At 36.6% G+C, this 72,089-nt stretch overlaps 2 protein-coding genes across 2 annotated transcripts; both read left to right on the forward strand.

Moving 5' to 3' along the window:
• The first annotated feature begins 5,656 nt into the window (after nucleotides 1–5,656).
• Nucleotides 5,657–44,976, forward strand: LOC762643. The gene is made up of 6 exons (XM_030995080.1): nucleotides 5,657–5,725; nucleotides 6,580–6,654; nucleotides 11,554–11,651; nucleotides 12,864–19,785; nucleotides 20,296–20,360; nucleotides 44,943–44,976. The coding sequence occupies exons 1-6, from the start codon at nucleotides 5,657–5,659 to the stop codon at nucleotides 44,974–44,976; spliced, it is 7,263 nt and encodes a 2,420-aa protein (XP_030850940.1).
• A 22-nt stretch (nucleotides 44,977–44,998) lies between these two features.
• LOC752484 (ankyrin-1-like) lies at nucleotides 44,999–51,472 on the forward strand. The gene is made up of 3 exons (XM_030995081.1): nucleotides 44,999–45,061; nucleotides 47,277–47,374; nucleotides 48,718–51,472. The coding sequence occupies exons 1-3, from the start codon at nucleotides 44,999–45,001 to the stop codon at nucleotides 51,470–51,472; spliced, it is 2,916 nt and encodes a 971-aa protein (XP_030850941.1).
• The last annotated feature ends 20,617 nt before the right edge of the window (nucleotides 51,473–72,089 follow it).

The raw sequence follows: 72,089 nt of genomic DNA on the forward strand, positions 1-72,089 counted from the left end.
CAGTATGTCATGCATAATTTCATGTTTACATCAAAATAACAGAGTAATACATACATAAGAGCTAGTAATACAAATAAATAAAAGAAAACGGGGGTCCCGAAAAAAGTCTCAAGGGCTTGTAAGGAGGGGATCACCAGAGTAAACAAAACAAAACAAAAACAAACAAAAACAAACAAACACACAAACAAAACAAGAGCAGTTGTTTACAAATGAATTATGAATAATGCTAACGACAGCCGGAGGGGTGTGACCGTTGCCACGCCACACTCCAGCACTCTACAAAGCTGAGTAGCAAGGTAAATTGACATTATTTAATTTGATCATTTAGAGAGAAGGAATCTTTTCATTCGTTTTTTAAAGAGTGCATTGAATTGTGTGTGTTGAATGTCAGAAGGCAAGGAATTCCAGATAATGGGGCCAAGGTAACGAACTGATTTTGAAAGTATATTAGTTTCTGTTTTCCTGAGATGGAATTTGGCTGACTGTCGAGTAGAGTAAGCATGGACATTTTCGTTTAAACAAAACATTTGAATAAGATAAGGAGGGAGGCGTTTCGTAAAAAACTTATGCATCAAAGAAGCAATCGATTATTTGTTTGAGTCATACACATTTAATGTTGAAAAACGGCGGAATAAAGGTAAAGAAGGAGCTAGATAATGAGCATTGGCACAAATTCGAAGTGCTCTTTTTTGAAGACGATGTATTCGTGATAATTTAGATGCATGTAATGAAGCCCATACCACATTTCAATACATAACATGAGGTAAAATAAAAGTATTATACATGGTAAATAGCAGTTTAGGTGGTAATATACATTTCACATTATTCATTATCCCAGTAATTTTTGATATCTTACTACAAGTTATATTAATGTGAGAGTCCAATGTTAAAAATTCATCTCAACTGTACGCCTAAGTATGTAAAAGTAGAACATTTTTTTCAACTCAGACCCGTTTAGTAACAGTTTTACGTCAGAGTAGTCGAGTCTTTTATTTTGTTTATTCCTGAAAATTACAAATTTAGTTTTCAAAATATTTAACGACAATCTATTACAAACAAGCCAATTATACACATGGTCCAGGTTTATATTAATCTTACGGACTAATGAATTAAAATTTACATCAGAGGCTATCAGTGACGTATCATCAGCAAATAAGACAAATTTAAAGAAATCTGAACAGTTTACTATGTCATTAATATATATTAAAAAATAAAAGTGGGCCGAGTATACTCCCCTAAGAAACACCGGATGAAATCATTTTAGAATTTGATGATTGACCATCATATACAGTAAACTGTTTCCTATTTCTTAAATAACTACAAAACCAAGAATGTGGTAAGCCTCTTATTCCATAAAATGATAACTTAGATAACAGTATTGAGTGTGAGAGAGTATCGAACGCCTTCGATAGATCCATGAAAATAGTGATTGCATGTTTGTTTGTATTAATGCATTTAAGAATATGGTCATAAAGTTTAATCAATGCAAATTCAGTTGAACAGTTCTTCCTAAAACCATATTGGTTAGGACTTAGCAAATTATTAATGATACCAAAAATTATACAATCTATTATATACGAGTCTTTCGAGAACTTTAGAAAACAATGGCAAAACAGATATTGGTCTGTAATTATTACAGTCAAATTTACCACCCTTCTTATAAATAGGAATAACTTTTTTTTTTTTTTCATCTTATCAGGAAAGACGCCGGTTTGTATAGATAGATTACATATGTGAGTCAAGGGTTTAATAATGAAATATACACTAGGTTTAAGAATATCAGGAGATATGTTATCGTATCCAGGGCTCTTTCCGAAACTAATATTCTTTATAACATCAACAACTTCATGTTCGGTAATAGGGTTAAAAAACAAAGATTTTTCAGACATTTGAGGCATAAAGTCAGAGAATTTTGCACTTAAACTTGGTAAAGATCGTGTAAGGCTATCTCCTACAGTCACAAAAAAAAATCATTAAATATATTTGCCACATCAAACGGATCTTCTACCTTGATATCTTGGTGAATAATTCCATTGGCCTTTGATGTTTTGTTTCTACCTAGAATTTCGTTTAAAAATTGCCACGTTTTCTTTAAATTTCCTTTGAATTTGTCAAATTTTTCATGAAAATATTTTCTTTTAGCAAAACGTAGAAGCGTATTTAACTTATTACGATATTTCTTATATATTGCTTCATTCACACACGTTGGCTTAAAACGAAATCGTTTATAAAATATATTCTTTTTCTTAATGAAATGAATAGCAGGCCAATACTAAAACTTGTGGCAAAATATAACTCAGCAAGTTTAAAGGGCAATTCAGCCCTTGTAATAAGTTCAATTGTATAAAAGCAGGAAAATAAGATAAATAACAAATTGTGATGTTTGAGATATCAGAATAAGGCAAAATAGAGTCACATAGGAGAAGAAATGAATACATGTAATTGTCACATGCGCATCACTTAATTAATTCAATGGTGGTGGGAATTAAGAAAATGAAGTAATATATTTTAACACTCTTTTATTTAAATTCTGAATCTAAGGTTCGGTGGTTTTACTTCATCTAAACTTTTTGGGACAACAATTCTATTATAATTAAAGGGCAATCCAACCCTTGTAATTAATTGATTTGAATGAAAGCAGAAAAATAACAGAAACCAAATGGCAATAGTTTGGAATAAAATCGGATCAATAGTAAGAAAGTTAAGAATGTTAGAAATTCGAGATCACTAAGTCTATACGAATCTCAAATTGGTGGTTTGGTCAATGGATTGTGACGTAGGGCGTGGATTACTCTCCCATTTCCGTCTACAAAAATATCTCCAATTTCTGTTTTTCTCGTAAGTTCCTTCACCCTTGGGGCACTACTTAAAATATATTTTATTATATAATTATTATATATTATTATAGGTCCCCTAATAAGAATAGACCCCTCTGAGCCATTATCTGTTGAAACATTAAATTTTTAGTCATTTTATATGTTGGAACAGATAGGAAAGTAGTCCGGCACTACATCACATTGACATTACCGCTTCAGCCAATTTGAAGTGCCCCTACGTATAGTGATTACAACTTTCAAAAATGCATAACTTTCTTATATTTATTCAGATTTAATTGAAACTTTCATCAGTTTGCTTCTCTGATTTGTCTGCTTTCGTTTAGAGTAGATATCCAATTGGGTTGGATTTCCCTTTAAATAGATGGTACATGCATAGCTGTTCAATCTCAGAAATCAATGCACAAGCGCAAAAGACTATGTCTAAAAAGTTGTAACAATGACCAGCATTGATCGAAACACAATGTCGAACAAACTTCCATTGACATTCTCTTTTCATAAATTATTTTACAGGGAAATGTTTTTCACCCATGTTTTTTGACAAAAAAAAAACAATGAGAAGAAAAAGGGGAACCCGTTTAAGTTTGGGAGGCGTATAATAATATTACTTAAAGTTGAGGAGGGAGAAAACACATAACATTCAATTTGATGGCAAAAAGACATTTAAAAACAGGAAAGATACAAAGGTATTCTTACTGTTTATGATCTGATTAGTAATGTCATATATACATCTACTGCGTTATAGAATTTCAAACGAAATCTTCCCCTTTCCAATAAAAATTCAAAAAAGGAGGAATATTAGTTGTTACAAAAGAATCGAGAAGGTGTGCCGAAAAAACATCACCCACCGTGACCGACTCTTCAATAGGAGTAGCTCCATATCAATAGATGTTTATGGGTTTGCAACTTCCACATTCTTTGTCCGCATGTTCTCGGTTTTCCCCGAGTTCTCGGCTTTCTCTTTCTTGTTTCTGTTACCCACCTTACTTGAGGCTAATTTGCCCTCATAGGCCCGACATTCACAAAGGAGGTTTGTCGACAAACCTTGGTTTTCGTGCGTCATATGACGCGTTTCGACGCGTTTTTACAAACCAGGTTTGTAAAAAAAAACGCGTAAAAACGCCTCCTTTGTGAATTCGGGCCTTAATCTTTGATCATCATAATACACAGAGATAAATAGAGAGAGAGAGAGAGAGAGAGAGAGGGAGAGGAAGGCAGAGAGACCGACAAACAAAGAGAGAGAGAGAGAGAGAGGGAGAGAGAGAGAAAGAGAGAGAGAGAGAGAGAGAGAGAGAGAGACGAATACTGCAACATTAAGCCAGTTTAGGCCACCTAATTCATTTAAGTTCATTCGAAATTAACAAGCGCAACACAAAAATTGTCGAAGAGTTGGAACAACGGCCAACTTCGATCAAAAAAATAATGTCAGACAAGCTTCCATTGAAATTATCCTCTACAGAATGTATTTTACGAGGGCATATTTTGTACCCACGCTCCACAGATCTCTACCATTGGTCATAATTATGTAAACAACGTAACAATATAATTTCAATGTGTTATGCTTCCCTTACTCGAGATCCAGCCTTCATATCATTGAAAAATAATACGAAAGGGTTTGGTGTAGGTTTGTGTGCATGTGTGTGTGAATATTATGTAGGAGCATGGAATTGGGTTTTACAGACGTGTACCAATCATACATGATCAATTGTGTCTCAGGACCGAACTCTTTGACAATTACAGTCACAAGAATGTCATGTTTATGGAACTGATCATTACAAGGAGTTTTATTTATTTACACGCAAAAACGCAAACATACTCGCGCGCACACACACACGCACACACACGTACACACACGCACACACACACACACACATTCACCCATACATTCCCCATATAATTCATTACTTTATGTAATGATATTCAGTTTTCTAGAGTATAAGATTAACTTAGCTCAATTATCCCTCTTAAATACCGTTCATGCTTACTATTTCAGCAGTATACTGCATTATGTTCCACTGATGCATGAGTATATCTGCAAGACTGAAACCATTGATAAAGAAAATAAGAAAAACATAATTAATATCATTATAAGACTTAAATCAATACTATCCAAAAATTAAATATTCAAGTCATGATTTCGCATCTACCTCGAAAAAGATACAACAAAATGTATTTCCAAAAAAAGTCAGAAATCGTCACTAACAGAAAATATGTTTTATGTGCGTTTGCTTTGTTTCGATTTTTTTTTCTTGGCTTCAAATGATACTCTATACAAAATATAAATATGGGATCACAAGATGGTATTGGCACGGAGGAAAAAGGTGCTGATTACAAGACGATGTTAATAGGTATAGGAATGTTCCGCCTGAGGTCTTGCTTAAATATCTGTTCCAGGCCTTAATATTAATAGTCCCCTGATTTTGCCATATTTGCCCTGAAGTAGTCTACCTCTGATATTACCTACGACAGATTATACTACTTTGCCATTGCCAGATGGGCGTATCTCAAAAATCCTGCAGACTGCTGTTGTTTTGTCATGCCCAGATAGTTAAGATTAGGCAGAACAACAAGCAACATCAAATTGCAATAGGCACTCCTATCAAGATTATAGTCGAATGTTCATCTTAACCGTTCGTACCCTGCCAAGATTTTGTGATGCTTGCTATCTCGGGGTTCTCCACATGATCACTTGATAGCTTGCACGCCACAAGGAATTTGGAATACAAATTATTGGATTTTCGGGGTTCTAATGTTGCTGCAACAATGCCCTGCCTTTTTACTTTGATTATATCGTGATCGACCCTTCTGTTTCGGGCAACGAGATGGTTATCCAGGTTGCACTGCAATGTAACTTCATCCATGGTAATATTAACCTCAGCCAGGCACTTAAGGTATCCGACAAAATGTATGCTTATTAAACGTTTCCTGTACAATCAATGTTGCAACCTTGTTTTAGATTGTAATTGTGAGCTTCAAACCTTCAAGTTCAAACTTGCAATCCAAAGCCACGTCATACTTCATGTCACAATACACGGAAATGTTTCAGGTAGACATTTTACAAATCTAATTACAGGGGTGGTTAAATTGGTTCTGTTAAACCTGGGATAAAAATGAACTGAAAAAATAATTCAACATAAATTAAAACAGCACATTGGGGTGCTTAAATAAATTGAATTCGATTTGCAGACATCCAGCAATTGCTCCGCCTTATACTTTACACCTGCAACAGAGTTTTTACTCGAAGTTGCCAAGTAATTTGTTGCCTGAACAGACGTGTCCAAGATCTCTTCCGTTTGAAAGGCATCTAAAATAATTATAGTATTCTGTGTATGTGATGTGTATTTGGCAAATAGATCCTCAGAGTGGCACAACCAGTTATACCTGTCAACCTCCTGGTATCCAATACATAGGAACGTAATTTAGAGCAACAATCAGCTTCTTCTTGTATGAAATCATCAAATTCTACGCCTATTCTTTTTTCCCATTTGAATTGTTTATGTACATTTTGTATATGGCTTTAAAGTTCCATCTTGTTGACCTATGACGTTATCTTCTTGAAAGTTTCAACAAATTAAAGAGTGTTCGATTTTATTTTTTAGTTCTTATCGTATATATCATAAATTAATTTACATCAAACAATTATAAGAAGTACACACTTTATACGACACAGAATTGACCGTGGCTCAAAGATTGATGCCTTGTGACCCCCTTTCTGATGAATATCTTTACATTTCACTTGCTCCAGGGTGATTCCAATACGGGGGTGAACACTAATGGCGTGGAGATGGGTCCAGAATCAACAGTAACAGATGGAGTCGAGGTAAGCAAAATGTATTGTTTAATATGCTTAGGCATTTTAAAAGGTTTACTCATTAAGGTCTAAAGGAAATAATATTATATCTACTTATATATTTCAGGAATAACTATTAGGTTCTTAAACTTGACTTTCTCACTCCTGATGTTCCAATGCATTCACAAAGAATATCTCCCACTCAAATTTGCCAACAGAACTTTTGAAATAAATATCAATCATCAAACTGCGAATTTCCTGAACAAGAATGTAAAATCTGAGATCTATTATGTCGTCCGAGTTGATCGACAACCCACTTGTATCTCTAGACCGACTGCCCACGAGATCGTGAAAAGATAGAAATGCATAACAAAATATAAAAAAGGACAAAAGTCTACTAGATCCTCGGCACTCGAGACCAACAGTTCATGAAACCGAAAGAAATTCATGAAATAGGGTACACGAATCCTGCGGGCTTTCGGCCTCGTAGGCCGTCGGTCTATTGGACCTTTTAAACAGTTGTCAGAAGGCCTGCGAAACCGTTATGGCTGGTCTCTTGTGTTTTGTTCCGGTACCTGTTATAATATGATTGCAAATTAAATGGTCAGTGAGCCACCAAATAGAATATTTGATTTAGTTAATGTTCACAGTCAGTAAGGATCTATTTTTATCTACTTCTATTCGTACCAAAACGACTTGTTAAATCTTGTTGTCGCCGTATCAAATCGTCTGACGAGCCGGACATGGCTTATGAGCCGCAATCTATAGGGAAATTCCACTGTAATATTTAAGTGGCTTAAGTAACGTCATACAAAATTATTATTTTTTCCTTCTATTTATCCTCTTTCGAGGGACTTTATTTGTTCATATAATAAAATAACAGCTATTTACAACAGGGTTTGAATACAGAATTCATGCAGTTGTGATATATCATACATAGTACAGAACATGAAACTAACAGACTAATGTGACATAATCACTAACCAAAATAATGAAAACCTTTGTGTAACTTCGTTTGTATCGAATTTCTTTTAATTACATTTCATATTGAGATTTACACCTTTAATTCTTTAATCAAATATGCAGCATGTATCCTGTGCTTTTCACTTCCAAAACATTCTCTAATATAGTTTCTATAGATAATAAACTGAGCGCAGTTTAAAATAAGATTGACAAGATTCATTTCACTTCTCTCTATTTCATAACCTATTAAAGGAATTTCTTCGTTCAAAAAGATTTTAAAATTAAACAAAGTTTCGATTAATTTTGATACAATCTTTTAAAAAAAAGCGAAACCTTCTTGCAAGCCAGGAGAATGTGGTTAGTTGTATCTGGAATCTTACATATATCACCTAGATTATCATTTTTAATCTTCCATTTACATAAATTGTCTCTACTGGGCAATATTCTATGAATATATTTAAAATTAAACTGCTTAATTCCGTTGTCATTTATAAAGTAAAATTTATAATGGAGCACCGTTTTCCAGTTAAACTCAGTGGCCCGTATTCTGAAGTCAAGTTTAGTTAAGCCCAGGTGTAACTTTAAACCCGGGTATAACTAAGCCAGACTTCAGGTCTAAGTATCATTTCAGTTTCTGAAAGCCAGGTTTAGTTAAACCCAGGTTTAAGTCTAAAACCCAGGTTTAAGTCTAAAACCCAGGTTTAAAGTTAAGCTAAGGTTTAACTACCATGGAGATGTAGTCTGCTTCTACTGCACATGCTCAGTACAGCTCACCCATCTTCCAGGGTAGCTGCGCTGATATAGGCTGTTTCATAGCTGGATTTCGTGCTGCAAATTTAATAATTTCAATTGAAAATATTCGACACAAACAAATCTCTTTCGAAGCAACCGTTGAACGTTATGGCATGATTTTTTTGTTTTGTTTTACCCTTTGATTTATTGTTAAACTGCTGAAAAAGTCTGAATCGAGGTGGAATTGATCCTTACGAATAAATAAATAATCATTAAAAAAATCGGTAATTCTACAATTTTTTGCCCAGATTAGTCAAAACTTCCAGAACATCTTAAAAATGCTTTAGATTCTCTAAATAAGATTTAGTCTAGATTACTAAAAGAGAAACTAAAAATGGTCAAAAATAACTTCTTGATGCAGAATTACTAGTCCAAAGTCAACATTGCTGAAGCTTATTTACTTGATTTTTAGTAGATTTTTATTAGGACAATGCAATCCTTTTTTGAACCGACGTGTCGTGTATCACGATCCCCTTTTTGGTCACCGGCCAAGCGCGCATATCATTCGATCGTACCATGCGCGCATTCATTCGTACACACGGTTAGAAAATGTATTGCATTGTTCGTAAAAAAAAAAGCTTAAAACTCGACCATATGAGCTTCAATGTTGACTTTGGACTAGTTATTCTGCATCAAGATATTGTTAATCATTTCTCTTTTAGTCATTTTAATCTTATTTAGGTCTAGATCTAGAATCTAGTGCATCTTTAGGATGTTCTGGATGTTTTGACATCATAATATTAATAGACTAGGCGCGCCTAATCATACTCATAGGCCTAGGGTCTAGACTAGATCTAGACCCTAGTTTATTTTTTATTTGATATGGGCAGAAATTGTAGAATTACCCAAAACTATACTAAAGTTCCGGCTTAAAAGTAATACGCTCGTTGGCTCTTAATTAATCCATGATTGTCTCATAAATATAGATTTAGCTCTACATTAAAGGGAAAGTCCACCCCAAAAATAAGTTTGTTTCAATAGAGGCAGAATAATAAGAAAATCAGGTGAGTGAAAGTTTGAGCAAATTCTGAATGAAAATAAGAAAGTTATGAATTATTGAAGTTGTGATCAATCAAATACAAATTGGCAACTCTGTGACTTATTATACGAGCTCTCCTTCATTTGCTTTGTGCATAATATTCCATAAAATCATGTTTTCTTCGTTATTGATGACGGAATATATATTTGTTCCTTGCAGGGGAAGTATAGAAACATATTTGCAATTATTATATTTAGGGTGCATGTATGGTTGAAATTTTTCTTGAGGGAAAATGAAAATTTTAGATTTTTTTAGTACTGAGCAAATGCAAGTTGAGCTCGCATGATACGTCATAGAGTTGCCAATTTGTGTTTGATTGATCACAACTTAAAAAATCCTAACTTTCACCGACTTGTTTCTCTCATTTTTCTACTCCTATTAAAACTAACTTAATTTCAGGGTGGACTTCCCCTTTAATTTACTCCTAATTCTAGGCCTAATCCAACCTTACAAGTTTATTTTAACTCGCATTTGTTTACATCGTTGGGACGCAATTCGAAAACGTGTATTACACTCACAGTTTCAAATACGTGAGCATAACGTCAAACTAAAGGTATGGGGCTACTATATTTGTTTTCCTCTGCAACAAAGTGATACGTGTTGATTTACTTTGGTAACTTTTTAGTTTTAAGAATTGTCGTACTATACAAATCACACAATCTTATATAACATATAAAATTTTAAGACTTAGAAAATATTAGGCATAAAGATTCAATAAGCAAATGAAGTATCCAAATTAATGTTCAAACTTGGCGAAGGTATAAAATCGCAAGGCCGACTTTCATCCGCACGGCGATGTGTTTGTCTCTAGTGTTGGAGTCAGCTGGCTAGCAAGTGCAAATCGCAGTTTGTTTGGTATTTAAAAAACAACAGCGATGCAAAACAAATCATCGTCGCCATGAATGTGAAAGGTTTGGTTTTTTTCCACAAGAGGTCTCCCCGGTCTCACTATTTCCAATAATTCGTTGTAATGCCTTTTAATGGTGTCTTCTTCTTCTCTGAATTTGCAACAAATAGTTAGACCTGACTTAAACTAGGTGTACCCCAGGTTTAAATATGTGTACAATTTCCACAAAGTTAGACCAGGCTTAAACCTAGGTTTAAGTTAAACCTGACTTCAGAAACGCAATTTTAAACCTAGGTTTAAATCTGAGAGTTAGGCGAGACTTAAACTAGACGTAAACCTAGGTTTAAAGTTAAACCTGAATTCAGAATACGGGCCAATAAGGCTGCTTTATGATTAATTACGCGTGCACCCCAACTAGTTGTCCTGTACAAAAATTCACCAAATAGAAAGATATGGTGGTTGTATACCTTTGTTCTAAATGTATTTATAGGATAAGTGGTTTAACCATCAACAAACTTTGTTATAGAAATATTTATTTATTTTATGTATTCATGATTTCTTTTAACAGGGTAGTTTCGTTCAGTCCCACTTGAAGCCAGTGGATCTGCTTTTCAAGAAAGCCCTGCATAATACAATGACAGTATAAAAACATAAGTATAATAATACAACAGTACAAAGTTGTACATACATGTGAAATTAAACATATATCTTTTAAAATAGGACTATTTGAATCATACAATATTTATTATCAATTATTTAAAATGAAAAACTATTACAATAACAAAAGCAAACCAAAAACATAACACCTAAACAAACAGAAAAAAAACCCCACAATAAATTAAATTAGACCGACTGATTTTAAAGAAATTGCCCGGCGGCCGGCCTATGATCGGCGGAGCACCAAAATACACTAGGTGCCCGAGCGTTCGCCGTCGAGCGATTTAGGTCAAAAATCAAAGCCGCTAGGTCAAAGGCTGCCGACCGATTTTGAACTCGCCGATTAGTGATCGACTGATCTCCCAGCGGCGACCAGGCGATAACCGCTCAACAGCCTCTAGCGGCTTTGATTTTTGACCGAAATTGCTCGACGCACCAGCTTCCATAGTTTAAACGTGGTAACAGCATGAATTAGCGTACAATAATGTATGAATTTGTTTCAGGTGATGTCATATTGTTTCCAAATTTTCAGTGTCATATGTAAAAACGATTAATCATTGAAAAGATAAATCCCTGTGAAATTATGATTCATTAACTGTGATGAAATTTGGTTTTGTTTATTTTTGTTCAGGATACTGATGAATCTGGCGGGTTTGAACAAGAGACTGAAAATGAAAAAAGTCTTTTTCAAGACGCTGAAAGTGACGTAGGAATTCAGGGACGGAAAATGTGAGTTTGTTTTGTTATCAATTATCATCTTCACATATAAACACCAGCAAAGCGTATCCCAAGGTTGTGGTATGCCAAGAAATATGTGTTATTCATGATTATAACGAGCTATATTCGGGAAATTACACTAACGTGAATCGTATCGCTCGTGTATTTATCAGTGAATAAATGGAAAAATCGTTATCTACATGAGCAAGAACTTAATGTACTATCTTTGCTCATTCACAAAATATGGACAATTTTTAGAGATGATAAAAATGAAAACGATAAACAAATCAAGAAGAGTGCTCATCAAAATATAGAGAATGAGAAAGAGAGTGAGAGAGAGAGAGAGAGAGAGAGAGAAAAAAAAGGAGACAAGAGGTGAATGAGGAGCGAGATTTCGAATAAGAAAACTATTATGTTATGAGAAAAAAATTAGAACGAAAAACGCGATCATATCAGATGTATGTATGTTCATGCCTTGACATTTTATTTATCTCCATGGACATCAGACTTGAAAACCTTTGATTTGAACCACCACTGTCTGTAACCATTCATTTTACTTGGATAGTTATTGCAACTAGTCATGACACGCTTGTCCAAAATGGAATTCATTTTAGCTAAACAGTCGATTTTCCATTTCAGTACTAAAACCTTTATATTAATTTTGTCCTCCTCTTGGAAAAAGTTAGTATGATCCATTCACTTCTTCATGAGGCTTCATTCTTTAAAAAAAAAAACTATCCGCTCAGTTGAATGCATGTTTACGAAACCCCCTAAAACGTTTGATTTCATGATGCACACAAACCGATTTGATGAAAAACCTATTGTGATTTTCTTTGTTATTCATTACGCCATTTATTAATGATAAGACTGAATTCGCCTTTATTTTACCATTTTAATATTACATTTTTTTTTTTAAATCTCACATTATCCCTTACGAAATGATATCTACAAATGCATTAACTTGCTTTCGACTTACTTTGAAAAGAAATAACTATGCTCTAATCTGGCAGATACATGAACAGTTAATAATGTATCAATATGCGGCAATATACTTTAAATGTTACATCCCATATATGAAACAAATTAATCCCCACCCACCTCTCCCTTTCTCTCTTTCTCCGAAGATGGTATAAATCAAATGACGTAAAGGGTTTAACAGTTTTAGAGTTTAGATTCCATAAGATCATTTAGAGTACAACAATTGAATTATGCCTTTTGTTATAGGACCAAAGGAACTGGTATACCGCTGATCACACCGATGCAAAACATGCCATCACACCATACACACGGTGCTTTGAAAACTGAAAACAATGAAGCACAAAAAGAGCATACAAATAGATCTAGTGCACTGTCTAATACGCCTACATCACTACAACCGGGTGCAGATATAGAGAATGAACATAATGAGCTGTCACACAGCGCTCTTGTTAATTTGAATACCGACGCATCCGCTGATGACAAGTGCGTCCTAATGGAAGAACGCACATCTCCTCTGCAGCAACGAGATATCAAGGACATCTTAGAGACTGGTACGAATGATGCTTCGTATGCAATGTATACCACACTAAATGAAGCATCACTGAGCGATGTTAGTGCTTCCAAACTAGAGCTACCATTCAACCCTGACAAGATGGATGAAGAAGGATACACACCGCTTTACAAGGCTGCTTCAGAAGGTCATATCGAAGATGTTGACGATCTCATTTCATGGGGGGCAAACCCAAATAAACCAAGTAAGGGTGGACTCCGTCCTCTTCATGCAGCGGCTCAAGAAGGACATGTACACATCGTTGACTTCCTCATTCTGCAGGGAGCGGACGTGAATGTTGAGTGTGATCTGGGTCAAACACCTCTTCATACAGCGGCTGCAAACGGTTATGTTTATATCTTAGAGAGCTTCATTGCAGAAGGACCTGATTTGAACCAGGAAGATAACACTGGGCGGACGCCATTCAATGCTGCTGTTCAAGAGGACCATCTAGGAGCCGTCAAATATTTCATAACTCAAGGGGCCAATTCGAGCAGATATGGCGGCAAGACACCCCTATATTTGGCAGCACGGTACGGTCACTTAGAAGTCGTCCAGTTTTTTATTTCAAAAGGGACTTATGTAAATGAAGAAGACGGAGAAGGAATGATTCCTCTTCATGGTGCAGCTAAAGGAGGCCACTTGAAAGTCATGGAATATCTAATTCAGCAAGGATCTGATGGAAACAAGGCTGATGCCGAGGGTTGGACGCCATTCAATGCTGCTGTTCAAGAGGGCCATATAAAAGCCGTGGAATATCTCATGACTAAAGAAGCAAAGCAGAACAGATGTGATGGAATGACCCCACTCTTTGTCGCGGCGCGATTGGGTCATTTAGATATCGTCAAATTCTTCATTTCCAAAAGAGCTGATGTGAACGAAGAAAATAATAACGGGATGATTCCTCTCCACGGTGCAGCTGCTGGAGGCCACTTGAAAGTCATGGAATATCTCATTCATCAAGGATCTGATGTTAACAAAGCAGATGCCGAGGGTTGGACACCATTCAATGCTGCTGTTCAAGAGGGCCACATAGAAGCCGTGAAATATCTCATGACTAAAGGAGCAAAGCAGAACAGATATGCTGGGATGACCCCACTCTATGTCGCAGCACAATTTGGTTATTTAGATATCGTCAAATTCTTCATTTCCAAAGAAGCTGATGTGAACGAAGAAAATGACAACGGGAGGATTCCTCTCCACGTTTCAGCTGCTAAAGGCCACTTGAAAGTCATGGAATATCTCATTCAGATAGGATCTGATGTTAACAAAGCTGATGCCAAGGGTTGGACACCATTCAATGCTGCTGTTCAAGAGGGCCACATAGAAGCCGTGAAATATCTCATGACTAGACAAGCAAAGCAGAACAGATATGCTGGGATGACCCCACTCTTTGCGGCAGCAGAATTTGGTCATTTAGATATCGTAGAATTCTTCGTTTCCAAAGGAGCTGATGTGAATGAAGAAGATGATGACGGGATGATTCCTCTCCATGGTGCAGCTGCTGGAGGCCACTTGAAAGTCATGGAATATCTCATCCAGCAAGGATCTAATAGGAACAAGGCTGATGCCGAGGGTTGGACGCCATTCAATGCTGCTGTTCAAGAGGGCCACATAAAAGCCGTGAAATATCTCATGACTAAAGAAGCAAAGCAGAACAGATATGCTGGGATGACCCCACTCTATGTCGCAGCACAATTTGGTTATTTAGATAACGTCACTTTCTTAATTTCCAAAGGAGCTGATGTGAACGAAGAAAATGACAACGGGAGGATTCCTCTCCACGTTTCAGCTCAAGGAGGCCACTTGAAAGTCATGGCATATCTCATTCAGCAAGGATCTGATGTTAACAAAGCAGATGCCGAGGGTTGGACACCATTCAATGCTGCTGTTGAAGAGGGCCACATAGAAGCCGTGAAATATCTCATGACTAAAGAAGCAAAGCAGAACAGATATGCTGGGATGACCCCACTCTATGTCGCAGCACAATTTGGTTATTTAGATAACGTCACTTTCTTAATTTCCAAAGGAGCTGATGTGAACGAAGAAAGTAACAACGGGATGATTCCTCTCCACCAAGCAGCTGCTGGAGGCCACTTGAAAGTCATGGAATATCTCATTCAGCAAGGATCTGATGTTAACAAAGCAGATGCCAAGGGTTGGACACCATTCAATGCTGCTGTTCAAGAGGGCCACAAAGAAGCCGTGAAATATCTCATGACTAAAGAAGTAAAGCAGAACAGATATGCTGGGATGACCCCACTCTATGCTGCAGCACAATTTGGTTATTTAGATATCATCAAATTCCTCATTTCCAAAGAAGCTGATGTGAACGAAGAAAATGACAACGGGAGGATTCCTCTCCACGGTGCAGCTCAAGGAGGCCACTTGAAAGTCATGGCATATCTCATTCAGCAAGGATCTGATGTTAACAAAGCAGATGCCGAGGGTTGGACACCATTCAATGCTGCTGTTGAAGAGGGCCACATAGAAGCCGTGAAATATCTCATGACTAAAGAAGCAAAGCAGAACAGATATGCTGGGATGACCCCACTCTATGTCGCAGCACAATTTGGTTATTTAGATAACGTCACTTTCTTAATTTCCAAAGGAGCTGATGTGAATGAAGAAAATAACAACGGGATGATTCCTCTCCACCAAGCAGCTGCTGGAGGCCTCTTGAAAGTCATGGAATATCTCATTCAGCAAGGATCAGATGTTAACAAAGCAGATGCCGAGGGTTGCACACCATTCAATGCTGCTGTTAAAGGGGGCCATCTTGAAGCTGTCGAATATCTCATAACTCAAGGAGCAAAGCAGAACAGATATGCTGGGATGACCCCACTCTATGCTGCAGCACTATTTGGTTATTTAGATATCATCAAATTCTTCGTTTCCAAAGGAGCTGATGTGAATGAAGAAGATGATGACGGGATGATTCCTCTCCATGGTGCAGCTGCTGGAGGCCACTTGAAAGTCATGGCATATCTCATTCAGATAGGATCAGATGTTAACAAAGCAGATGCCGAGGGTTGCACACCATTCAATGCTGCTGTTAAAGGGGGCCATCTTGAAGCTGTCGAATATCTCATAACTCAAGGAGCAAAGCAGAACAGATATGCTGGGATGACCCCACTCTATGTCGCAGCACAATTTGGTTATTTAGATATCGTCAAATTCTTCATTTCCAAAGAAGCTGATGTGAACGAAGAAAATGACAACGGGAGGATTCCTCTCCACGTTTCAGCTGCTAAAGGCCACTTGAAAGTCATGGAATATCTCATTCAGATAGGATCTGATGTTAACAAAGCAGATGCCAAGGGTTGGACACCATTCAATGCTGCTGTTCAAGAGGGCCACATAAAAGCCGTGAAATATCTCATGACTAAAGAAGTAAAGCAGAACAGATATGCTGGGATGACCCCACTCTATGCTGCAGCACAATTTGGTTATTTAGATATCATCAAATTCTTCTTTTTCAAAGGAGCTGATGTGAATGAAGAAGATGACAACGGGAGGATTCCTCTCCACGTTTCAGCTGCTAAAGGCCACTTGAAAGTCATAGAATATCTCATTCAGATAGGATCAGATGTTAACAAAGTAGATGCCGAGGGTTGCACACCATTCAATGCTGCTGTTAAAGGGGGCCATCTTGAAGCTGTCGAATATCTCATAACTCAAGGAGCAAAGCAGAACAGATATGCTGGGATGACCCCACTCTATGCTGCAGCACTATTTGGTTATTTAGATATCATCAAATTCTTCGTTTCCAAAGGAGCTGATGTGAATGAAGAAAATGACAACGGGAGGATTCCTCTCCACGTTTCAGCTGCTAAAGGCCACTTGAAAGTCATGGAATATCTCATTCAGATAGGATCTGATGTTAACAAAGCAGATGCCAAGGGTTGGACACCATTCAATGCTGCTGTTCAAGAGGGCCACATAAAAGCCGTGAAATATCTCATGACTAAAGAAGTAAAGCAGAACAGATATGCTGGGATGACCCCACTCTATGCTGCAGCACTATTTGGTTATTTAGATATCATCGAATTCTTCGTTTCCAAAGGAGCTGATGTGAATGAAGAAGATGATGACGGGATGATTCCTCTCCATGGTGCAGCTGCTGGAGGCCACTTGAAAGTCATGGCATATCTCATTCAGCAAGGATCAGATGTTAACAAAGCAGATGCCGAGGGTTGCACATCATTCAATGCTGCTGTTAAAGGGGGCCATCTTGAAGCTGTCGAATATCTCATAACTCAAGGAGCAAAGCAGAACAGATATGCTGGGATGACCCCACTCTATGTCGCAGCACAATTTGGTTATTTAGATATCGTCAAATTCTTCATTTCCAAAGAAGCTGATGTGAACGAAGAAAATGACAACGGGAGGATTCCTCTCCACGTTTCAGCTGCTAAAGGCCACTTGAAAGTCATGGAATATCTCATTCAGATAGGATCTGATGTTAACAAAGCAGATGCCAAGGGTTGGACACCATTCAATGCTGCTGTTCAAGAGGGCCACATAAAAGCCGTGAAATATCTCATGACTAAAGAAGTAAAGCAGAACAGATATGCTGGGATGACCCCACTCTATGCTGCAGCACTATTTGGTTATTTAGATATCATCAAATTCTTCGTTTCCAAAGGAGCTGATGTGAATGAAGAAGATGATGACGGGATGATTCCTCTCCATGGTGCAGCTGCTGGAGGCCACTTGAAAATCATGGCATATCTCATTCAGCAAGGATCTGATGTTAACAAAGCAGATGCCGAGGGTTGGACACCATTCAATGCTGCTGTTGTAGAGGGCCACATAGAAGCCGTGAAATATCTCATGACTAAAGAAGCAAAGCAGAACAGATATGCTGGGATGACCCCACTCTATTTCGCAGCACAATTTGGTCATTTAGATATCGTAGAATTCTTCGTTTCCAAAGGAGCTGATGTGAACGAAGAAAATGACAACGGGAGGATTCCTCTCCACGTTTCAGCTGCTAAAGGCCACTTGAAAGTCATGGAATATCTCATTCAGATAGGATCTGATGTTAACAAAGCAGATGCCAAGGGTTGGACACCATTCAATGCTGCTGTTCAAGAGGGCCACATAAAAGCCGTGAAATATCTCATGACTAAAGAAGTAAAGCAGAACAGATATGCTGGGATGACCCCACTCTATGTCGCAGCACAATTTGGTTATTTAGATATCGTCAAATTCTTCATTTCCAAAGAAGCTGATGTGAACGAAGAAAATGACAACGGGAGGATTCCTCTCCACGTTTCAGTTGCTAAAGGCCACTTGAAAGTCATGGAATATCTCATTCAGCAAGGATCTGATATTAACAAAGCAGATGCCGAGGGATGGACACCATTCAATGCTGCCATTCAAGAGGGCCACATAGAAGCCGTGAAACATCTCATGACTAAAGATGCAAAGCAGAACAGATATGCTGGGATGACCCCACTCTATGCTGCAGCAAAATCTGGTCATCTAGACATCGTCAAATTCTTCGTTTCCAAAGGAGCTGATGTGAATGAAGAAGATGATGGCGGGATGATTCCTCTCCACGGTGCAGCTGATGGAGGCCACATTAAAGTCATGGAATATCTCATTCATCAATGTTCTGATACAGACAAGAATGATAACGATGGGTGGACGCCATTACATGCTGCAGTCAGAAACGGTCATCTAGAAGTTATCAAAGTTCTCTTGGCAAAAGGAGCCCTGGGTACCAGTTTTGAAGGATTGACCCTACTTTACATCGCAACACAGTATGACCATGTTGATGTGGTGAAATTCCTTGTCTCTAGTGGATATGATATGAATGAAAGAAATGAAAGAGGCAAGTCCCCTCTTCATGCAGCATGTTACAATGGCAACATGGATATCGTGAAATTTCTCCTTCGGCACAACGCTAATGTCAATGAACAAGATCATGATGGATGGACACCACTCGAAGCCGCTGCACAAGAAGGACACCACGACATAGTCGATTACCTCGCATTGAATGAAGCAGACATGCACGTGAGGGAAATAGATGGTCTGACGTCGGTCGGAGCAGCAGCAAACACAACCCATCCACATACATCAGAAGGTACCTCACCCTCTAGAGGTGACCCAGATGAGGAAGAAACAAGAGATCCACGTACTGGAGGCCACCAGAATATCATCACAAGAGGATATGTGACAGTGACAATGAAGGATGCAGACAAGCATTCACGTGCAGGACAGTTTGCATCTCAGGTAGATAATGCAGAGGATGGGAATGACTGCACTAAAGCTGATAATGCGAATAGAGGAGCCGATGAACCCTCCTTGAAGAGTCTCCCCACAAGGACCCATGATGATAAAGAGGGTGGCAATGAGGAGCACAATCCTTTCATTCATGCTAAGCTGAAATATCCTGACATAGGTGAACAAGATCCGTTGCTAGATCAGATGAAGGCAATAACGTTCCCCGGTACAAGAAAAAGACGCGCCACAACAAATGGCACAGACTGTTCTTCCCCGCGTGGATTCGATCCCCCCAATCTACAAACCATGGAGACTGACGGTCACCCGTCTGAAGAACCGGAATTCAGATGTTACTCACTAATTGACGAAAACAGGAAAATTAGAGTGAGTGGTTATTATTTGTTTTCTCTAAACAAGGCATATGCCATATATTTGATTGAAACTTTGGATAGAAAAGATAATGGAAAATACAGATATGTTTGGAAGCAACCATTCAGCCAATACTAGAATAATCATAGAGATGAAAAACAAAGCTTCGTAGAAAGCAAAATTAATGACTTTTTTGTACATAGCCCTACAGTCAAGATTCCGTAATATGTTTTGCTTCAAACACACCTATGCATGAGAAAAGGACTCAAATTCTAAAAATAGAGAATGAAAAATTACATGCAATACTATTATACTCAATGGTCAGTTATTTTTGTTGTAAGAAACAATAAGGCGATCATTCTATGCCTGAATTTTGAAATTCGACTTTCTCGTTGTTTTGTCTAATTCATCCTAAAGCACCCGTGCTGACCACAACTAATTGTCGCTATTCTGTCTCCTTAGATCATATCATTTCACAGCATTCTAATATGAAATTTTATATGATGTAATTGATTTTCCCTTCAGGAATCTCCTTCACTGATGAATGCTGGAGATGATCTACCAATTAACAAACCATCAGAGATTGAGAGGTACTATTCACTTTTCGTTTCTTTTATTATGAGGAAGCCTTGTTATTCGTATAACGAGATGTATTTAGTGCATATATTTCGGTTCACAATTACTTGCATCATTAATAAAAACAGTTTTCATGTTTATTGATATTTAGAATTATTTTAAATATTCTTCATTATGTATATGAAAAATCGTTTATGATGAAAAAAGCCTTATGTACGTAAACTGCATGACTTCACCTTTGGGCAGGATGATAGCACTTTCAGATTTATTACCTGCCTGGACTTGATCCTTAACATCATGTGAAGCAAGACCTGATGCGGTACACAGGGTACTGTTGGGGTCAATATTTTAAATTTAAGAATTTTCCTTTGCCATATGTGGGCTTTCTCCGATGTACATGTACGTCTATTTTTCAACAGTCATACATACATGTCTATCTTTCAGAGATTTTAGGGACCCAATTCGATTGGCTTTTTTTTACATCAGCTAATTTATTTCTACAATTAAATCCAACAGCTCCCCTAAACACCCACCAGATGTCGTTCACCAAAAGTTGTATGATGGAAACCCTGTCTCCACCCATGGAACCTCCTCAAACCCAGTTTGGAAAATCAGAGTAAGAGATAATTATTTCTCCCATTTATTATTGATCAACAAATTGCTGTAAAAGATATGAATTAGAATAACAAGCTTAAGCTTAAGATAAAAATGGATTATCATTCTGCATGTGTGCAAAACAAAACGTACATGAGAACACTACCGAATTTCAGTAGTTTTAATGGTGAATTAAATGAAGTGAGTAAACTTTACGATTTGTACAGGAAGGCGTTCATAATCAACCCAGGTTTTCTCTGTCTCGTTATATTTGCTATTCGATTTCAGGGGGTAAGGAATTAATATAATTTAATCTTTCGCATATATTGAGAAATGTCACTTGATTCCTTGTGGAACATTGAATGCCAGTAAGAGATAATTATTTCTCCCATTTATTATTGATCAACAAATTGCTGTAAAAGATATGAATTAGAATAACAAGCTTAAGCTTAAGATAAAAATGGATTATCATTCTGCATGTGTGCAAAACAAAACGTACATGAGAACACTACCGAATATCAGTAGTTTTAATGGTGAATTAAATGAAGTGAGTAAACTTTACGATTTGTACAGGAAGGCGTTCATAATCAACCCAGGTTTTCTCTGTCTCGTTATATTTGCTATTCGATTTCAGGGGGTAAGGAATTAATATAATTTAATCTTTCGCATATATTGAGAAATGTCACTTGATTCCTTGTGGAACATTGAATGCCAGCATTGAATGGTGTTGCCCCCCCCCCATTAAAAAAAAGTTTATTCACATCGGATGCTTGCTGATTGAGATATTCCGTGACTTTTGTCAAATTTCATCAACGTTCTCTTTCAAAATCGTACCCTTTTGATTTAGACCAAACGTCAACAATCGGTTGAACGGTGTCCTTCAATCCTGGCATTCGTACAAACATTCCTGCAGGTAATTATCACTTTGGCGATCATTCTTGCTGGAAGTCCGGTTCTAGTAGCAGGCAGAGATAGCACCGAGCGGGTAACTCTACAAGCAGGTAAACCTGGTGTTGTCCCGTTCCATCTCCCATGGTCCCCTAATAATACACTCCGAAGTTATTTTACACTTCGATTTGAATCCACACCTAGTCCATTCTGCATTAACGGGGAAGTTAATATCGAGGGTTTTAAAAGCTCATCCCAATTGTCAAGATTTAAAACCCCGGTCACAGATTTAGACACTTCTCCATGCGTTAATATAATGATAGATAACGTTGATACTCTAGACGAGGATAGGTACGTATTAACGGCAGCCTGGCATAGCTTTGAGGACGTTCGGCATGAAACTATGGAGAAGGAGATTGTTGTCCAAACCCCACCCGGACGAGCAAAATGCTTCATCACTTTAAGTGAAAATGTTGATTATCCTTATGAAGTACACTGTCGAGCCACCACTGGAAGCGTTACAACCACGATATCATGTTACCAGAATGATCAGAAGATTGACGTCACGGGTGACATTACAGATAATGGGCTAATTACCAGTGGCACATTTTTGCTACCCCATACCACTCAGTTCTCTTGTTGCTCACATGATGTATCTTTGAATATAAGTCAAACAATGTGCAATGACTTCGTGTGGCCACACGGCAAAGAAACTACAAGCCTTACTGTCAATACTGTACCTACGGTTACCACTCCCACACCCCAAATAGAATCTCATACAGGGTCAGGGGCTTGTAGGCGATTCATGCTTCCTTCTGTGTGGCACTTCACGTACCTGTTCATATACCTCCTTGCCTTTGTTACAATGTACTAAACACAAAGTCTTCACACGGGATGTCACTTTCTTGTTTGAAAGATAGTGTAATATTTACAAATAAATACAAACAAATATCATAGTTCGAATTCGAATTTCATTAATGTATACAATGTACAAAACATTTACCATTTCACAGTCGTTGCTAATATTCAAACATGCATGTTTTTATTTGAAGGAAAATATCAAAATGGCCTACTTTTCAAATTGTTGTTATGTGTATGTATGCTCTGTTTAATAGTCTATGGTCTGCTATATTTCAATAAATGAGGGAACATATTTAATATCGATGACATTCCCTTTTATCAGCATGCCATTTGACATAGACCATTTAAAGAAAAGGTTAAGTTCTGGGAAGAGGTGAACAATAATTTCTGAGCGTTTTCATTGTTATTATGCAAGTGTGGAAGAACATCAGAGAAAAAATGTTCCCTGATAAGCATGGCTCTTCAAATGCCTTCATATTATAAATATGACATATAACAGCTTAAAAATGAGAACCTCATTTTAATGCCACATGTTTGTGTAGTCCCGTTTACATCTTTCTATGTAGAATGCTTGTTACTTTTACCAAGACTGGACCAAATTTCTTACCATTTTGATGATTCCAGAACCTTGAAGTACACACCAATACTTACATGCTACATGGTCATCCTGTTTTGATCGATTCCACATCGTTTCTTTCACAATGCAATCGCATGACCAGAACTCAAAATTATCTTTAAGTAGCTTGCTATCACCCAGCCATGTCTGACCCCCATTTTAGAATAAATTTGAGTTACTCCTAGGATTGACATGTGCACGATGAACATTACTCTGAAGTTCTATGATACCCATAATATATCCTTATCGTTAATCATGAAAATATTAATTTGGAACGTGATTTCTTTCCAGATTTTATTTTCTCTATTTTCAAATTTATGTCGAGCCTGATGTTACATTTAAACGACATGATATAAATATAACGAATGACGTCGGAGATTAGAAGAAATTGGACATAAGAAGTAAATATACCATTATATTGTAAATATCCCCCATTTGAAACCAGAATTTCAAAGACGTTAGCACAGATATAACGCCTGTCTGGCTGCAAATGGCAGTACATGATTGTTTATCGTTGTGTCTAAATGTGTAAAAATGACTTTGGATCATGAAAATAAAAAATATTGAACGGGGACGCATGTTTCATTGTCAAAGTCACAGTAAATTTTCATAGTACACATGCTTATGCGAGTGAAGTTGTGCCTTGAATCTTAAGCTATCTGACTAAACAGTTTTATTAATTTGCAAACACACTCTTTTTATAGCGCACATCGTGGTAAAATGATTTGTTTTCTCATAAAGTTTGCGTTTTTTTCCTTGTGTATACTTATGTTATTCATATTACTTTCAGATTGTTCAACATCGCTATTGAACACCATGTACAACATTATTTGTTTGGCTTAATCATTTATTTTAAAAATGTATCCAACATGTATGTTTACTGTTTTAGATATACATGTGATACAGAACGTCTTGAATTGTTGATGCTGAATTATGTTATATCACGCCATTCCCAACGCAAGCCACGCACGATAGAGAAATTGTGCTTCATTGCAGAATATGATTTATATGAGCAACTTATTGCATGGAGTTGTGCGTAGTGTATATTACATGTTAATTTCATAATCTAAGAATATTTAAATCACAGAGTTTGAATAAGTTGTAAAATGAAAAGAGGAACACTATAATCACGTACAAGTAGCAAGGTTTTTAAATATTATCTTTGTAAATAGAAAAAAAATGATAAATGTGATATTAAAAACATGCTTTGCAGAAATATTTTAAAAAGTCCGTCAAAGGCAGATTGAGTCCTCCTTCTTTTACACTCTTCTTGCCACATTAAGGCTTAGAGCTGATCCAATTATGTTACTCAGTTATGTTGTTCTCCTGATTGCATTACATGTATACCTTTATCTTGATTCGGTTATCTAGCATACGGTAACGAATTCGGGAGTTGTGTTCCCCTTTCCTATTTATCGTATACTATATGTACAGTCTATACGGCCTTAGCATACATAATGTTGCAAAAACTTCGATCCTGCTATCATCTTTTGAATATTTGTTGTGTCATCTATACTGGAATTTAAGTGCACCAATTTCAAATATCTATGTAAGCCGCAGTTTAAATGTCACGGCTTTATAATGAAACTCATTGTGGACTTATTATATATGATTTGCATTTCATCATACATAAGAAAATTCACGTATTGTTAATCATACAATATACAATTTGTATTGATAGTTATCAGTGGTAGTCGCTTATGTTTATTATTCGTCGATACAAGTCAGGTTTATCGTTTATGAATTATTTATGATTTGTAACGACATCGTTTCCAATATTTTGCCTACCGCTGGAGCTTATCTTCTAAAAAGAAATTTGATATTTAGTGTTTTGTTGAGTATAGTATGCATATGTTACAGTATCTATCGAAATCATAGTAAATTAATTCACAAAGATTGTTCTGTATAATAACCGAACCTCTCTGCGTATTTTGAATAATGAATTACGAAATTTCGAAGTCGTAGTAACGAAATGATCAATGTTGTACATGTATATAACTTATTATTTGACTCAATATTATAACCATGATAATAAAACGCAATCTTCTTGGTATTTTGTAAAAAAGGAGACGCATAGATTGTGCCCATTTTGAAGTTATCTTTGACGTTCATACTGACATACTTACCCATATAACGAAAGTATGTTGGTAACAAAGGGCCTAATTTCCTATTAAAAAACTGTTATACACCAAAATACAAGCCGTGACGAGGAAAGACAAACTAAAAACAATAATTGAATAATGAACACAATTATGTATGTACATATTCTGATTTATGGCTATACAATAAAGATACCTATATAAAATTTACAGATATCCAATGAAGGTAACAATGGTAGATGTATGTACAAAAGAAGTAAATTCCTAATCGATTTGACAAACGAGAGAAATTTGTAAAAATATCTTCCTTTGTAAATAATGTTATCACTATACAATATAAAGTATACTTTTACTTAGTGTTTCAGTGTTCTTTTTTTCATTTGTGAATAGTAATTTTTGTAAGCAATAAATAGATAAAATTGATGTATAGAATGTACATATCACTTTTCTTTTAGTTTTAAATATGATCAATATGCTTTTATGCCGCTCGGTGCGTTATGTTACTATTAATATATCTTAACGTCGTTTCAAAACAACAACAACCACAATCCATCAGCTGGTTATTATGCACTAACAATGTTATATTGTCATGAATTTCAATAGTTTTTTGCACTTTGTTTTTTAAAAACTTGATAGTGTTTGCTTTCTCGCTTTTCTCTGGAATAAAGAACTTGATGATTAAGCAATGTAAATGCCATTATTATGTACCCATACAGGAATATATATTGTTTTACAGTGTTGTGCTTTGTTGTAGTAGAATGAAATCCATATTACATGGGTTCACATATTAGAAGTGTAAATATAAAACAAGAAAGAAAGGAAAAGAGAAACAGATAACAACTCAACGCATGCATGTAGTTATATCCAATACAGTCTGTTTAATAGCGTCTTTGTAGAAGTATATTGACCTCACTTTGCGTGATGAGGAAATGGTAATAGTAATAAAGAACTTATCTACGTATTGTTAATCATACGATATGAAATGTGGAAGGATTATAATGGTAATCTGTGGTATTCGTTAATGATGTAGTTTATTCATTAATATATTGTATGTTAATCGTTCACATGAATTGATAATGAATTGTATATAAGGAATATTGTTGCCAATATTTTGCATGCTTTGCAGCATATCTTCTGTATTTGTACGGAAGAGTATAGTATGCATATTATACAGTAATCTACGAATGTCATAGTAAATTCCTTTAAAAAAATCGTGTACAATAACAGAACATCTATGCGTATTTTGATGTACAAATATCGAAAGTTTCAAGTCTTATTAACGAAATTATCACTGTTGTATATGTATATCACTCATTATTCTACTCAATATCATAATCATGATAACAAAAGACCAACCTCTTTTGTATTGGGGTTAGAGTAAACGTTTAGATTGTGCACCTTTTCAAATTATTGCTGACAATATTAATGGTAATAAGTGGTAGTCGTCAATGATGTATTTTATTCATTAATATATTGTTTATTATCTATTCACATGAATTGACAATGACTTGTATATAAGGAATATTGTTGCCCATATCTTGAATTCTTTGCAGCATACCTTCTGTATTTGTACAGAAGAGTAAAGTATACATATTGTACAGTAATCTACGAATGTCAAAGTAAATTCCTTTAAAAAAATCGTGTACAAGAACAGAACATCTATGCGTATTTTGATGTACAAATATCAAAAGTTTCAAGTCTTATTAACGAAATTATCACTGTTGTGTATGTATATCAATCATTATTTTAGTCAATATCATAATCATGATAATAAACCAACCTCTTTTGTATTGGGGTTAGAGTAAACGCTTAAATTGTGCATCTTATCAAATTATATTTGACATTCATACCGACCTCTTTGCTCATATTGCAAAAGGATAGTGGTCACAAATGGTCTAATGTTGCTATTTAAGAATAGAAGTAAAACTTTTGAAGACCGTTTATTTTCGCTCTATATATTTATACTCGTGAAATAATGATGCGAAAACAACATGAAAAGACCTGCCATTAAGAGGAGTCAAACACTAATAATAATGATTGAATTATGTATATACATATCCTGATTCATGGCTATTCAATATGTACCCATATATAATTTACAGGAATACAATGAATGTAATAATGGTACATGCATGTATCAAAGAAGTAAATTCCTAATGTATTTGATATCTTTGAAAATTATCTTCCTTTGTAAATAACTTTATCACTATACGATATATGTATAATTTTACTTTGTTTTTCAGTGTTTTTCTAATCAAACGTGAATTTGTTTTAAACACTGAATACATGTAATAGATGTTGAGAATGAACATATAACCTTTCTCTACTTTCTTATATGATCAGTGTGCTTCCATGCATCTCAGTGGGTTATGTTACAATTAATATATGTTAAAGATCGCTTCAAAACACCAACAGCAAGCACAACTTTAAGCTGGTTGTTTGCACTAACCATGCTATCCTCTCATTAATTTAAATAGTTATGTGCACTTTGTCTTTAAAAGCTTGAAAATGTTTACTTTCTTGCTTTTCTCTGGATTAAAAAACTTGTTCAAACTTTGGCAATTACATAATTATGTACCCATGTATGAAGTTATATATTGTTTGACAGTGTTGTGTTTTATTGTAGTAGAGTGTAATCCATATTTAAAGGGCAAACATATCAGAAGTGTAAATATAAAACAAGAAAGAAGGGACGAGATAAACAGATAACAACTCAACAACGCATACATGTAGTTATATCCAATACACTCTGTTTAATAGCGTCTTTGTAGAGGGTTAATATGGGTGATACTTTGCATGATACTGGTATGGTAATAGTAATAGAGATTTTCTTCACATATTGTTAATCATACGATATGAAATTTGGAAGGAGTATTGTAGTTTTCAGTGGTTATAGCTAATGCTGTATATTGTTCATTGATACATGTATTACGTTAATGAATTATTTACAATTTGTAATACATCGTTTACAATATTTTGCCTACTTTGGAGTTTTCCTAAATTGAAATTTGATGTCTAGTGTATTGTTGAGTATGGTATGCATATTATGCAGCTACTATGCAAATCATATTAAGTTGATTCACTCAGATTTTCATGTAAAACAATAGAACCTCTGTGCGTATTTTGAATAGTAAACTACGAAATGTTGAAGTCTTAGCACAACATTGTTAATGAATATCACTAAATAGTTCACACAAAATTATAATCATGATGATTAAAAGCCCAACCCTTGGTACCAATGGTACATGTACGTACAAAAGAAGTAAATCATTTAAAAATAAATTTATCACTATATCATATATCCTGTAAGTTTGCTCAGTGTTTCAGTATTCTTCTATCTAAATATGAATCGTTAATTTCCTTTTAACATTAATGGATACCAATTAGTATGCTTCTATGTATTTTAGCGGGTTATAATAACGAACGTATTAATTATAGTAGTATGCAAGATGGACCGCATATATGGATTCTTTGAAATTTGAAGGCTTTTTGTTCTTTAATCTGTTCTGTAACTACCGTTTTTTTTTTAAATTGAATAATGGGTGTGGCAGATCAAAAGGAATGATCGAATGTGCTTGCTTTGCTAATAAATACCTTAAATGAAAATAAAATGTTCTCATGTTTTTTTCTTATCTTGTTATGTATTGAGTAGGACTTTCATCCTTACTGAATATGATTTTCATGCCTAAAGAATAGTACTTAAAATCAAAGAGTGATGAAGTCTGGCAAGAATAACAAATAAGATATATGTCAGTTACTCCTATTTGGAATTATATACAGTGTATATCATCGTAGAAATGCCCTATGGGTTTAAAAAGTTGGACTGAATTTCAGGTGTGTAGTCCCCTACACCTTTACATTTGTGCGACGGTTGGTTTTATTGTGATATTTAAGCAAGAGTGGGTCTTTAACATACAGAGATAGAAATTGGAAGAGAGAGGGACATAGAGGGAGGATAAAGAGGGGTAGACGGAAAAACAAAAGGGACTTTTAGATTTGAACGAAGACAATGTGGATTGCTACGTTCGACGTCCTTTAAATGCACTGCCGTGAATGGACGTCACACGTATCAGTCCACACAAATCTAAAAGTCCCTAAAGAGAAGAAGAGAGAACCAGTATTTGCTTGTCTGTTTGGGTCAGAGAGAGGGAGAGAGAGAGAGAGAGAGACAGACAGACGTAGAAAAAGGAATATTAGTGGGAAGAGCGTCCTCTTCTAAAGTTACCAGCTTAATGGTCTTTTTTAAAACCTTAACAGAACCTTACCAGAAACAACTAACCTAGGGAGGATTGTTTTGCCAACTAAAGAATGGAAGTCTGTGCTTTTGGGTAGAGCAGACTTTATTATAAAGGAAGGAATGTATAGACGTCACTCTGCCAGGGTAATTTCCATAACTCTTTGTCCAAAGTTTTTAGAGCCAAAATATTAACAGCGACTGAATGATTTCTTACCCTTCAGGGCATATGTGAAAAAATAATTAGGAATTTGTTGTTGTCTCCTTTTTTAACCTATGTTATATATTTGGGCATTATTTCTCATTTTCCCCCCATTAATTTCTTTCTTTTTTCCTTCTCCTTTTTTAACCCTTTTCAGCAATATCTCTCCCCTCCTTACAATTTATTTACGTTTTCTTTTCTCCGTTTCTTCTCCCCTCTCTCTCTCTCTCTCTCTCTCTCTTTCTATGGGTCTTCCTATCTTCCAATGCTTCAATGTTATTCGTACCCCCTTCCTTGAAAATAAGTTATAATTTTTAAACCTTGTCATCTATCAATCCGTTTTTTACTACCCTCTCTCGCGTTCTTCTTAATATTTGCTTCAGACGTTCCATGAAAACCCGGAGTCTAATGAAGCACATTCATTTCTCCAAACCGAACTTTTTTCTTTTGAACGATTTCATGTAAATTACAAGTAGTACCAGTTTATCGTGGAATCTTAGTCAAACAAGCAGTTTATTTCAATTGTTTTATTGATTCATTGATTTTTCTTCTTCATGGTCTTTTTCCAAAATTGATAACTAATTACAACATAAATCATGATGATAAACAAATTCTATAATGAATACATCATCAACATAGCATACGTAAATTGTAATACTAACATAGTATAATTATGAAGAAGGATTGCAACATAAGCTAAGCTTGAAGGCATGGTAGTCCTTTATGACCTGAATGTTTATTAAATGGCAGATTTGCTAGTTTGTGAAACTTGTTATTGGCCTTGGTTATTTTTTGTCCGTTAGAAGAGTGTGGTTTCAAGATTTTTGTGAGAGAAGTAACATCATACAATATATCAGAAAATGATATACTGACCGATTCTAAAAGAAACTATTTCATCAAAGAAAATTGGTAGAAAACCCTTTCTCAGCAAATCCTAGAAACGTCTTTTAGAATCTAGAAATACACTTCTATCGTTCCAATTTTAATAGGTGTCAACAACTTCTTGTCGACACACACACACACACACAAACAAACTATTACTCTCTCTCTGTCTGTAATCTCTCTCTCTCTCTCTCTCTCTCTTTCTCTCAATCTCTCAATCTCTCCTCTCTCTCTCTCTCTCTCTCTCTTTTTCTATATTGCTCTCTTTATCCGTCACTTAAGCTCTCCAACGGATTTACAGTACTCTCTCAGACCGCTAGCTCGGACAGAGTATACAATTTGCATCACAAAAAGTTCTTTTCAGGCTGACTAAGCAATACATATTTATTGAAGTATATGCTGACATGGCCATGACGATGACTTTACAAAGCATTTCATGTGAAAGGTTTCGATTTGGGGTGCGCCAAGAGAAAATACACACACACACACACGCATATATACACACACACACACACACACACACCACCTCTCTCTCTCTCTCTCTCACACACCACGTACCTCTCTGTACCAAGTAGATTTATGCATTGCTGTGCTTGTCATTATCTCATTCAATGTATTGTGTCCGTTAGTTTGTTATACATGGATGAATCATATTTCTACAAACTGAATCAGCTGCATTGAGATTCATTTCTAGGGCAAGCGTTTTCCGAGCACTGCGTGTTTCGACAAAGTGCCATTACCGGATTCGCCAGTACATGGATATCATTTCTTGTGTTTCTGACCGTGCGAAATAAAAGGATTTAAACGTCTGTTTCTTTATGACATATTCAAGAACAAACCTTTCCAGTTAGTTCTTATATGTCATTTTGACTGAATTGAACAATATACATGAGAACCCTTGGTATAAAGTGAGATGCATTTCGTTAACACAGTCAACAATGCTTACAGGGGAGACTAACAGTTTGTTTTGGACACAGCACATAATTCGGCCAACGGTAAGCTTCCGATTTGAAAATTCTCATGAGAAGTTGATTTGTTTGTGTTGAGTAGGATAACGGACAGAGCCGAATTTTGTAATGGTAAATCGTAATTTCATTGTCTTTCGGATTTTAAATAACATTCCAATAATACAAATGTTCAATCAACTAGATTGGATGACTCCATTTATTTGAAAAATTCCATTGAAATGTTCACTTGTCGAAATTCATAAGATTGGCGATATCTCCCAAAATATAGGGACTACCATGACACATTTAGTATCAACCATAAACACTCATCGGGCTCTTCGATTTATGACAAGTGGTACGTCAACAGGATTGAAATAATTAAAAATATTATTTACCTTTCACAAAATAATGCTGCATGTACTGGGCAAGTCGGGGCTCTTCGTCCGTGATGTACGGTCGTCGTTGACCTAGGCTTGCTTGACCGGCAGGCGGTGAGCGTTGATGAGGGGACTTGCTCTGCTTCCCTCGACGGGATGAGATGGCACTTGATGCTACCTTGTAGATATTTTCGTTTGGTTGGGTTAGGATGCCGTAAAATATCGATTTCGCCTTCCTTCTCAACTTCCGTTCATTTTAGGATAAAACATCAAATGATTTTGGAATCTTTTCGTTTTCCACCTTGTCGAGTCGTGCAGAGTTGAATTCTACAAACCCTTCTAGGTAAACTACCTACCCCCCTTCCCCTCCCCCCGCTCAGTGTTATTTAGGGTACGCGTATGCTTGTTCCCTCCCTTTGAAAGGGGGGAGGGGAGCTACCTGCTCATTTGAGCCTAAGTCGCGCTTAACATCCGCTATTTCTTGAACAACCCTGACAATTGCTAGCGCATTTCTAGCAGGAGCTCCGGCCTGGTGCTCCGCTAGCAGCAACTGCATTTTGGCTAGCTAGTACCAGTCCCGGGTTTGGCGTTACCATTCCTGCTTTTCCTTGCATTGTCAGATATATCCCGCTCCGTAAATTGTATGATTTTACCTTGTAGTTACAGCAAGTACTACTCTTCACAGTGTTTGTTAAATCAAATGCACCATTTCCTCATATCTGTTCAATTTGTGTTTAAACTTTACCAAAAGACTCGGTTTCCACGCTTAATCCGTACGGTACAAAAAAAATTCTTCATTCAAGCTCCCCAGGTTTTGGTCGTTAACAATAATATGTGTACGCAGTACCCGTCCGCGTAAACAATTTAATAGAAGTTTTCAATGAAGCTATTCTTTCTAAATAAGCTATTTCTTTTAGGATATAGATGCTTATGATACCACTCAACTAGCGGTATAGAATTTAGAATTCTTGAATGGCAATGAAAAGTTTAAAGGTTTTAAAACTCTACATCAAGGATTTTTGTTAAAGTACTGATATTAAGAACCGTGATAAGGCAAAGGGGCGTAAGGCATAATTTGAGTTAAGAACATTTCTAAGGGAATAATATACAATCTTTATGATAAAATAGATCTCCGGTCTAAAAAATTGTTTAGAGATCAAATGAGGTTTCTCATATATCTTTTCATAAAAGCATTTGTCGCATTCAGGAAAAAGGGTGTATCTCGAGATATGTATCAATTTGTTAAACAATGCTCGGCAGTTATTCAGCAAATAGGGCTTATTTTGTTAAATCAAATACATGTACTTAAGCCCTTTTTTCGAATTACGTCCGAGTGTTATGTTGACAACCAGATACGCCCTTTTTGCTGACCGACAAATGCTGTTGTAAAGAAATAAATGTGTCGTATTCCAAATTTGTGTTTGATCATGGGACATCGTGGTTGATCTTTTGCATAGATCTTTAATGAAGGTAACGGTAAACTACATGACATTTTGAGCAGGGAAGGAATTGTGAACAATATTAAGAGTAATTTTTTTAAATGAGAAAATACGTCTTTGGAACTACCCGATGCGCTCTCAGGTCGAACGGATACTGAAGGGCATTTTTTTACTTACACCACTTTTCCATCGAAGAAGTTTCAGTTTGTCAAAGGGGGATCTGTAGTTAGAACCAAAAGTAAACAAATTTGATACTAATGCGAGAAACTAGCTGAATAATTTTTCTGAAGGATAATGCTCTGCACGTAACAATTATTTCCGATGGGTGTAAAATTTTGTTCAGACATTTTAAAATAAAACACCCATATAAACATTGCTGTTTGCTCTCACTCAAGATGAAGTTCCCTTTTAAAAATGAACTTATAACACGCATGTACACCTGTATGCAATAGCACTTAAGGACACAATTAAAAAGAAATCGTTGAAGTAATAAATGCGAAGAAAGATAGTATTTTTGGATCTCCCGGGAATACTTCATCGATGCCTAACATTTTTATCTCTGATATTTTTCCTCTGACATTTTTACCCCTGACGTTCTTACCTCTTATATATCATCTAGTTATCAAAGATGATAGAAGAAAAAAGAGTTATACCACACTAAAAAAAATTCGTCTAGATCACAAAGTTTTAAACCTGGAACATTTATAATTAAGGCAAAGAGTGTTAGCCCCCTTGAGAAAAAATGTGTCTATTAAAATGTGCCTATTAACCTATATGATTCTGGAAATGTCTAAAGCATCTTATCCCGTTTGTTACTTAGTTTTCAAGCACAAAGCATAGTCGTTGTGCGTAAGTCGTCTGCAACATGAGACTACAACATGCACTGTACTTTAGCTGCCGTTGTAAACATACAGAGACTGACACATCTTGGCTCTGCTCAAGGAATTGTGGTAGAGTCTGTGCTTGCAGACTATATGTTACATTCCTCACCACAGTTTTTAGTATGTACCCGGTTGTTCTATCGAGTTGGCAGCCCCACTAGAGTTTGGATAGGGCCAAAGAACATTGACTTTCACGATGCCCATTTTTTAAAATTATTTTTATTTATTACTTTTGGGGCGGGAAACTTCCAATAACTGGGAGAAGATTCCCAAATGTCTGCGTTGTCCCTTGCTCTACCTCTCCCCCCCCCCCCCCCCTCTCTCTCTCTCTCTCTCTCTCGCTCTATTGCACGCGCTCTCCCCATCTTGCTCTCTTTCTGTATTGCTCTCTTTGTCTGTCATTGTTAAGCTCCCCAATATTTAAAGTACTCTTTCAGATAGCTAGCTCGGACCAGACATATGATTTGCATCACAAATAGTTTTTTCCGATTGACTGAGCAAAAAAAAATATGTATTGACGTAAATGCTGACATTGCTATGACGATGACTTTACAAAGCTTTTCATGTGAAAGGTTTCGTTTTGAGGTGCGCCAAAAGATGATACGCAATGACAATGACAATGACAATTTATTCTCATGTCATCCACATTGGGGTATTGGAGAAGTTTACAATCAGTTTGAATTTGTCAATTAAACACTGTGAAATATACAATACAAATGGAATTAATGTTAATACATACAAAATAATACTATCGACAATAGTGAGACAAATTATGATGATAATGATAATAACAATATTGATGATGATAATAATAATAATCAAAAACAAAACGATAATATTAATTAAAACGATAATTAATGACGAAATTAATGGAAGCAATTGAAAAAGAAATTTACTGGCACCAGTAAATTGATATCTGAATTAATGAATTACTGAAAATATTCTTGATATTAATTTAATAAATTGATATAAGACAAAAAAGAGAAACATCAAGTTAATATTGAACTCATAACATGTTTTTGCACATAATTAAATTAATGAAAATGAAGCATTATTTTTCGACAGAATTTTAAACGTGTTTAAACGTGTTTGTACATTATTGGAGTTAAAAAGCTGACCCATTTTCAGTGTATTTGGTCTTTCAATAAAATATTTATCGATGAACAATTTTCTTTCTGAACGAAAGGTAGGACATACAAACAAGTAATGAAACTCATCCCCAAGAGATTGCGAATGGCACAGCGTACATAGCCTCATTTCCCTTGGAGTATTTAAATATATCTACCAGCTACAATCGGCAGGTAATGATTGCCAAAGCGAAAACGACTTAATATTGTCCGATCTCTATTAATGAGATCGATTAAGTATCTTTCTAAACATAAAGAATGTTTGAAGATTCGATAGTTAACACAATGCGAATTATCGTACATACAAGCAGACCAATACTGAGCATGAGAATCTCTCAATCGACGTTCCACAGTTTGTTTGACCCACTCATAGCTACACTGTTAGAACAAGTATTACAATTTTTAATCAAGTTGGTTAAAATTTTAATCAACCACGGATTACCAGGTGAATCACACAATCGTTGGTTAAACTTTAACCAACAGCCTGTTGATTAAAATTTAACCTGTGGTTGATTAAAAATTTTAATCAATTATTGGTTAAAAAATTTGCTCAATGTTGGTTAAAACGGTGTTGATTAAACTTTAACCATTTGTTGATTAAAAATTTAATATTTTGTTGGTTATTTATGCTTTGTTTGGGGCTGATTCACATTATGTTGGTTAAACTTACATGGGTCGTTGGTTAAAATTGTAACCATTGTAGGTTAATTCTTTTTTGATTCACACGATGTTGGTTAAACTTTAGTGGGTTGTTGGTTTCAGTTATAACCAATGTTGGTTAAACTTACGGGGGTTTGCAGGTCTTATCCTCGTGTTTGCAGGTAAGAAATTGTTTAATATGATTATCATCAATGCTAAGATTGTAAGGAAGAAGTGAAATAAGGTTCTTGCTCAAATCCGGGCTCAAATTAAAAACGCTTTGTGTCCCGGCCCGTAGGTTGTAGCTCAGCCAGTAAGTGTAACGGATGATCTACCCAAATTGCATGCATAAAGACGTTTCACATTATGATGACATCTTATTTTATATTTAATTGTTTTAAACAATTAGATACAATTAGATTTTAAAAATAAGATTATTATTCATGCATGCAATTTGGGTAGGTGATCCGTAATAGGCCTACACTTCTCCTTCTGTAATGGGTCTGCCTCCTTCACGGTTGAAGATTCTTGCAGACTGATGAGTGTGTGTGCTTACGAGAGAGCCAGGTGCACGGTGCAAGTAAAATGTTACTTATTGGTTGAGCTACGTACAGCCTACGGGACACAAATCGTTTTTGATTTGAGCAAGAACCTTATTTCACTTCTTCCTTACAATCTTAGAATCGATGATGATAATATTAAAATAATTTCTTACCTGAAAACACGGAGATAAGACCGTCCAAACCCCCATTTCTCAGGTCCTCGCGACAACCTCCATTGTTAATTTTGTCGCACGCGTAAACTGCATGTACTTTGCATGTACTTTGTATGTCGAGCGATCGCTAGCTACGCGTTTCGATATCGTTCCGTTGGGTCACGTGACCAGTACTTTAATCAACATTGATTAAACTTTAACCGGAAGGGGGCTTTCATTACTGTCGGAATTTTGTTTTTATCCATGCTGGGTTACATTTTTTGCCAACGACTTAGACTTAACCAACATAGGTTAAAAGGAATAATTTTGATCAACACTGTTTTTAACCAACGCAAGATTAAAAGTAAATTTTAATCAACACTACATTTTTAACCATGGTTGAGCGTTTTTTAATCAACAATTTTTTAACCCGCAGTTTTTTAATACTTGTTCTAACAGTGTAGTATTTTCACAAATTTCCCATAAATTAGACATCCCCATATTGTCCAGAGTCAGCTTGATTTTTTTAAACCAAGGTGCCTGATATTTATTCTTCTCAAACGTGAGGGACCCCATCAGAACGTGACGGGCCGGGAGGGAACGTTCTGGCATCCGTGGTAGAACGCGGGCCGAACCGTAGTGCGCCTTGGAGCCTTCGGGACTCACCAGCCCCTTCCCCCCACGGCCCGTCACGGATACCGTGGTGGACGGTGAGAAAACTTGGCAAGACGTAACAAAACTTGAATCCAGAGATAAAATTTGTCTAAATCCCACGGCGCACTACGTTTCGGGAAAACGGGGCTGCCGTGGCCGCCGGGAACATAGTGTAAACGTAGCATAAGCTGTCAAAAAATTTGCCACGGCAGTCACGGTGCGGATGAGAAACCTAGTAGGCCGTAATAAACCGGGGTGAACGTAACAAAACGTGACAGTCCGTAATAGGCCGTAACAAAACTTGGGGGTGGTCCGTAGTGGGACGGTTTAAGCGCCCGGCACGCTACGGCGCGTTGCGTTCTACTACGGTCTGACACAACGCGAGGTCTCAGAACACCATGATTGCTATTGCTTGGGAGACCTTCTTTTTATACCGCCGGCACAAACGTGCTCCAAAATAACTTACTTTCAATAGAAGCAGACAAACCAATCAATAAAAGTTTGAGTTAAATCCGATAAATACTAAGAAGTTATGAAAAACTTTGAAAATTACAAGACAAATTGGAAACTCACTCATGGGTCTGTAACGTCTTTGTCTCACTATCCACTCAATTTTTTTTATTTTTTATTGATAATATGAATTCCAATTTCCCTCCTAAAAATCTTATTTCCTCACACCAGCATTCAAGTTTCATTGATAGTAATATCTTTTCATGTAGATGCACTAATATAGAGTAATCTGTTTAAAGTTAACTCATAAAAGAGTTTTTTTTTTTTTTTTTTAATAAATATTTTATATTAAAAATTATGCATTATGAATATAAGATATTCAGAAAATAGTATAAATTCTTCAAAGTTCATAAAATATTTTTGTGTCATATCACCTGTGCAACGGCATGGGGATATCAAGTTTTTTGGATAAAAAGGAAAATTAATGGGATGCAACATTATTATGTAGTGCATTATTATGGTGTAGTGATTGTCTAAGTTCCATATTTGTTCATACTTTCAACAAATTTCATAACCCTCTGTATTCAGCATAAAAAAACTTGTCAATAACCTACTGGCAAACATCCGGTTAGAAAAAAACCTGGCAGCATTCGCACGTCTTATATTCCTCTCTTGAATAATACACCCCTCCATTGTTTCTGTTATCCAAGTAATTTGTAATTCATCCTGTTTGTTTTCATCTTATTATGTTGTTATGATAATTTGTGTGATTTATTTTGTATATAAATGTTGTGTTCGTTTACTTGTTTGGTTCAATTGTTGTTCACAGCCTTGCTGAAAAGCAGCTTCTATATAACAGGGGCGGAGCCAGGTTATTTTGTAGGGGGGAGAATGAGCGCTCCAGCTCAGGATTTTTAGGCATTTAATTATGGTCAAATGAGCATATTTTGATATCTCATTATTTTTGTTGGCAACTCTGACAGGTCACTATTCTTTCTTTTCTTTCTATATCTCTTTAACATACTTCCCCCCCCCCAAAAAAAAAAAAAAAAACGAGGGGGGGGGGGCGGGTCGCCCGGAGCCCCGCCGTTTCGCGGGCTCTGACATTTAGGCTTCTAAATTACTTTATTTTTTGCCTGACTGTAAATTTGGGAAGTTGTCATTTTTAAAAAACGCATACAAAATTACAACAATTACAACAGAAACCCCCCCCCCCCCCGAATCATATCAATTCAGCCACATTTTTAAAGCACTGTTATCGAATAAGAAATAAACCACGTTTGAATTTTATACGCCAGTGTCTATACTAATGAAATCCCAAAAGGTAAGAAAAATATCAGACCATCTGAAATGCTTGTCTCCGTTTTTGCAGATGATATGCACAACAGTTTTAAGCATGGGAAAATTTCTGGTTTTAAAGATGTCTGTAAAAACTGATGTTTAAAAGAAATCCTATATTCTGTATGACTAAGGTAGCTATCTTAATAAGATGAAATAAAGTAAACAAGGTCTGACTGATGAAACCATCCAGAGCAGCATGTGCCCCTCAGAAGTTGAAGATTTTTTTTAAATTGATGCGTTAGTTCAACTAACAAGAAAAAGCTCAAATCAAATGAAGGCTGGCTTACATTACGTCAAACATATTTACATTTTATATTTCTCTTCAACCTAGCCTCCTCCTTCTCTTCCCCTTCTCTTTCTTTTCTTCTCCTTCTCTTCCTTTCCTTTTCCTTCTCCTTTTCCTCTTTCTCCTTCTCTTCCTTTTTCCTTTTTTTGAAAATGATAGGGGGGGCCGCCTCCTGCCGCCCTGTGGCGCGCCCTTGGCTTCAAGATGATTGCAGGCTTATTAACCGTGATTAAATAAATAAAATACACACAAAATACACACAAAATACAAAAAGAAATACTTCCTAATTAATAGTTATCCGATTGTACTCAATTTTTTTTTGCTCAGTTTTTTTTTCCCGCATCTATTAAAAGCAAATTATTTTTTGGAATGGACTTAGCCTCTCAGACATTGCTCTCTTTCTCTATCGCTGTTAAAAGGAGAATGAAAGTCCAAAAATAATATTTGTATATTTAAAAAATATAATATCATTTGAAATAACTAAGAAAATCTCAGATCTTTTTCATCGTTGTTTGATAAATCAAATTATAAAAGGTCATTTCTTCACGATCCTACCGTTACTTGGTGTCGCCATTTTTTGTCCTCGCCGGAGATCTTGACGTAAATGCCCTTTGGAAAACGTGAGTTTAAAGGGCTTTTAAATGTTGCTATTGTTTGTGGTATTGTAACAGGTGGTCAACTTTGGCAAAGTTACATGCCACTTTCTCAAGTTAGCTCATTGATGACTGACAGATGATGTCACAAGGGGAATGAGATCTGGAGGTTTTTGGGGTGGAGCTTAGCTAGTTTGAAAAACAAATATTTCAAAATCTAGGAAGCAAATTCAGAGGTTTACATATCAAAATATGAGATGTATGCAGGACTGCACATCAACAGGAATACACTTGTATTTCGATGTCATGGGCCCTTTAAATGTCCTCTACATAATGACGCAGGTTACAGCAACAAATATATGATTTGCATCACAAAAAGTTCTTCCGACTGACAAAACAATAAATATGTATTGAAATGTATGCTGACATCGCTATGACTATGACTTTACAAAGCATTTCATGGGAAATGTTTCGTTTTAGGGTGCGCCAAGAGATAATATGACTTTTCAAGATTTACCCTTCTGACTAAGATTAGTCAACACTTGTTAGACGATCGCGTTTACGCTTTGTTTAACAACTCTAGGGACTTGTAACCACCACAAAACTTAGCAATTGACTGTACGATAGATTGATCGATCGTAAAATCGAGTAAATGTATTTCCTCATGGTCAATTCCAAAATAGCAATCCATTGCTAATTTATGGAACACTCTTCACTTGAAATCTCGGGTAAATACGGTTTTTAAGATGAAATGTCTCCTCCCATAAGATCAAGGAAAATATTTAAAAATAATTAGGACATAATTTCGATATAGCGTTATAATCTTCTTCCTCCCTGATGCAATAATTCGGTGATACATTGATTACATTGGTGTGTACTGCAATGTTCTGGAGTCATCAAAATCATGATAAATTGGCCCAGTTTTGGTAAAGTAACAAGCACTGTACACAGAAAGATGTATATTGGACTACACAAATGTCATCGGGGCCCGACACATTGATTTTCTTATCTTTCTATGCTCATTACTTGGCTATTATACATTTTCTACCAAAATTGTTTGGCAAATGACATTTATTTGTATTCTTGAACATTCAGTGTAAGTTTGGTTTGATTCTGTGATTTTTTTATATTTTTTTTTTTAAACCAGAACTCCAGTTTATCTTTAAAGTGCCCATACGTATAGGGAATTACAACTTTCAAAAATGCCTAATTTTCTTATATTTTTAATAGCACGACTGAATTGAAACTTTTACCAGTTTGCCTCTCTGATTGTTCTTCTTTCTTTTAGAGTAGATATCCATTGGGTTGGATTTCCAATTAAATTAATGGTACATAGTTGTTCAAAATGAAATCATTATCAGTCTTCACTAACTCTACATTGTAATCTCAGAAGTCAATACACAAGCGCAAAAGGCTATGTCTAAAAGTTGTAACAATGACCAACATTGATCGAAACACAATGTCGAGCAAACTTCCATTGACATTCTCTTCTCATGAATTATTTTACAAGGACATGTTTTTTTCTCCCAAGCTTAACAGATCTCTACCATCGACCAAAATGATTTAATTTCAGTTCTGAACCTTGCTGCGTAAACAACATAACAATATAACTTGAAGGTTTTGCGTTTTTCTTCTTTGAGATCCAGCCTAAGAACAAACCACACAAACAAGAAAAACAAAAATGTGTAAAGCCTCACAACATAGGGAAAAGTTGTGGGTGTGGGTGTAGGTGTGTGTGTTTGTGTGTGAATGTAGGTAGTGTAATCGGGTTTTACTGACGTGTGCCAATCAAACGTGATCAATCGTGTATTGGGACCAAACTTGTTGACAGTAACCTTCACAAGAAGTCAATATTCATGTTTATGGAACTGGTTATAACAAGGAGTTATTCCATATGGGTTCAGCATAACAAATCCCTTGTTATGGAGAAACACTAGGTACTCTCTTCAACCTAAAGAAAACAAAAGTGAAGAAGAGGAGAGAAAGTACCAGCGAAAAACGATGATGGTATAACGTTAAGACAAAGTAACACTTATCCGAACATCGTTATATATCTATCAAAGATGTTCGGCATATATTATCAATTGGATTTAACTTACATAAATACCTTGGACTTAAAGTTTTGAGAGCCAAGTACTTACACATTATTTAAAAAAAACAACGACAATCTTCAGATCAATCAGAAGGTATCATAAGTAGGGAAAGATTGTGTTGATGTTAATGACAGTACGGCAATACGACAATATACCTAGATGTTTGAATTAAATGATGTAAGAATATCAATGTTTAATATAAATAGCAGACTGAGCAACTTCGCATTTCACTGACAACGAAACTGATGACTGACAACAAAAACAATGAGAAGTAAAATGGGTACCTGTTTAAGTTTGGGAGGCGTATGTTAAAATTCCTTTTTGTAAGTTGTGGAAGAAGAAGACACAGAAAATAAAGTATGGTGGCATTTAAAAAACAGTAAAGATACAAAGGTATTCCTACCATTTATGATCTGATAAGTAATGTCATATTATATATTGCTGTGATTCATATATACATCTACTGCGTTATAGAATTTCAAACGAAAACGTTCCCTTTCCAATAAACAAATTAAAAAGGAGGAATTTGATTTATTACAAAAGAATCGAGAAGTTGTGTCGAAAAAACATCACCCACCGCGACCGACTCTTCAATAGGAGTAGCTCCATATCAATAGATATGTTTATGGGTTTGCAACTTCCATATTCTTTGTCCACATTTTCTCGGTTTTCCCCCGATTTTCCCATTTCTCTTTCTTTTTTCTGTTACCAAGCTCACTTGAGGCTAATTTCTCCTCATAATGTTTGAGCATCATAATACAGAGAGAGAGAGAGAGAGAGAGAGAGAGAGAGAGACAGAGATAGATGAAGGGGAATAGAGAGCTAAAGAGCGAGGGGGATAGAGAGAGAGAGAGAGAGAGAGAGAGAGAGAGGCAAAGAGACCGAGAGGCAGAAAGAGAGAGGAAGGGGAATAGAGAGCTAGAGAGAGAGAGAGAGAGAGACGACTACTGCAACAATAAGCCAGTTTAGGCCATCTAATTTATTTCAGTTAATTGGAAATTAACAAGCGCAATAAAAGTTTGTCAAAGAGTTGAAACAACGGCCAACTTTGTTCGAAAAATAATGTCAGACAAGCTTCCGTTGAAATTACCCTCTTCAGAATGTATTTTACGAGGGCGTGTTTTTCACAAACGCTCCACAGATCTCTACCATTGGTCATAATAACTTACTGTTAATGATAAACCCAGTTGCGTATGAAAACAACGTAACAGTATCATTTCAATGCGTTACGTTTCCCTTCTTTTGAGATCCAGCCTTCATATCATTGGATAAGTGGTGTGTATGTATGTGTGTCTATGAATGTAGGAGCATGGATATGCATATGGGAGCATGAAATTGCGTTTTGCAGACGTGTACCAATCAGACAAGATCAATTGGACCGAACTCTTTGACAATAAAAGTCACACAAAAAAAAAAAAAAAAAATCAATTTTATGGATCTGGTCATAACAAGGACTTATCTTTTTACACGCACAAACGCGCACATACTCGCACACACATACATGCACAAGCACCCACCCGTGGTCGAGTGGTTTAAGGCGCTTGCACTTGGAGATGCGAAGGTCGAGGGTTCGAATCCCGACACCGGCACTAATATCCTTTGGCAAGATATTAACCTGCACTTGCTACTCTCCACCCAGGTGTTAAATGGGTACCCGGTAGGATGCGACCGTCATTGTTGGTCAAACAGTTTTTGAGCGTCATGTAACGCCTGGCTGGAATGCTCCCCAGGGAGTGGAGATTGTGCACACGTTGTGTGCGGGCAAGCACTGAATCCAATGACCGGGGTAATAGTATGTTTGTAAAGCGCTTAGAGACATTTGTTTTAAGCGCTATATAAAAATTAATTATTATTATTATTATTATTATTATTATTATTATTATTATTATTATTATTACCCCCCCCCCCCATCATTCGTTACTTTCTATAGTGATATTCAATTTTCTAGATTATAAGATTAATTATGAAATAACTTGGTGGTGGTGGTTATTTTACCTGACTGCTTGTAAGTTAGCAACCAGACAGCCGACGGCTTTAGGTCCTCTCCGAGGGACCTAGTAATGAGGATTAATGCCTAACCAAAGGGCACTAACGCATCGCCTTGGTTTCGAACCCGGGTCACCGGATTACAAGACCACTGCTCTACCGACTGAGCTATCGAGTTATCCCTCGTAAATACCATTCATGCTTACTGTTTCAGCAGTAGTATACTGCATTAGATTCCACTGATACATGATTATATCTGCAATGCTGAAACAATTGTCTTACTTGTTGAATAAAGAGAAGAAGACAAAAACAATGAATATTAGTGTAAGACTTAAAGCAATACTATCCGAAAATAATAGATTCAAGTCATGAGTTTGCATCTACCTCGAAGAAGATACAACAAAATGTATTCCAAAAAAAGTCAGATAATCGTCACTAATAAAAAATATGTTTCATGTGACATTTTCTTTGTTATGATTCGTTTGTTTGTTTCAAATGATACTCTATCAAAAACATAAATATGGGATCAGAAGATGGTATTGGCACGGAGGAAAAAGGAGCTTATTACAAGACGATATTGTTAGGCATAGGGTTGTTCCGCCTGAGGTCTTGCTTTAAAAAATTGTTCTAGGCCTCAATATTTATAGTTTGCGCAGTGCATTTAAATTAACACTAATCCCCTGATTCTACCATCTTTTCCCTATACTAAACAGAAATGACCGAGGCTCCCAGATAAGCAGAGCTTGATGCATTGCGATTCCTTTCCAATATGGGGGTGAACACGGAAGGCGAGGAGATGGGTCCAGGATCATCATTAACAGATGGAGTCGAGGTAAGCAAAATGTATCTTTTTGCTAAGGCATTTTAGAAGGTGTACTCATTAAAGTCTTATAGAAATGATATCGTATCTAGTTATCTTTGATATTTCATGAATATTTATGAGGTTTATAGACTTGACGTTCTCACTCCTGATATTTCAAAGCATTTACAAAGAATATCTCCCACTCAAGTCGTCTGACGCGCCGGACATTGCTTCTGAGCCGCAATCTATAGAGACAGTTCACTGTCATATTAAAGTGGCTCAAGTAACAAAATATACATTAAAAAAAAAAATAATAATAATAATATGGCTTGTTTACCCAGGGTAGCCTCATCAGTATTCATACTGTTCTCCCTGAGGGCTCAGCAGTCATATCATTACCCCGGTCATCGGATTCAGGCTTACCCGCACACAATGTATGCACATTCTCCACTCCCTGGGGAGCATTCCAGCCAGGCGTCATTTTTACAAGCGCACTCTTGCTAATCTAAGCACATTAGCTTTCGCATCCTACCTGGTACCCATTTAACACCTGAGTGGAGAGTGGAAAATGTAGATCAATGTCTTGACAAAGGACATTGGTGCCGCGGTGGGACTTGAACCGCGGACCTTGTGATCCACAGTCCGGTGATATATCCACTTGTCTACGTGATGAATGTTTCAAATCGAACGAAAGATAAGAACATTAAAAGTTTTTTTTAAAAAATGTATAATTATTCTATCACAATGACGCTTCCTTATGATTTATCATGCATGCACCCCAATTAGTGGTCCTGTACAAAAAAAAAAATCATTTCCAATTTAACCAAATAAAAAGATATGGTGGTTTTATACCTATGTTCTAAATATATTATTAAAAGTGTTTTAACCATCAACAAACTCTGTAATAGAACTTCATTGATTTAATCAGGAAAAAAATGGCCTTAGATGACATAGTTTGTGATTGAAACCAAATTAAATATTGATAGGTTTCTACTCCTTTTGTCGGATATTCCTCAGATTTTCACTGATCCGTTTCTCTCATTAACCCTGCCCTTATTTTATATCAAATTCAATTATAAATTTTAAATGAGGTAACCCATAAATAACCATATGATCTAATTCAAAATGTATAATTGTTCAGTCTTCTCTAAATAGATATTCTTTAAGTATCTAAGTGACTTAGAACCAAATTTATGAATTATTTTAGCAGCTTTGGAAATTGAGAGATGACAGTTCGTCGCAGTTTCGGGATTTTTTCCTTGTTATCGTTATTGCCAAGGTAGCTTTTCATGAGAGCAAGTTCGCCGACAGCCCATTGAAACGTATGTATTACATTTAACATGCGTTTCATTGGGTTGTCGGTGAACTATGGCGGTTTCGTAAAACGATGCACTGAGTCTCGGAAAACCATGACGAACAACCCCCCCCCCCCCCCGAGATAATCAACTTGGACAACAACCCCGTAATAATTAAATCCCTGATAATTAGCTCCGCACAACTCCCTCATTGACTGATTGCCCCCTCGTTAGCTCTCTGAGAATATAAAGTGAGATATATTTTTTGGGGGTACTCTATATAGTATTTAGTGGGAGAATTGTCATCGCGGTAATTATCTAGAATATTTTTCATAACCTGTGAAATAAAGTTAGAGAGGAACCGATGCTTTAGAGCCTAAGATAAAGCCTTACACTAGAGATACGACCAGCCGTGGACGCCCGACAATCACTTGTCGGGAGTTATTTATCAGTGCCAGTGGTCTCCGGAGCATTTTGGTCGGCTGGAGGTTTACGCTGCTGCTTAAATTTAAAATGTGAAACTGGGTTTTGTTCTTTTTAAACACACGTGTTCATTATTTTGAATTGGAACCAAAAGTATGTCATAATATATCTCTTACAAAAATAAAAAATGTCACAAATTATATATCAGGTATTAGTTAATACAACCTTTATAAATCTAAATGGTCAAATATATTGGGAATATTTTTTTGGAAAAAACTATCCTGGGCAAATATATGGAAATGAATTCTTGCTTCGTTGGGCTTTGTTTACAAAGTTTTCTCAGTTTAAAGGGGCAACTGCATGAATTAGCTAACACGAATATCCGAATTCGTTCCAGGTGATGTCATATTGTTTCCCTACTCTCAGTTATGTACAAACGATTAATCATTGAAGAGACAAACCCCTGTGAAATTATGACATCATTAGCTGTGATGATATTGTTGTTTGTTTTTTGTTTTTTTGTTCAGGATACTAAGAAAACTTGCGGGTTTGAACAAGGGACTGAAAATGAGAAGAGCCTTCCTCAAGACGCTGATGGTGACGTAGGAATTCAAGATCAGAAAACGTAAGTTTTTTTTCTCAAATCAATCATCATCTAAACGTATAAAAACAAGTAAAGCGTAGCCCGTGGTTGTGGTAAATCAATAAATAGTTGTTATTAATGATAAGCATAACTTGTATTCGGGAAATAACACTAGCGTTAAAGCATATCGCTAGTGTATATATCAGTAAATAAATTGGAATGAGGTTAAAGTGATGCTAAAGTGATGAACAATTCCTTGAGATGATAAAGATGATAACGATAAAGAAGTAGAAAAGAGTGCCCAGCAAAATATATGGAGAATGATAGAGAAAAAGAGAGAGAGAGAGAGAGAGAGAGAGAGAGAGCAAGAGAGAAAGAAGGAGAGAGAGAGGAAGGGGGATGTCGAATACGATAACTCTTGTTTTTTTAATAGAAAGTAGAACGAATGACGCGATCATGACAGATGTATTTATGCCTTCACATTTTATTCTTCTCCATGAACATCGGACATGAATTTTGTTTTGATTTGAACCACCATTATCTGTAACCATTCATTATACTTGGATAATCGTTGCAACTAGTCATGTTGCGCTTGTCCCACATGGAGTTCATTTTTAGACAAACAGTTGATTTCCCGTTTCAGTACTAAAACCTTTATAGTAACTTTGTCCTCCTGCTGAAAAAATTGAGCATGATCCATTTACTTCTCTATAAGATTTCATTCTTTTTCTGAAAATTATACGCTCAGTTAAATACATGTTTACAAAACCCCTTAATAAAATGTTGATTTCATAACGCACACAAACCGTTAATATGAAAAACTTTGATATCGTCCTTTATTCATTACGCCATTTATTAATGATAAGACTGAATTCGCCTTTATTTTACCATTTTGATATTACATTTTAATGAAGAATCTCACATTGTCTCTTACCAAATGATATCTAAGAATGCATCAATATGCTTTCAACTTCCTTAAAAAAACACTATACTCTAATCGGGCAGATACATAAACTTTTAATGATGTATCGATATGCGGCAATGGACTTAAAATGTAACATCCCATACATGAAACTAAATGACTCCCCCCCCCCCCACCCATCTCTGTTGTTCTCCTTCTCCGAAGATGGTTTCAGTCACAAATGACATCATCTATCATATTGCTTACTTTAAATCGCATATCATTGTATTACTTTTGGTTTAAATTCAAGTTATGATACACACAAATTAGGTTAAAATTTATTGTTTACATTTAATTTTCTTTCGTTTAGAATGGAATTCGAACAAGAATAAATAAAAATGACGCAAATGATTTCACAAGTTTTAAATGCTTGGTTCCATAATATCACATCGAGTACACACCATAAATATGCCTTTTGTTATAGGGCCAAGGGAACCGGTAGACCACTGATCACACCAAAGCAAAACATGCCATCACAACATATATCCGGTGCTTTGGATTCAGAACACAATGAAGGACGGATAGAGCATACAGATGGAGAAGATAGAGGACTGTCTAATACTCCTACATTACTTCGACCTAATGCAGATATTGAGGACGAAAAGACAGAGCTGTCACAGGGCGCTCTTGTAAATTTGAATACCAACACATCTGCTGATGACAGGTGCGTAAAATGGGAAGAATATTCTTCTTCTCTGCAGCTAGGAGAACTCATGGAAATCGTAGAGACTGATATGAATGATTATTATGAAAAAATGAACAACTCTGACATAGACCAGATGGATGAGGAAGGATACACGCCGCTCTACAAGGCAGCTTTAGAAGGTCATCTCGTAGATGTTTCTGTTCTCATTTTACGGGGAGCAAACCCAAATAAACCAAGTAAGGATGGACTCCGTCCTCTTCATGCAGCGGCTCATGAAGGACATGCACACATCGTTGACTTCCTCATCCTTCAAGGAGCGGACGTAAGTGTTGAGTGTGAGCTGGGTCAGACTCCTCTTCATACAGCAGCATCCGGTGGCTATACTTGTATCATAGATAATCTCATTGCAGAAGGAGCTAATGTGAACAAGGAAGATAACACTGGGTGGACATCATTCAATGCTGCCATCAAATATGGCAATCTAGAAGCCGTCAAATACCTCATGGCTAAAGGAGTAAAGCAGAACAGATATGATGGAAAGACCCCGCTCCATGTCGCAGCACGATATGGTCATTTAGATATCGTCAAATTATTCATTTCCAATAGAGCTGATATGAACGAAGAAGATGACAATGGGATGATTCCTCTCCACGGTGCAGCTTTTGCAGGCCACTTGAAAGTCATGGAATATCTCATTCAGCAAGGGTCCGATGTGAACAAGGTTGATGCTGAGGGTTGGACGCCATTCAATGTGGCTGTTCAATATGGTCATCTAGACGCCGTCAAACATCTCATTGCTGAAGGTGCGAAGCAGAACACACATGATGGAATGACCCCACTCTATGCCGCAGCACAATTTGGTCATTTAGACGTCCTCGAATTCTTCATTGATGAAGAAGCTGATGTTAATGAAGAAGATGAAAAAGGGATGATTTCCCTCCACGATGCAGCTGCTCGCGGCCAGTTGAAAGTCATGGAATATCTCATTCAGCAAGGGTGTGATGTGAACAAGGAAACAAGCACTGGGTGGACTCCATTGCATGCTGCCGTTGAATATGGCCGTCTCGAAGCCGTCAAATACCTCATGACCAGAGGAGCGAAGCAGAACACACATGATGGAATGACCCTACTCTATGTCGCAGCACAATTTGGTCATTTAGATATCGTCAAATTCTTCATTTCCAAAGGAGCTGATGTAAACAAAAGCAATGACAATGGGAGGATTCCTCTCCATAGTGCAGCTACTGGAGGCCACTTGAAAGTCATGGAATATCTCATTCAGCAAGGATCTGATGTGAACAAAGCAGATGCCGAGGGTTGGACACCATTCAATGCTGCTGTCCAATATGGCCATCTTGAAGCCGTCAACTATCTCATGACTAAAGAAGCAAAGCAGAACAGATGTTATGGTATGAACTCACTCTATATTGCAGCACGATTGGGTCATTTAGATATCGTCAAATTCTTCATTTCGGAAGGAGCTGATGTGAACAAAAGAAATGACAGTGGGAGGATTCCTCTCCATGGTGCAGCTCAAGGAGGCCACTTGAAAGTCATGGAATATCTCATTCAGCAAGGATCTGATGTTAACAAAGCAGATGCCGAGGGTGGGACACCATTCAATGCTGCTGTTCAAAATGGCCAGGTAGAAGCTGTCAAATATTTCATGACTAAAGAAGAAAAGCAGAACAGATGTAAAGGCATGACCCCATTGTTTGTCGCAGCACGATTTGGTTATTTAGATATCGTCAAATTCTTAATTTCCAAAGGAGCTGATGTGAATGAGAAAGATGACAACGGGATGATTCCTCTCCACGGTGCAGCTGGTGGAGGCCACTTGAAAGTCATGGAATATCTCATTCAGCAAGGATCGGATGTAAACAAAGCACATGCCGAGGGTTGGACACCATTCAATGTTGCTGTTCAAGAGGACCAGCTAGAAGCTGTGAAATATCTCATGACTCAAGGAGCGAAGCAAAACAGATATGATGGAATGACCCCACTTTATGTCGCAGCGCGATTTGGTCATTTAGATATCGTCAAATTCTTCATTTCCAATGGCGCTGATATGAACAAAGAAAGTGACAACGGGAAGATTCCTCTTCATGGTGCAGCTACTCGAGGCCACTTGAAAATCATGAAATATCTCATACAGATGGGATCTGATGTTAACAAAGCAGATGCCGATGGTGGGACGCCATTACATGCTGCAATCAGTAACGGCCATTTAGAAGTTGTCAAAGTTCTCTTGGCAGAAGGAGCTCAGGGTACCAGGTTTGGAGGATTGACCCCACTTTACATCGCAACACAATATGACCATAGTGATGTGGTAAACCTCCTTGTCTCCCATGAATATGATGTGAACGAAAGAAATGAATGCGGCAAGTCCCCTCTTCATGCAGGATGCTATAATGGCAACATGGATATCGTGAAATTACTCGTTCATCACAATGCTAATGTCAATGAACAAGATCATGATGGATGGACACCCCTCCATGCTGCTGCACAAGAGATGAAAAACATAGCTTCGTAGAAAGCGAAATTAATGACCTTCTGTACATAGCCCTACGGCGAATATTCTGTAATATGTTTTGCTTCAAACACACCTATGCATGAAAAATGGACTGAAATTCTAAAAATAGAGAATAACAAATTACATGCAATGCTATTTTACACAAAGGTCAGTTAATAATGTGTTCAATTCATGCATGACTTTTGAATTTCGTCTTTCTCATTGTTTTGTCCAATTCATCCTAAAGCATATGTGCTGACCAAAACTAATTGTTGCCGTTATGTCTTTATATATCATATCGTTCCGCAGCATTCTAATGTGACATTTTCTCTGATTTAATTGATTTTTCCTGTCAGGAATCTTCTCCATCGATGAATGCTGGAAATGATCCTCCAATTAACAGAACATCAGAGAATGAGAGGTACTAGTCAATTTTTGTTTTTGAATTATACGGAAACCTTATTCGTATAACGAAATGTATTTGGTCATTGCACGTAAATTGCATGACTTCGCCTTTTGGCAGGATTAGAGCACTTTCAGATGTATTACCTGCCTGGACTTGATTCTTAGAAGCTAGAGAACAGTGAAGCAAGACGTGATGTGGTACCCATGGTATTGTTGAGGTCAATATTTTTAATCTAGGTATTTTTCCTTTTCCATAATTATGTGGGCTTTCCTCCTCGATATACATGTACGTCTATTTGTCAAAAGTCAAATACATACTTTTCTATATTTCAGAGATTTTAGTGACACAATTCGATTAGCTTTTTTTTTTTTTTTTTTTTTTTTTACATCAGCTAACTTATTTTTACAATTAAATTCAACAGTTTCCCAAAACACCCACGAGATGTCGTTCACCAAAAGTTGTATGACGGAAACCCTGTCTCTACCCATGGAACCTCCTCAAACCCAGTTCGGAAAATCGGGGTAAGAGAGAAGTATTGCTCCCATTTATTATTTATCAACAAATTGCTGTGAAAGATATGAAATAGAATAACAAGTTTAAGATAAAAATGGATTATCATTATGCATGTGTGCAAGACAAAACGTATACGAGAACACTACCGAATATCAGTAGTTTTAATAGTGAATTAAATGAAGTGAGTAACCTTTACGATTTGTACAGGAAAGCGCTCAGTATCAGGTTCTTACTGCCTTGTTATATTTGGTAATCATTTTCAGGGGGTTAGACATTAATAACATTTAATTATTCCCATATATTGGGAAATACAAATAATAATCATAATAATATGGAAATGTATATAGCGCCGGTATCGGCCAGGCTCTGACGCTCATGGCGCTGTAGATATTACTATCACAAACATATAACTATCTTAACTAAAATAAAACAAACTAAAACAATACAAATTATTACGCTACAATGACTCGATTAAATAGCACTGTTTAGAAAGAGATGGGTTTTTAGAGCAACTTTGAAGTCATAGAGGGCAGTTAAGTTACGAATATTAAGTGGCAGCTCAGTATAATAATAATAATAATAATAATAATAATAATAATAATAATAATAATAATAATAATAATAATAATAATAAATGTCACTTAATTCCTTGTGGAACATTGAATGGTTCCCCCTTTCTTTATTGCTCACATTCGATCCTCTCTGAATAAGATATTCCATAACTTTGTCAAATTTCAACAAGGTTCCCTTTCAAATTCATACCCTTGATTTAGACCAAACGTCGAACATCGGTTGACCGCTGTCCTTCAATCATGGCCCTCGTACAAACTTTCCTGCAGATGAATATCGTTTTGGCCATGATTCTTGCAGGCAGTCCCGTTCTTGTAGCAGGAAGAGATATCACTGAACGGGTCACGCTACAAGCAGGTAAACCTGGTGTGGTCCCTTTCCAACTCCCACCGTCACCTAGTGACACATCTCAGGGTGTTTCATTTTACACACTTCAATTTAAATCAAAGCCTCGTCCATTCTCTAATAATGGAAAAGCTGATATCGTGGGTTTTAAAAGCCCCTCCCAGTTATCAAGATTTACCACCTCAGTCACAGATTTAGACACTTCTCAGTGCGTGAATCTGGTTATTGATAACGTTGATACTTTGGACGAGGGTGTGTATTTATTAACGGCAGTCTGGCGTAGTTTTGAGAACGTTAGGTATGAAGCTATGAAGGAGATTGTTGTACGGATCCCACCCGGACGAGCAAAATGCTACATCACTTTAAGTGCAAATGGTGACTCTCCCTATGAAGTACACTGTCAAGCCACCATTGGAAGTGTTAAACCCACACTATCATGTTACCAGAATGATAAGATGATTGACATCAGGGGTAATGTTACAAATAATGGCCATGTTATCAGACGTATATTCTGGCTACCCCATATCACTCATTTCTCGTGTTGCTCACATGATGTATCTTTAAATGTAAGTGAAACAACGTGCAATGACTTCGTGTGGCCACATATCAAAGAAACTACGAGACAGATTGTTAATACTGTACCTACGGTTACCACTCCCACACCCCAAGTAGAATCTCATACAGGGTCAGGGGCTTGTAGGCAATTCAAGCCTCCTTCTCTGTGGCACTTCAGTTACCTGTCCGTATACCTCCTTTTTTACGTTTTTACAATGTATTAAGACATAATATCCACACGTCATTACACTTTCTTGTCTCAAAAAAAGTATAAAGCTAACAAATACATGAAGAAATATATTTTCATTCAAATTCGAATTTCATTAATTTATATTTAATGAACAGAATGTTTGATTCTCTTGTTTACTACATAGTTTCTTCAACATCGCTATTGAAAATCATGTTCAATAGAAAAGAATTGTTGCTTGATTAATTAACTTCCAAATATATTAAATGTATGTTTACACTTCCTAATGTAGTTAACATTGATATAAACGTACTACAGAAAGGCTTGTATGTATTGATATTAATGCGTGTATTATGTTATGAAAGGCCATTTCCAACACAAGCCACGCATGATAGAGAAATTGTGCTTCGTTGCAGAATATGATGTAATATATTAAACAACTTACCGTATTGAGTTATGCGTAGTGTATATCACATATCACATTATAATCTAAGAATATCATATCATAATCTAAGAATATTTGATTCCCAGAGTTTGAATAAGTTGTAAAACGAAAAGAGGAACACTTTAATCACGTACAAGTAGCAAGTCTTTTTATATTATCTTTGTAAATAGAAAATATATATAATTTGATTAATGTGAGTCCGTCAAAGGCAGATTGAAATCCTCCTTCTTTTACATTCTCCTTCTTTTACATTCTCCTTGCCACCTACGGCTTAGAGCTGACCCGAATATGTTACTCAGTTATGTTATTCTCTGGATTGCATTGCATTACATGAATATCTTTATTTTGAATCGGTTATCTAGCATACGGTAACGAACCCAGGTGTTGTTTTCCCTATCCTGTTTATCGTGTAATATATATACAGTCTATACGGCTTAGCATAGATAATGTGCCAAAACTTTGATCCTGCTATCATCTTTTGAATATTTGTTGTGTCATCTATCTGGAATTTAAGTGCACCAATTTCAAATATCTATGTCAGTCGCAGTTTAAATGCCATGGCTTTATAATGAAACTCATTGTGGACTTACAATATTTGGTTTGCATTTTATCATACATAAGAAAAATCATACACTTTTAATACTTTATAGTTATCCTCAATTCATTGATTTTTTGTAAGGCTAAGAATGTCCTATGGACTGCGTTCTTTATCTTATAAATGAGTGGCCTTATCATATTGTAAATACATGCAAGTTATTAAAATGGCCAACCTCTTTTGTATTCGGGGGGGGGGGATTAAATGCTTTGATTTTGCACATTATAAAGTTATCTTTGACATTCACACCGACGTGCTTGCTCATATTGTCCATTTATTGCACATTTGTTTTAATTGTATTTAATGAAACAATGTCTTTTAATAAAAATTAATTTATGGATAACACATTTTGGAATCTTTATTAAAGTATGCTTGTAACTATTAAACGGTCTAATGTTGCTATTGGAGAATAACAGGAACAGACTTTTAGAGATCCGTTTCTTTTGCTGTTTATGTTAATGCTCGTAAAAGGACGATGTAGAAAATAAGCCATTACCCCAGCCATGAAGAGGTGAGAAGCACTCAAACCAATAATTAAATAGTTAACAAATAAACGCATACATGAGAGTTTATGCAACGTAGCCTGTTTAATAGCGTCGTTGTATAGGTGTATTGGAAATATGACATTTGTAAGACATATTGGAAATTATCAGTGTTAATAGCTCATGCTGTATATTATTCGTCGATACAGGTCATTTGTATTGTTTATGAAACATTTACGATTTATAAGGACATCGTTTTAAATATTTTGTCTACCATTGGAGCTTATGTTATGAATTGAAATTATATATATATATTGTATTGTTGAGTATTGTATGCATATTGTACAGTTATCCATGAAAATCGTAGTCAATAGGCCTGTTTACTAATGATATGCGAGTGACGTCATAATCCCTCGCACCCTAGCGATTGTTACTACGTAGGGCAAGCTTTGCGTGGTGCGGCACGGTCGCCACATTGTTTTTCCATGCCCGCTACGCTATACACATACAAAGCCATTGCTAGCGATGTGGGGCTGCAACAATGATTTACTATCATAATTTCTTCACACATTCCATGCTCGGATTTCACGCTAAAAAAAATTATAATTATGACATCAACTTACCTTGATCTGTAAAAGCATATTCAACAGGATCCTGATGAGGGTCTAATTCTTGGTCGTTGCATTCGACGTCGTTTTGTTTTTGCTTTTTGCATGGCGGTAAACTGGCCGAACGGTCCCGGGGTGGCGGGCGGACGACCTTAGTCGCAATCCTTCTCTCCAAGTCGCTTGCAGCAGCGGGTACAGGATGTGGATGATCGTTTGTTGGACCCTTTTCACCTACAAAATGTTTTGAACAGACGTAGGTATTCCTTGAAATCCTGTCGATTCCAAAGTCCTTTCTTCCACAATTCTTAATCCATATTTTACACTTCTCCAGGTTCGTCTTTGGTTTGGGGAACGGGATGAAAAACACACCATTCATATGGGGTCTGTCTGCGTACCGTGAATCGCTGTTACACGTGCCGTAACAGCAATGCTTACCTCCCATTTCTGCGATATTTCGTCGGATTTCGGAAAATAAAATCGAAGATTTGTCATGTACAACTGAGAAAAACTATATTTATTTTAATTATATACCCTAAGGTTGGAAATCAAACAGTTTTAAACGAAGTTTATTAGGACGATGATCAGCCTTTTTTTCCTCGCATTCCCCACATCGCCGTATACAAAGTGTGTGTAGCAGGGCCGTAGCAGACACTGCGCTCGGTTTGTTTGCCAGAGCTTACAACCGTGTGCAAATTTAAAGGTCCGTGAATACATTGGTAAACAGGCCTATTGATTGGCAAAGATTGCAATGTATAATAACCGAACCTCTCTGCGTATTTTGAATAATGAGTTACGAAAGTTCGAAGTCGTAGTAACGAAATGATTAATGTTGTATATGTATATAACTTATTATTTTACTAAATATTGTAATCATGATAATAAATCGCAAACTTCTTGGTATTTTGTGATAGAGTAAGTACATATATTGTGCACATTTTGAAGTTATCTTTGACGTTCATACCGACAGACTTACCCATATAACGAAAGTATGTTGGTAACAAAGGGACTAAAACAATAATTGAATAATTAACACAATTATGTATGTACATATTCTGATTCATGGCTATACAATATATAAGATGCCTATATATAATTTACAGATATCCAATGTTACATGTATGTATAGAAGAAGTAAATTCCGAATGTATATTTGAAATCTTGCAAACGAGAGAAATTATAAAATTATCTTCCTTTGTAAATAATGTTATCACTATACTATATAACGTATACTTTTACTTGGTGTTTAGTGTTGTTCTATTCAATTGTGAATAGTAATTTTTGTAAACAATAAATAGATAAAATAAATGTATAGAATGTACATATCACTTTTCTTTTAGTTTCAAATATGATCAGTATGCTTCCATGCCTCTCAGTGCGTCATGGTACTATTAATATATGTTAACGTAGTTTCAAAACAACAACAAACACAATTCATCGGCTGGTTATTATGCACTAACAATGTTATACTCTCATGAATTTCAATAGTATTTTTGTACTTTGTTTTCTAAAAAACTTGAAAGTGTTTGCTTTCTCGCTTTTCTCTGGAATTAAGAACTTTATGATTAAACCATGACAATGCCATTATTATGTACCCATGCAGGAATATATATTGTTTTACAGTGTTGTGCTTTGTTGTAGTAGAATGAAATCCATATTACAAGGGTTCACGTATTAGAAGTGTAAATATAAAACAAGAAAGAAAGGAAAAGAGAAACAGATAACAACACAACGCATACATGCAGTTATATCCAATCCAGTCTGTTTAATAGCGTCTTTGTAATAATAATAATCCGGTTTTTTTTATATAGCGCTCAATACACCGATCCAACGATGTACCTAAGCGCTTTACAGATATATTATTACCCCGGTCATCGGATTCAGGCTTACCCGCACACAATGTGTGCACATTTTCCACTCCCTGGGGTCATAGTCAATTAATGTTCATAGATTGTTCTGTATTATAACAACCTGTCTGCGTACTTTGAGTAGTAAATAACAAGGGTTTGAAGTCGTAACAAAACTATCAATGTTGTATATGTAAATATCTCAATATTTTACTCAATATCATAATCATGATAATAACGGCCAACCTCTTTTGTATTTGGTGGTAGAATATATGCTTAGATAGTGCACATATTCAAGTTATCTTTGACATGCACACCGACATACTTGCTTATAATGTCCATTAATTTGCAGTGTTTTTAACTCTATTTAATGGAACAATTTATTATTAAAAAAACAAATGATATTGCACATTTTGGAACTTTATGAAAGTATGTTTGTAACAAACGGTATAATTTTGCTTTTCGAGAACAACGGAAACACTTTTAGAGATCCGTTTCTTTTGCTGTACATATTGATACTCGTAAAAGGACGATGTAGAAATTACACGAAAGGAGTAGCCATGAAGAGGAAACACATACTAAAACAATATTGAAATGATTAACACAATTCTGTTTGTACATATCATAATTAACGGCTATAAAATAAATGTAACATAGGCCTAGATCATGTATGAAATAACTGTATCCCTATTTTTTAAAATAGTCATGCAAGCGCAAGAAATTCGAAAATCATATTTATTTTATTACTATACAAAATACGATTACTTAGTGTTTCTCTGTTTTCTATTAAAATACGAATTTAAACATTAAATCGATGAAACAAATGTATAGACCGCAATGATAATCTCTAGTTTACACTATGATTAGAATGCTTCTATGCATTTCGGCGGGTTATGATACTATCAATATGATTATGTTAAAGTTACTTCAAAACAACGACAACAACAAAGAACCGTTAAGCTGGTTATTATGCACTTAATACCATGCAAACCTGTCATGAATCGTAATAGTGTTGTACCATTTAATTCCTAAATATCTGTGCTTTATTGCATTTCTGAAATAAAGAAATTATTTAAACCATGAAATTGACATAATTATATACCCATGAAGGAAGTAATATATTGTTTTACAGTTTTGTTATACATATCAGAAGGGTATGTATAAAGTAAGAAAGCATGGACGAGCAAAATAGATACATCAGCGCGTACATGCAGGTATATGCAATGCAGTCTGTTTAAAAGCGTCTTTGTAGAAGTTTAATGGCCTCACTTTGCATGATGAGGAAATGGTCATTGGACTTTTTCATGTATTGTTAATCATACGATAACAAATTTAAAAAAGCGCTATATAAGAACTAGCTATTATTATTATTATTAGTAGTAGTAGTAGTAATCAATGGTAGTCGCTAATGCTGTTTATTATTCGGTGATACATGTATATCGTCTATGCATTTGTTACGATTTGTAATGACATCGTTTCCAATATATGTCGCCTATTTTTTCTAAATTGAAAAATGATATCCAGTGTGTTGTGGCGCATAGTATGCACATTGTACAGTTATCTATGAAAATCATAGACAATTAATTTGCAAAGGTTGTCATGCCTGTATAACAACTGAATACCTCTGCGTATTTTGGATAGTAAATAACGAAAGTCGTAGCAACACAATTGTTAATGAATATGAGTCAGTAGTTCACATACAATTATAATTATTATAATTAAAAGGCCAACCTATTTGTTTTATGTGGTAGAGTATATGCTTAGATTGTGCATATTTTTCAGTTATCGTTGACATTCATGAAGAAATACTTGCTCATATTTCGAAAGTTTGTTGGTCGCAAAGGGTCTAATTTCGCTATTTAAGAATACAAGAAAAACTTTTAGAGATCCGTTCATTCCGCTCTATATATTTATGTTCGTAAATTAATGATGTAAAAAAAAGACGAGCAATTAGGAGGAGAGACATACTAAAAACAATATTTAACATAATTATGTATGTACATATTCTGAATTATGGCTATACAATTAACCACTGGCTTTTTATTGAATAATGGATGTGGCAGACCAAATTAATGTTCGTATTTGCTTGCTTTGCTAATAAATACATAAAATAAAATTATTTGTTCTCATAGTTTTTTATCATGCTATATATTGAATAGGACTTTCATCCTTAATGAATAATACTTTCCTAAACATGAAAGAGTGATGAATTCTGGTAAAAATAACAAATAATATATGCCAGTTACTCCTATTTGGAACTATATACAGTGTATATCATCGTCGTAAATCCTCACGAACAAGGGTTTGAAATGCCCTATGAGTTTAAAAAAGTTGGACTGAATTTCATATGTGAAGTCCCCTACACCTTTACATGTGTGCAGCGGGAGGTTTTACTGTGATTTTCAAGCACGGTGTGCTCTTTTAATCATCACATTAATGATTTCAAAACGGTACCGCAAAATGTACAATTCTCATTTGTTTAATCATGAACCTTCCAAATTAACTTCTAGCCAGTTTATTTCGCAATGCAAGCACATGACCTGTTCTAAACTTTCATTATATTTCAATAACTTTTTTTGCTTAAGTTAGCTTCTTGACATAACTAATTGGAGGTCTCATAAACCCTCGTAAATGTTACATAGAATTCCTACAGAAGCGAAATTTTGGAATCGTGGGCTGTCGCTCTCGTTGGCCGCCTGTCATGTGATCTGTCGGTACCATGGTATGTTGGTCTCAAGGTCTATATCAGTATATTCGGAGAGGGAATAGGGAGGAAAGAGGGAGGGGATGAAAAGGGTCTGTCGGTTCCATGGTCTGTCTGTCTCAAGGCCTATAGCCGTATACACGGAGAGGGAATAGGGAGGAAAGAGAGAGGGGGATGAAAAGGGTCTGTCGGTTCCATGGTCTATCTGTCTCAAGGTCTATAGCCGTATATACGGAGAGGGAATAGGGAGGAAAGAGAGAGGGGGATGAAAAGGGTCTGTCGGTTCCATGGTCTGTCGGTCTCAAGGTCTATAGCCGTATATACGGAGAGGGAATAGGGAGGAAAGAGAGAGGGGGATGAAAAGGGTCTGTCGGTTCCATGGTCTGTCGGTCTCAAGGTCTATAGCCGTATATACGGAGAGGGAATAGGGAGGAAAGAGAGAGGGGGATGAAAAGGGTCTGTCGGTTCCATGGTCTGTCGGTCTCAAGGCCTATAGCCGTATACACGGAGAGGGAATAGGGAGGAAAGAGAGAGGGGGATGAAAAGGGTCTGTCGGTTCCATGGTCTGTCGGTCTCAAGGTCTATAGCCGTATATACGGAGAGGGAATAGGGAGGAAAGAGAGAGGGGGATGAAAAGGGTCTGTCGGTTCCATGGTCTGTCGGTCTCAAGGCCTATAGCCGTATATACGGAGAGGGAATAGGGAGGAAAGAGAGAGGGGGATGAAAAGGGCCTGTCGGTCCCATGGTATGTCAGTAGTCTGATCTGCCGGTCTCAACTTCTGTTGGTCTCGAGGTTTGTCGGTCTCATGGTTAGTCGGTCTTTGGGGTAGCCATATATATCTGTAGCCATAAATACGAAGAAAGACATTGGATGAAAGAGATAGAAAGAGAGAGGGAGAGAGAGAAGGAATGAAGAGAGGTAGACAGGGAAACAAAGAAAAGAAGAGAGAAACAGTATGTGCTTGCCTGTGTGTGTGTGTGTGTGTGTGTGTGTGTGTGTGTGTCTGTTTGTCTGTCAGCGAGAGACAGACAAACAGACTACATAGAAAAAGAATAGAAGTGAAAAGAGCGTCCTCTTCTAAAGTTGCGAACTTAATAGTCATGTGTAAAACCTTTACCAGCTAATACTAGCCTAGGGAGGATTGATTTGCCAGGTAAAGAATTTAGTAGAAAGGAAGGAATGTGTAGACGTCACTCTGCCAGGTTAATTTCCATAAGTCTTTGTTCAAAGTTATTAGAGCCGAAATATTAACAGCGACTGATTGATTTCTAAGTTCAGGGCATATGTGAAGAAAAAAATGGAATTAGTTTCCTTTTCCTACTGATCTTATATATTTGTGCATCGTCTCTCTTTTTCCCCTCTTTTTTCCCATTTCTTTTTTCCCTTTTTGCTTTCTTTTTAATATTTGCTCGTGTCATTCGTCGTATTTTGAACTTCAGACGTTCCAATGAAAATCCGGGGTCAAATGAAGCACATTCTTGTATTCAAATAATATCCGATAATAGTGAGTATCGTCTTTAGTAAAGCCCCCCCCCCCTCTCCCCCTCAAAAGCAAAAACAAAATATCATTAAAAGTGTTCTAGGAAGCCTACCCCCTGGACATCCACCCCCCGAATAATCACCCACAGTCAACTACCCCCTAGGACGACTACCCCCGGACAACTGCCCCCAGACAACTACTCCTGGACAACCACCCTCTAGGATGACTACCCCCCGGACAACTGCCCCCAGACAACTACCCCCGGACAACTACCCTCAGACAACTACCCCCGGACAACTACATCCGGATAACTTCCCCCAGACAACTACCCCTTACGACAACCATCCCCTAGGACAACTTACCCCTACGCAACTATCCTAGGGGGTTGTTGTCTGGGGGCTGTTGTCCGGGGAGAGGGAGGTCGAGAGGAGAGGCGGAGGGATTAGGATTGACCTAATACCTGACTCGTCTAATTCAGGACCGACCCGACTATCATTTTTAGACGCTCAATGAGAAATCCCTCATTTAAACGAGGATATTTTTTTATTTTGGGAGCATGTGATATGATAAGCGTTTTATATTATACTGGGGAAAATATTTTTAAATTAATGTTTTTATATAAAATTCTTAATAACATATTAAAACAGGGACTTTTAAAGAGGTCTCTGGTTGAAATCTGTTCGCAAGATTCTTCATTCGCATTGACGCATGTTTAATTCCGCAACAGGAGTCTTTTGCGTATTTTGCATGTTGAGCGTGATCCCATCAAAATGGTTCTAGTACGTGCTTTTGACCGATAGTTTAACAAATGTTCAGTCTTTATTAATTATTTGTCCAAATGATGCACGGGGCTCGTCATTATCCAAAACTTACCTGCCCCTGTCGGTCATCTGAATATGGTATCGCTGCAACTGCTGTTCATAATCTATACTTGGTCTAGTGGTTAAGGCAATGGCGTTCTTAGCCAGGGACCTGGGTTCGATTCTGCAGAGACATTCTATCAACCTTTCCCCAAAAAGATGATAGAGCTACGCACCATTACAAAACAAATGAAAATTACGTTTAATCTAAATATGTAATAAGCATGAACAAAGAACGTGAAATAAGCCTTGTGCTTAATACAGACGAAACAAACGCTCTTACTTAATTAACAGTGTATTAACAGTAAAATTATAACGGGAATGAAAATACAACAAGTAATATAAATGAAACTGCAATAATTATGTACTTTGGATGATGAATAAATTACAAAAAGATAGGACATAATTATGGTTATAAATTAGGTAGGAAGATGGGGAATCATTTGTGTTGAAAAGGTAGGTCTTAAGGGTGCTCCCCCCCCCCCCCCCAAGGACAATATACACATTATTTATACAGATGGAATGAAAATATTTTCAAATGACAACATGATACCAAGATTCACAGAATTGGTACAAAATGTTTGTGTGTGTGTATGTGTGTGTGTGTTTTGGGGGGTTTGTTTGGAGGGGAAGGAAGCATTTTGTGAAAAAAGTGAAAGTTCAAATTTGTCCAGTATCAATGAAACTGCATTAAAAAAAACTAGTGTAATTTTATGTCTTTGTTTAACAACTTATTAAAAACACCTACAAAATTTGGGGGGGGGGGGGGTAAAAGGATAACGTGTATGAAACATTATGTTTGTGTTTACCCTGACGTTTATTATAGCTTGCCCAAAACTCAGACATGATATCAATTCTGAAAGTATAAAACAAGCAAAAGCGCTCAACCAATTTTCGGTATTAATTTTCTTTTAAAACGATTCCCTTACAATCGGTACCGGTGAAATTTGCCCTGTTCTATTCCATCTGCTAGGCCTTTTTGTGCACACCCTGTATATAAATGTATATGTTTGTACATTTTAAAGAAAATATATTAATTGCCACCGCAAGATGGAATATACAAGGAGCATGGATTGTACTTCACAAGCGCTTTATGTTGTATTTCTGTCTGTCCTGGAGTATACCTACCATCCTACTTGGTCCGGATTTCAATATCACTTTAATCAATTATTCTCAAGACTTCACCTTTCAGTAACAATCATCTCGTGCAAGAGCCACGTCTCATTAATTCTGCAGTATGGGGTGAACGGACTTGGTTAGGTTGAGTAGGCCTATGTCTTTTTTCAAGAAAAGATGATATTGATGTTCTTCAGGAAAGGCCAGCATCGGCTACGAGCTTTACATGTCGTGAGCAAAACAACGAAATGATAATAAAAATAATAGAGATTGATTTTTAAAGCGCTTATCAACTCTTGAATTGTTAAACAATAACCACGAACAGAAAATGTTCCGTATCTAAATGTTAAAATTGTGCCAATAATGAACACTAGTCCTCCCAATGAAGATATCGACGGTGATGGCGTGTTCTTTAAGCCCTTATCGGAGCCATGCATACACAAAGTTGAGCCAACCCGGTTCAAGATGGACACAATATACCGACCACTGCTTTGTTTGGCAAGCACAAAACATACGAATATACGCCATGATGTGACCCAGTGAAACCGAGTTGGCCAAATTATGTGTATAGATGGCTCTAACCATCATGATTGCTTGATCGCTGAGCTGGCTTGTTATAATGTTTTTTTTTAATCAAAAGGATGACATCATCACTGAGGCATTATGGGTACAGGCAGGCGCGTACGCAGGCTTTTTTTCAAGGGGGGGGGGGGGTTAAATTTTGAAGATCACGCCGAAAATGTCGCAACGACTCAGCCGGCCGCTGAAAAGGCAAGGGTGTGGGGGGGGGGGGGGGGGAGGGGGAGGGGATGGGGGAAAGGGGGGGGGGTAATAGGACATATATAATTTTTTTTTTGGTCCCGAAATTTGACCGATCGACATTCCGTTCCGTTGGGGGGGGGGGGAGGTAAGGTCATCTGTTTTTAGGTCATCCATTAGGAAAAAGAAAAGAAAAAAAAAATCAAAAAGGGGGGGGGGGGTCCCCCAAACATACACATAACAAAATTGAAGGGGGGTTAACCCCCCCCCCCCCTGCGTACACCCCTGAGTACAGGGCTGGGCCACAATTCACGGTTCGTTATTGTGCTCGCAGGGGCCTCCCTTTGTCAGAAATGTTAAGGCAAATTGCAAAGAAGGTTGACCCATTTTACAGGAACGGTCGCTTCTCTTGAAGAGGGAAGTCTCTCTCTCTATACGCACACACGCAAACAAACAGAAATATACACACAATCGAGCTCTCTCATCTCTCTCTCTCTCTCTCTCTCTCTCCCTCTACCACTTTGCAACTCTTCCCCTATCTCTCCTTCTCTTTCATCCCACTTCTCACTTCGTATGTATGGCTACAAATCATCACGCACGAGAACGACAGTCTATAATACCTGACAAGGTCGACATACCCCCCCCCCTCTCTCTCTCTCTCTCTCTCTCTCTCTCTCTCTCTATCCATTGGTCTTTCTTCCACCTTATCTTTCTCTGTCACTCTTCTCTCTCTCTCTCTCTATCTCCTCTCTCTCTTTCTATTTCCCACCTCTTATGTCTATCATTTTTCTCCTTCTGATTTCTCTTTCTATCTATTCATTCTTCGAACCTTAACAGAAAGAGTGCCTGTATTGATATCTAAAGATCTTTATTGGTGGTATATCTTAATTTGTTCTAGCCTTTTGAAATGGCCTCGTGACTCTGGCTATTTTCCACCCCAACCAGCGGCTGAGGTAAATCTAGAGACCCAGGGTGAACGCGCGATCGAGTGACGTTAGGGCCACTCGCTCTGCCGTTCACTCGGGTTTTCACCATTAGTCTCTTTTTAGTCGCTCGGCGTCTATCAAACATGAAGCCTTGTCTAAAGGCTAACTTCGTTCCAATTCAGCCAACATTAACTTTTCTTGTATGACTTGGTTCGCCACGTTGACACGTATTGGACACGAAATTACTTTTGACATCTAATAAACTCATTCGAAGTACTGCTTCTTTACACAAAGTCATAAACTTGAGGCTGGCTTATCGAAATAATATTTATCATGAATCTAACACGCCTTCCGACACTAAGTCCATCACAAACAGCATACTAATTGCCCAATTAACTTATAGTCATATCTTGGTATATCATGATTACGAACCTGCCTTCTAGTTGTACTCTAGTTTTCTTTGTAACACTTTACATGATAAACCCACTGGTTCATTCATATAATTATACCCACTGCTCATATAATCAACAGGTCAATATAATCTAGGACCAGTTTATTGTACCTCCTATCCGTTTAGCTAAAGTTCGAATTCTCTCATCGTTAAATCCCTGATGTCACATCATATTTCTCATTCCACTACTTCAACCCCACCCCCCTCCATCCACCTTTTCTGTTAGTCAGGTCAATTTATCGATTCTTCTCTCAAAGCCCGAGAAACAATATGTTTTTTAATATATTCAATGCACAACTTTACGCATCTAACAACGTACGATCAGTCTCAAAATAATACATTTATTATCAACGGGGCTATTGTATAGTATCTGAAACAACGGTGAAGAATTGTTTGTCATTAAAAATACATATCAGTTTCCCGCTTTCTACGAAGTGAGAAGTGGGAAGAAAGAGAAGGAGATATAAGGGAAGAGCTGCAAAGGTTGCAGCTCTCCCACTTCAGTATCTCGGAATTTCGGGCACCAATAAAGGGCGTAATAACCTGTTTATGAATAGCGGTCTTAGGTTTCGAACAAAAAACAGCTCTCTTTGCTGAATGTTACCTACAACATCAGTTTCTTTAGCCATTAGTTGATTACTGCCCCGAATATAGCACGAAGCGGGAAAAACAAACAAAATCAAACAACATTATGAACGTTTGAGAGAAATCTCTTAACTTTTGATCACCCTACTAAAATCCTCAATAATATTTTTGTTGCGCTTTTGTTGAGATTTTGCTCACCGTTTGAGGGATAAATGAATAGAAAACAGCTTTAAAAATAAAGTATGATAAAAATAATTTCGAAATTTTTCAGCGTGAATACACTTTCGTTGTTTTTTCAAACTAATATCCCCGGTAAGTGAAAAACGATGTAATTGTTTATTTATTTTACCTGACCGCTAGGAAACCAGGTGTATGCTTGTAAATAAACAATCAGGGGACTGATAGTTTTAAGTCCTCTCCGAGGGACTTGGTACTGAGAATATATGCCTTACCTACAGAAAGGAGCTCATGGGATCGCACAAGAACAAAACTTTCCATTATTATTACCTTTCATTTACTACAATATTTCTATAGATATGATTTAATGAAAATAAGATTTCAATTTAAAAATGTGAATATAAATAACATTGTTTGTGAAAATAGAGAAGATTATGATTTGGATTGATAACGGCAGAATTGTGTAACTGTAAACTGCCCAGGCGTGTACGCGGGGGGGGGGGTTAAACTCCCCCCATGAGTTTTTTATGTGTATGTATTGTGTATGATTTTTTTGAAACCCCCCCTTTTGATTTTGTTTTTTTCTTTTTTTTCTAAAAAAGGTGACCTTACCCCCCCCCCACCCAACGGAGAAAAATGTTAATTTTTCTAATTTCGAGACCAGACAAAAAAAATGCCCTCCTACCCCCCCCCCCTCCCCCACCCCCCCGCCCCCCCCCCCCCCCTCACTGAGCGACTTTTCGGCTGGCTTAGTCGGTGCGATTTTTTTGGACTCCCCCCCCCCAAAAAAAAAGCTCCGCTTACCCCCCCCCCCCCCCCCCCCCCCCCCACTGAGCGACTTTTTGGCCGGCGCGATTTTCAAATTTTCCTGAGTCGTTGCGAAATTTTGGGCCCGATTTTAACCCCCCCCCCCCCCCCTTTGAAAAAATCCTGCGTACGCCACTGGAACTGCCCATGTGCATACTTTTATATTTACTATTATATTGCGTGAGTTCGTAAGGTTTCTGTAACTCGTGTCATTTATTTTACCTTAAAGTAGACTGTTGTGGTAACCGTTGCAATGGTCTGGGAATAATGGATAGTGGATCTGAGAAACAATATTAAAGACCTAACCGATAAATATAACAGAAGGCCATTATAATAATTCATAACAAATCTAAATCACGCAACGAAACTTTGCAAATCTAAATTTCGAAAATTTCCAGTACCCAATTTCATGATTGTATTGTACTTTTTACTGAGCAGGTTTACAAGTTATAGATCCGATCCTGAAACCCTACCCAAAATATAGGTACACACTTCGCAACGAAATGATAAACACCCCAGTTGTAAATGATTGCGAAACCAGGTTGCGCGCTCTCTCTCTCTCTCTCTCCCTCTCTCTGTCTCTCTGTCGATCTCTCTATATTACTATCTTTTTCTGTCGATGTTAAGCTCCCCAATATCTACAGTACTCTCTTCCAGATAGCAAGCTCGTGCAAAATGTATAATTTGCATCACAAATAGTCTTTCCGACTGACTGAGCAATAAATATGTTTTGAAGTATATGCTGACATGGCCTTGACGATGACTTTGTACAGCATTTCACGTGAAATGTTTCAATTGAACATTGATGAGTTTCTAAATGGCTTACTTGGTGTATTAGAAAATATAAATATTGGTAGAGCAAATGTAGTTTTAATAGGTGATTACAATATTGATCTTTCACTAACAGGTACGCCAAAGATATCTGATTTTTTGAGCGCAATAGAATCTACAGGAATGCAACAGATAATTTCGTCGCCAACCAGGATGACAAATTTGACTTCGTCTCTCATTGATCATGTGTATACTAATGTTCATAATTACGCCATTCATTCAGGCGTTATTGAAACTGATGTTTCGGATCATTTTCCAATTTTTGTGATTTTTAAAGGTCGAAATGGTTCAGGAAAGAGCTCCTTTGTGAGGAAGGATACTCGATCTTATAGAAAGTACAACGTCTGTCTATTTCAAGAAAATTTGTCAAAACTGAATTGGCAGCATATATATAGAAATGGAAATGTGAATGTAGCTTATGAGAATTTTTATGATATGTTTGTAAATGTGTGTGATAAACATGCACCTAATGTGACATTCAGCAGTTCAAAGAAAAGATCTACACCAAAAAAGCCTTGGATATCAACAGGTATTGTAAAATCTATCAGGAAAAAGCATAGTCTGTATAAAAAATATAGGTCATCAAATTTTAATGAAGAGTATGGAAATGAATACAAGAAATATAGAAATATGTTAGTAACTATTATAAAGAATGCTAAAAGAATGTATTATAGCGAGTCCTTTAGCGAAAATAGAAATAATATGAGGAAGACCTGGGGAATTATCAAAGAGTTAATTAGTAGAAATGATAAAAATAAGAAAACAAAAATTGAACAGTTAGTTATTTGTGATGAGGGAACGAATAAAGTTGTGTCTTCAGAAGAGGGCATAGCTAATGAACTTAATAATTATTTTGTTTCTATTGGATCAACATTAGCAAAGAAGATTCCAACTGTTAATCTTGATTTCGAAAACTATTTAGCTAGAAGAAATGACAAATCCTTCTTTTGGAAACCCATAAAAGAAACGGAAGTTTTTGATAATCTAAATGCTCTCGATGCTAAGAAATCCCATGGATATGACAAATTGCCAGTAAGATTAATTAAGGATGCGATACCCTATATTGTTGCGCCACTGACGTACATATTCAATTTGTCATTAGAAAAGGGAGAGTTCCCAGATGCATTGAAGACGGCAAAAGTGACTCCTTTATACAAAAAAGGACCAAAGACCGACCCTGGAAATTACAGGCCCATTTCTGTTCTACCGGTCATTGCAAAAGTCTTTGAGAAATTAGCTAATGGGCGTCTAATGAATTTCTTAGAATCTAACAAGATTTTGTATGAACATCAGTACGGTTTTCGCAAGCGATATAGTACGAAGTTATCATTGATAAATCTTGTAAATACACTTATAAAATCAATGGATAAAGATAAACCAACGCTAGGTATTTTTATAGATTTTAAGAAAGCATTCGATACTATTGATCACGAAATCCTTTTAGGAAAGTTAAAAAATTACGGTATACGAGGCATAGTATTACAATGGTTTCAAAGTTACCTTTCAAATCGATCGCAAGTCTTATGCTACAAGGAAATAGTATCAAGTAGGAGAAGGATAACTTATGGTGTCCCTCAAGGTTCAGTCCTCGGGCCCACTTTGTTTCTATTATATATTAATGATTTACCATCTTCTACTAAATATTTTGAATTTAGATTATTTGCTGATGATTCAAACCTTTTTCATACTTTTGATAAAAGACAGAAAGAAATAGATATGAATGAAGTAAATATCAAATTTTTGGAAGTACAAAAATGGTGTTTTGTTAACAAGTTGACAATAAACTTAAAGAAAACAAATTATATGCTCATTAAGGGACAAAGGCAATCATGTGAAATTAGGGGTATTTTAAAACTCAGTGATACAGTGATAGATAGAGTCAGTGTAGCATCTTTCGTAGGAATTCAAATTGATGAAACCTTGATGTGGAAGGAGCAAATTCAGAACGTTAATAAGTGTATACGGAGGAAGATTGGACTGCTGTGTAAGTTGAGGCACTATGTGCCTAAGCACATTCTCATGCTCTTGTATAAATCCTTTATCCAACCGCACATACTTTATGGTATTGAAGTTTGGGGAAGTTGCTATAAAAGTCATTTAAATTGCATACTATTGGCACAGAAAATGGCCATGCGTGTGATAACATTTTCCCCATTTAGAACGAGTTCGAAGGCACTGTTCGTACGTCTACAGGTATTAGATGTGCATAATCTGTTCGAGCATTCAGTATCGACATTTGTATATGATCTGCAAAAAGGACATCTACCACATTCGTTGATGGATTACTTTGTTTTAATGAATCACATGTATAGAACAAGAGGGAGAGAACATTTAATGCTACGATTGCCTAAGTGTAGTAAGACACGTGGGACTTTTTCAATTTCTTTCATTGGAGCAAAGCTGTGGAATAATTTGCCCATAAATATAAGAGAAGAAAAAACAAGATCATCATTTCGTCAAAATCTCAGAATTAAACTCCTTAGCAGAGATGAATCATAAGGATCAAATAATATGATATTAGGAAAAAATAAATGTTAATATGACTTTGCATACAGTTTTAGATATTCGGAGAACCAATCCCGACTAGCACTCGTGCTAACTTTTGGTTCTCCCTTTAACAACATTTTTTAAGTTACTTTTTAAGATTAAGAATATCCTTTATTTGAATCACTTATACGTTATTGGAACTCTGTGAATTTCAATTCCAGCCACAAATCTCTACATATTATTAAGTTATAGCTAATTCACAGGTTTGATATGACATGATATATGATTAACTTAATTTGTATGGTTCAACTATAGATATTTTCTTTTTCTTTGTAACCCATGTACATGGATATGTATACAACGTGTTATTTTTTGTTACCCACTTGAATACATTTTGTAACATTGTGTTATGTTGTTGTTAATAAATTCAAATTCAAAGTAATTTGGGGTGTGCGGAGATTTACGCACACTCGACACCACATGTACCAAGTAGATTTACGCACCCCTATGCCTTTCATTATTGTATCTTGTCCGTTAATTCTACAAGGGACTCGGATTATGGATAACACATTTCTGCACACTGAATCTGTATTGCGATTTATTTCTTGGGCAAGTGTTTTCCGAACACTGCGTGTTTCGACGTAGTGCCAATACCAGGTTCGCCATTTAATGGACACTAATTGAACCTTCCCGTTTATGATCGTGCAAAATAACAGTATTTCACCGTCATTTTGTTTCTTAATGACAGGTTCAAGAAAAAACATTTCAGGTGTGTTGTTACCTGTTACTTTGACTAGAATTTGGATAATATATGTGTGGATCATTGGTAGTTAGGAAGCATTTAGTTAACACAGTCAACACTGCTGATGAGGGGAAAGACTGAAGGCCTCGCGCGTTTCTTCGT

Source organism: Strongylocentrotus purpuratus, unplaced genomic scaffold (assembly GCF_000002235.5).
Source record: "Strongylocentrotus purpuratus isolate Spur 01 unplaced genomic scaffold, Spur_5.0 spur5_scaffold_21, whole genome shotgun sequence".
Taxonomy (NCBI): Eukaryota; Metazoa; Echinodermata; class Echinoidea; order Camarodonta; family Strongylocentrotidae; genus Strongylocentrotus; species Strongylocentrotus purpuratus.

What these genes read in the sequence shown, in the direction of transcription:
- LOC752484 (XM_030995081.1), top strand. Translation starts at nt 44,999, where the DNA reads ATGGGGGTGAACACGGAAGGCGAGGAGATGGGTCCAGGATCATCATTA. An exon ending in CATTAACAGATGGAGTCGAG is followed by an intron (nt 45,062 to 47,276) that starts GTAAGCAAAATG and finishes TTTTTTGTTCAG; the next exon opens with GATACTAAGAAAACTTGCGG. An exon ending in GGAATTCAAGATCAGAAAAC is followed by an intron (nt 47,375 to 48,717) that starts GTAAGTTTTTTT and finishes CTTTTGTTATAG; the next exon opens with GGCCAAGGGAACCGGTAGAC.
- LOC762643 (XM_030995080.1), top strand. Translation starts at nt 5,657, where the DNA reads ATGGTTATCCAGGTTGCACTGCAATGTAACTTCATCCATGGTAATATT. An exon ending in ACCTCAGCCAGGCACTTAAG is followed by an intron (nt 5,726 to 6,579) that starts GTATCCGACAAA and finishes CACTTGCTCCAG; the next exon opens with GGTGATTCCAATACGGGGGT. An exon ending in ACGAAAACAGGAAAATTAGA is followed by an intron (nt 19,786 to 20,295) that starts GTGAGTGGTTAT and finishes TTTTCCCTTCAG; the next exon opens with GAATCTCCTTCACTGATGAA.